The sequence below is a fragment of the Lycorma delicatula genome, chromosome 2, assembly GCF_047948215.1.
Source record: "Lycorma delicatula isolate Av1 chromosome 2, ASM4794821v1, whole genome shotgun sequence".
Lineage (NCBI taxonomy): Eukaryota > Metazoa > Arthropoda > Insecta > Hemiptera > Fulgoridae > Lycorma > Lycorma delicatula.
Window position 1 is genome coordinate 86,152,005 of NC_134456.1, and position 72,089 is coordinate 86,224,093.

At 32.3% G+C, this 72,089-nt stretch overlaps 1 protein-coding gene across 1 annotated transcript; it reads left to right on the forward strand.

Annotated features, from left to right (window-relative positions):
• The first annotated feature begins 12,747 nt into the window (after positions 1–12,747).
• On the forward strand, positions 12,748–39,546 carry LOC142319903 (E3 ubiquitin-protein ligase Zswim2-like). Its single transcript, XM_075357576.1, has 3 exons — positions 12,748–12,891; positions 16,584–16,712; positions 39,349–39,546. The coding sequence occupies exons 1-3, from the start codon at positions 12,748–12,750 to the stop codon at positions 39,544–39,546; spliced, it is 471 nt and encodes a 156-aa protein (XP_075213691.1).
• Positions 39,547–72,089: the final 32,543 nt, after the last annotated feature.

Below are 72,089 nucleotides of genomic sequence, written 5' to 3' on the forward strand. Positions count from 1 at the left end.
TGTTACGTCTCTACAAAGTCGATCCCGTTGTCGTTGAGTGCCTAAGTGTCGTTATGGGTAAGTGGTGCACAAATCTCTTGTTGACTATTCCAGATAAGAACCCCGTTAAGGTCGGAGTAACACAGATCAACCGAGGCATTTTTCAGGGCGATTCCTTGGGCGCTCTATGGTTTTGCTTAGCGTTGAACCCTCTGTCTTCCATCTTACAGAAGTCCAAGAAGGGGGTTTGCTCTTAGGCAGTACAGTTTTAGCCATCTCATGTATATGGATGATATTAAGCTTATTTCTGACACTGAAAAAGGGATCCGGCAACTTGTCAAATTAGTCGAGAGGTTCAGTGTCGACATATGCATGAGTTTTGGTCTTGACAAGTGTAGGGTCAATGCTATGAAGAGAGGAAAATGGTCGCAGATTGAGGCGTGTGAAGTGCCGCAGATGGATGCTCCTGCACTCATGAATGCAATGCAGCGTGGTGAGACATATAAGTAACTTGGTTTCCTGCAGGATATTGGAATTAGCCATAGTCGAGCGAAAGAGGCCCTTACATCTGGCTTCAAGAGTAGAGTAAGAGCCGTCATGAGTTCCCAGTTGAGTGGTTCTAATAAGGTAAAGGCCATTAACATATTTGCCGTTCCGTTGATTTCCTATAGCTTTGGCGTGATAAATTGGACGCGGACAGACCTTGAAGGGCTTAATAGAATGATTCGTGTATCGTTCACGCGACACCGCTCCCATCACCCGCTCAGCTCCGTCAAGCGGTTTCACCTGTCCAGGAATAGAGGAGGAAGAGGCGTTGTGAATTTGCGGGAGGTTCATGCAAAACAACTGCTGAATCTCCGGAAATACTTCCTAGAGAAGAGCCAATACAGCTTGCTCCACGGGGTTATAGTAAAAAGTGACAGTAATCTAACCCCACTGCGCCTCAGTGATAAGAAATTTCAGCCCCTTGAGGATACCTTCTCCGAGATCAGTGTGATGGATAGGTGGCGTTCGAGGGAGTTGCATGGGAGGTACTATGCGGAGCTTATGGATGAAGCGGTTGATCGAGATGCGTCTGTGGCCTGGCTGGAGTATGCCGAGTTGTTTGCTGAGACGGAGGGCCTTGTATTTGCTATACAGGACAGGATCATCAGCACACTCAGCTACAGAAAACATGTCGTCAAGGATCCTGCTGTAACCATTGACCTGTGCCGTCTTTGTGGATCGACCAACGAGTCCATCGAACATGTCGTTAGTGGGTGTCAGTTTTTAGCTCCAAGGGAATATACAGTCCGACATAACAACGTGGCGAAGATACTTCATCAGAGACTCGCTTTGGACCTGGGTCTCCTCTCCGTTTCAGTCTCGTATTTTAAGTATGCTCCTCAGCCTGTATTAGAGGACGATCAGTATAAACTGTACTACGATCGTACTGTTCTGACGGACAGGACAGTGGAGCATAATAGGCCAGACATCGTTCTGACCAAAAAGCAGGAAAAAATCACCTTCCTGATTGATGTCACAATCCCATTGTCCACCAACATAGTGAAGAAGCACACGGAAAAACTAGTGATGTATAGGGATCTTGCAGAACAAGTCAGGGAGATTTGGGACCAGGAGAGCGTAACGGTGGTTCCGGTGGTTTTGGGCGCGATGGGAGAGATTCCACGTTCTCTGCATGGTTCATTAAGATCCGTTGGAGCACCAGCAAATCTGTTCCGACCAATGCAGAAGGCTGTGTTGCTGGATACATGCCGCTTGGTCCATCGGTACATCACAAGCTCGAGCGATAAGATAACGCCTGTTCTTGAGGGGCCACCTGATCGTCATCAGATGGAGCTGCAGACGGGGAACAATGGCCGTTAACATCTGGCAGTTCATAAATTGTTATGTCTGGTATTTTATTTTTCATTCATACATTTTACCCATAGTTTTCAATAGTTCATGTTACCATATACAATGCACGTCAGAACAATAGTTATAGCTCCTGAGCCTTACCTATGGGCCGGCCAGGATGCTTTTTACTGGGCTTGCCCAAGAGAATAATAATAATAATAATAATAATGCAATCAAGAGCAGTGAGTCGGGGTGTGTGATGGCATGGGGACCCTCAAGGGTAAAGTGAGGGCGTGAGGCTATGGGTAAGAGCAATTGGATGTCCGTAGCCTGTTTATAAGGAGGAGTCAACTGCCACGGCCCCCTGGCGCAACTGATATACTGCTCAACGGCGGTTCTGGTCGCCCCGAGGGTGGTTAAACAAACTATAAACGAGACACGTAGAAGAAGGAAATGGTATTGATATCTTGTATTTTTAATTTCATGGTCTTTTGAGAACCTTATCTCAAATTTTAATATCGGGGCCCTTTACATCCCGTAAGTGTTGTTTTGTTTTTGTTTTTGTGGTGTTTTAATGTTTCTGTGTAGTTTATGTTTTTAAATAAAATGTAAGGACCCTTTACACCCTTACATATGATGATCCTGATGGTGATACTAATTTCTTTCTAAGAACGTGACGAGGGCTAATGACCTTAGTAGTCGATGCCCGTAAAATTCAAGAAAAAAAATGATAATAATAATAATGCCCTGAGGTAGGTAATCCCCACGTCCGGAACACATCTACGTTCCACGCTCTTACTTATGTACAATACATATAGCTGGCTAACGGGGCTCCGAGTAAATTCCTCGGATGTATTACTTTATTGACCTGTCTCCATCTTCAGGTCAGCAGACGGATTGGATTTTTCGGTTACCTGCAGGATATGAACAATTTATTGATTAGGAAGTGGACACATACCAAACGTAGAGCTGGCGATGTGGCGGCCAGGGTCAATGTTATTGCAGGTGTAACGGAGACCCTTCCGTTGTCCACATGCCCCCTGCGATGGCAAGCATGTAGCAATGGTGCCCATGTATGTCGGTGCATGGGAGCCCTGAAAGCTTCGGTGTGTAGGGGCCTGGAGTCAGTGCAGAGACTGCGCATCCGCTCTCTGCCAGGACATATGCCGGTTCCACCGGAGTACCGGATCGGACCTCCAAGGTTAGTAGCCCTGGAGTGGGGGTGTACCCTGGCGACTAGCCTTGCTACAGAAGGGATTAACACAATGAACATACATGAACAAACAAATGTGGCAGAGGGTGCACGTAAACACCCTCGTTTTGAAACCTCCGATTCGCCACAAGCGAAGAGGAAAAAAGTAAGGAATCTGCTAAGATAAAGAAAGATGCTGATAGAATCAGTAAAGACTTTAAGAAAAATTTATTTGGCTATAACGTATCTAAGGCAAGATTTTTAATTATTACAAAGGAGAATGGAAACTTCCAAAAAGTTAGTCCATTCTTAATCGCTAGAGAGATTACTTATTGTGCTGGTGGTTCCGTTAAAGAAATCCGAAAGACTTTTAATGGATTGCACGTCGAAACTATCAACGACGTCCAAAGCCAGAAAGTCCAGGCGTTGAAAAAGATCGGTGAATTTGCGGTTTTTGTCCAGCCGCATAGCACACTTAACTCATCTAGGGGAGTTGTTGTTTGTCGCGATCTTCTAAATTGTACAGAAGAAGAAATTGTACAAGAAATGTCGAGTCAGGGAGTGACTCAGTGTCGCAGACTAACCATGCGAAGAAATGGTGAAGTTCTACCTTCGGCCTCGCATGTTTTAATAGCCCGAACCTTCCTGAAAAAGTGCGAGCTGGCATCCATCGGCTTGATGTACGAGCATTCATTCCGCAGCCGATGAGATGTTTTAAGTGTCAACGATTCGGACACACAGCAGCTAGATGTGAAGCGCAGGAAATATGTATATGTGGAGTGAAAACACATGAGGGTGACCCATGTAAAGACCCTCCAATCTGCGTTAACTGTAAAGTTAACGCAGTTAACTTGTCGTTCAAGGAACTGCCCTATATATAAATTAGAAACGGCAATTCAGGAAGTTAAAACGCTTCAAAAGGTCAGTTATCCTGAAGCGAAGAAAATTGTTGGTCAGCGTACACCTCGACCATCGACTTCTTATGCAGAAGCAGCGGCTGCCCCTTCCACATCTAAAATTAACGTGGAGCAGTTGCTTAACACGATGGCTTCAAGTCTTGCGACGATGATTGAAAGAATCATTGATTCAAAGATTGAGTCGACTCATCGGATGGAACAAACTAAACATGAGAAGGCTCACTCTCCGTCTGACGCCGTTGACATGAGAGACGCACCAGCGCAGTTTAAAACACCAGCCAAACCTGGGATTATTAAGGCACCAACTGAAGTAAGAATAAAAAATCTTGACTTATCTAGCAAAGAGAAACAGATCACTCCGTCGTCTAGTCACAAGCCTAAAGAAATTGTGACAAGAAAATCTGAATCTACGGAAATGGAGGTGCAAGTTATTATTGAGAAACCACCAGACGTAGAGAATGTAAAACCTGTACCAATAGAGCCTCCAAAAGCGCAAAGATCAGCTTCGGTGAGAGCATCTATTTCAGCTGGACCCAGTACTGCAGTAGAGATAGAACCCAGCTCATCAGCCGCAGAGAGTGCATCGCTTGCTAGTTTAGATTCCTTAGCAACGATGCTAACAGCACCGACGAAACTTTCATCACCTGATGTAAGTCGGCGAACGTCATTGGCATCAGATAGAGAGGATGATGCCATGTCCGAAGCCTCAGACACTCTCTCGTCAGAGGTTGAGGCCATTCGCAGGATGGAAAAACGGTGCAAGAAAGGATGGCCGAAAGGAAAGCCTAGGAAGTAATTTTTTGGATAAAAGTTATAGAAGAATGCAAAATTTTGAACATTTTCGATTCATGAAATGAATTACTGAACCTTTTTTTAAATTTTTTTTGAAGTGCGATGGGGCTAATGACCAAAGTAGTCGATGCCCCTAAAAACCTCAACAAAGAAAAAAAAATAATAAACAGTGATTACATACAAAACAGAATTTAAAGTAACCGTCAGGATTTATTTACAAGTAGTTAAATATTGAGAACCAGTATTCAGTCCCATTGACAAGACATTAGCATGACCGCTAGTCTTAACAATTTTAACCACTAGTCTTGTATTAACAACAACAATGCAATAGATAGATAAGACAAGTATAAATTTCTTTCACGCAAATACCTTTGCTGCTCACAAATAAAACTGCCATAACAATTTATGAATGAAATTTAGTACATTATCTCTTTCACTTATAGTTTAACCTTACCTTAACCTTAACCTTACCGAACCATTCTTGTTTTCATGTACTGGAATTACTTATGACCGTCACCTTAATCGCGTCGAACTTGTATGCATTAGCAATTCGCTCCTTCAATAACCTCTTAGCAGAATACTGTCGCTTCAAACTCTTATAATAATTCTTCGCTTAGAACTCTCTCGCAGACCCTCCTTGCTAACTGACTGTCAACTGGTCTTCCCCGGAGTATTTATACTCGTATCCTCTTTACTTGCAGTACCGGACCCAACTCAAAGCGTGAGGATGATTTTCCGTCCTCAATTTTCCCATGAGACTGCTAATCTGAGTCAGGAACATCTGTTTAGGTGTGTCAGCGGGCAGTATTACAAAGGATGATTGTTAAACAGACTTGTTAGCTTTACTAAAAGGGTTTCTTTCAGCTCCTTTCTGGATTCCTCCCATTAATATATTTTCTACTACTTTCTTCTTAATTGGCAGGAATCCGTTAATCAGGTTCGTTATACTGGTCTTGTTACAATATATACTTCATTATTTATATCTCTTATTGTTTTTTAATGTAATATGTTCAATATGTGTCTGTATTTTAACACAACTGCCTAAAAAGGAGTGTAATGTATTTAGGGTGTATTTATGTATGTTTGTTCCACCGTAGCAGCTCAACGATTGAACCGATTTAGATATATAATGCCGCGCTGGAATCCCTACATTACCGGGAGTGTCTAGAATATATATATATTTAAATCTAAAAAAAATTGAAAAATCTATCAGATGAATGAATCGTTATTGAATAACTCGCATCTCAACGCTTCATTCTGAACGATTCGAAAACCTCTATCTCATACGTGTGAAGTTGTCTTACTAGTGTTTTTACACGACTGTTTGAAAAGGAGAGTAATGTATTTAGGGTATATGTATGTATGTTTGTTCCATCGCAGCAGCTTAACGGCTGAATCGACTGTTTCTCGCACGCTCTTTAATTATTCTATATATTTATAATATCCTATATTAAAAAGCAACGTTAGTTAACAATGTTTTTTTCCCTATCAGTCGTGTTTTTAAACTTTTAATATTTATCTCTTGTTTTCTTTTTTCTTGACAATGATAAAAATTTTTGTACTAATCACAAAATAAGTAAATGAACACCTCTTTTTAAAAATAAATAATAAAAATCAACTTTTTTAATTTTAATATACAACTAAAAAAATGTTATGTCGTGATTTAATGTTAATAAAAACTTTTATCAATTTTTAAAACTTTTATGATTTTATGAGCTAAAAACCAGTAAATGTTATACCCTAGAAAAAATGAAGAAAAAATGCAAACTTTTAAATAATTTTGTTAAAAATTCAGGAAAGTAGGGCTAATGAAACTAAAATATAATTTTTAAACGGTTGCATACTACTGTGAACGGGAACAAAGCAAAAATGTTCATATGTGTCTGACAAAATAAAAAAAAGTGAAACGATAGACGTTAAACATCTAAAATGTTAAAAATTTATTTACACAAATTATTCACGAAAAGACATAAAAATGAAATTGAAAATATTTAAAATAATAACTGCAGCAACAAAATTTATATAAATTGGTAATTCACAACGTAACTGATATAGTTTAGAATCAATTTTTATGTTCAGTTGATTTCTGTAAACTAATAATTTTTTAGAAGAGGTGGTCTTGTGGTCTTAATACTGATAAAAAATATGTTCTTATCATCTTACGTTTTATGTGGCTTATAAGTTTATATCTTTATTGTTTTTTTTTCAAAAAAAATTTATCATAAAATGAAAACTGTTCCTTTTCAGAGGTGAAAATTGTTTATTGAAGGATTCATATTGATAGAAGGTAAATCAGCATAAAGGAGCTTTGAGAGCGTGGATAAAAGGATAATATTTAGGTTAAACAGTCCCTCGGGTTGGAGGTCAAATTCGATAGTGAAATAACTTTCAGTTTCTCTTTTGTATGACTGATTGGAGAGGAGGGTTGATATTTTACTGGGCGTCCGGGCGTCATGCATGATTGAATTCTAGATCCCCTAGCGCTGTCCCGTACTAAAATTCGCCGTAAAAACAAAAGGGAAAGCAATTTCCCTCTCTAGTATGACACTGGCAAAGAAGACAGCTTGGTGGTATTCCATCTGCCATACAACCCTTCAATAAAATATCTAATTTAAATAAACAAACAAACTGAAACTATCAAATACTAATACATATGTAAATATATATATATATTTTTTAGAAATAAACCTACATTTTATATATGCATGAAATTTAAATTTTAAAGTGTACTAGTATTAGAAGTAATTTGACTTTAAGTTACTAAAGTTGTTTTTTCTTTTTTCTTTTTTGTCGTTTAATTCTTAACAAAGCTTGGCAACAATAGTATTACTGTATATATACACAAATATAATATCGTGAATTTTAATAATTTCCCGGGTATTTGTATTTCCCAAAATTTAGAGGACCTATGAATCAAGAAAAAATAGAATCTTGATTAAATTAACAAGAAATAAATATTAAAAATTAAAATACGACTGCCAAAAAAAAAAAAAACAAAAAAACATTGCTCTTTAATATAGGATAATTAAAGAAGGTGCGGATGACAATTTTGTATATAGTGTAACTTTTTTTTTAAATTTATTTAAACATATATATATATATAGCCTATGACCCTCCCGGTAACGAAAGTCCCGGGGGTCATACATCTAAACTGGTTTCAGCCGTTGACCTGCTACGGTGAAATAAACATACATACATACGTACATGCACCCTAAATATATTACACTCCTTTTTGGGTAGTCACCTGGTCTAACATCGATAAGAAAATTTTGTTCTTCAATGAAAATTTTTAAATGCAGTCGGGAGCTCTGGAAAGTAATTATCCTGCAAAAAATAGTAAATTGAAAAAATTTATTAAAGAGCTCTGAAGAGTAATCATCCAATATTAAAGAGCCCTCTCAAAAATAAAAAAATGCATTTAAAAACTTTCACATCGAAGGACAACATTTTCTTATCGATGTAAGATCAGGTGAGAATTTAATCATTAGATAACCTTAAATACCTGCTATTTCTACAACATAAAAATATAAAAATATGTATTAAACAAATTAAAACTATCTGAAAGTTGATTGGTCACCCATTATTTTATTTAATTAAATACTCATAATGATGTGTTTTTTTTTTGGTACTCCCAAAGCGATCGGTACAGCCTTAAAGCATTATCTCAATCGCTCCGGAGTGTCGTAGTAGCAGATTGCTCCACCCTGACTTGGCCCCCCCCCCAAGGCCTCCATCGCGGTCTCCCCTGGATCATATGAACAATTCGACTTCCGCTTCTGGGTCGAGTTCGTTAATGGGCAAAATCGGACGATGGGAGTGGAAATGGTGGGATTTACCGAAAAATAAAATATCGCTATAACTTTCTTATTAGGTAAAATATCGAATTTGTTTAAAGTTTTTACTATTCTTTGGATAAGGGCCTAAAACATATGTAAGTACATTTTTTTGATATCACCAACCACTGGCCCAGGGGATGGAAAAAATTGGGTTTCGAAGACAAAAAAATCGTATTTCCCTTAATACACGCACAGTATTGAATCGGTTTAAAGTGGTCGTTCGTTAAACGTTATCTAAAACTCTTTTTTGAAACATTTTTGGTATGACCAACCCTTACGGCAAGGGATGACCTAAATGTTACTGGAATTGTAAGAAGATGGGGGTTGTCGTATGCTTAACATGTGAAACATTTTTTTCACATGCAGCCATTGTCGTATTGAATAAATTTGAATCTTTTTTATCCCCTACTTAGTACCGGTGAAATCTACCTCCCCTTCCTGCGTGCCGAAAGGAATTTTTTTCTTATTGTTATTATTAAATTATTATTTATTATAAATTCTTGTTACGATCAGAGATTAATAATTATTAATAAATCAATGTATTTAAATAGAAAAAAAAGTTCAAATAAAAAAAGAAGTCGGATTTGAACCGATATGCCTTCCCCTTGTAACATCCAAATATTTTATTAATTAATATATTAATATACTATGAATATTGCGCATTATTTTATAAAATTAAATCTAAACATTTTCTTATTTAAAATAAAGATTATATTAATTACTAATTTAGAAGTTTACTTCTGCTGAAGGTTACGGCACTTTTTTTTGTTTTTGTTATAGATGAGTATGAGAAATGCCATTTACGCACCCCCCGTAAATGGGGGAGTGTCGACTCGCACGGGTTCGGCTAGATGTAATTAAGAGCCTATGTGTACCCGCACCCTACCGACTAAAACTCATATCTCACCGTTTCTCCTCCTTCGGGGTCGGTCCTGCAGTTTAAGCATTGCGCAGACTCAGGAGGTGCCTTTAGGGTCCAGGGGTCCAGAGTCCCCGTGCTTCATCACCATCGCCCATCCGCACAAGTGCAGACGCACAACGGCTCCGCAGGGGGCTGTCCTTCGCCCCTTCACCTTCAAGTCACTTTCTTCGCCTGAGTCTCAGGTCTTTTGTATGGAACTCTGATTCCTTGCTGGATAATCTTCAGTCGTCTTACTGATCTGGGTCCTAAATCAGGCTCTATCCCATTCTCTAGCTTCTCTCGCTTTAGTTTTCAGGATACTAGTTGCTAGGTGTACTACCTTGTCCCATTCCGCTCTTCCTGTCAACATGTATGGAACTGTTTCTTCCGGAGAAAGCCAGCTTAACCCGAAATCTTGTCTGACCACATCCCACCGCTGCATTGGTATATGGTGTGCTCAATGGTATCCTCAAGATCGCAGTACCTGCATAGAGGAGACGCTCTCCTGCCAAATCGATGCAGGTAGACTTCAAACTCGCTATGTCCAGAAACGAGCTGCGTTATATGGAAACCTGCCTCACCCAGTCCTCTCTGCACCCATACATCTACTCTCAGAATTCATTTACGCGTTCATTCAGCAGTAGGTGAGGTTACGGCACTTACTAGTTTTTTAACATATAGCAAATTAATTAAAACTTTAATTTAATGAGATAAGTTGTTCAATAATACTCATTGTATATAAACATATATATATATATTTTAAAGTATACAGGATTTAATACTTAAAAAGTTATACATAGGCTACACAGCCGGGTAGTTTTAATAACCTTTTCTCAGTTTTGATTAACTATGAAATTAAGACACCTTATTTATTTATCTTTTAACTAATACATTTTCTATTTTTTTTAAAAGTAAGAAAAACGAAACACAGTTCATTAACGTTAATTTTCTCTACACAATCTTTATTTAAACATAATTAATAAATTATAAATTAAAAAAAAAGGAAAACCCTATACTAATTTCATATAAATATTCACCACTAATGTGATTTCGTCGTTACGCCCATCATCAGATGAACTTTGTGTGTTTTTATCTTCTGATGATGGTTTAACCGCATAGTGTACTTGAATGATAATTTATTTTCAGAAGGCTGATGTAAATTATTTTATATTTACATTCGGGTGGGGGGGGGGGGGGTCGCTAGCTCTCCCTCTGGAAAGTATGACAATTTTACAGAGAGGCGGCGACGCTACCTTTATAATCTTTAAAATAGGATTTTCCGACTCATTCCGTACCTTCAAATTCATTTTATTAAATAAATAAGAAGGATTTTTGTTTTATGAATTGTGTTTAAGAATCCTGAATAAAAATGTAATCTTATACGCAAAACATGTTTACGATTAGCATTCTTGTTTTTCTATTGGAGCGGATTAAAGTTCCACAGTAACTACTATAAAAATATTCAGAATTCGAAAGTGTTACGACCGAGGATCAGCTGATACTGATCGCTCAAGAACGACTTAGCCAATTTACATAAAATTTTAACACGCATATCTAAATTTTAATGAAACTGATGAGTAGTTTTGTGATTTTTCAGCCTCAAATTTGTATACGTATCAAAAACCTTCACGTCAAGCATTTTTCATGATTTATTTAATATTTATATTGAACACTGTTTACGAATACAACCAATATGTTTTCAAAACAGAAATTATTCTTTGAATTTTTGCAAAAAGTGAATGATTAAATTTTTATTCGAGAATTTGACTACTATGTAAAGTTTCTTCCTCAAATAAGTGATCATTTATTCTTTTTTTTTGCAAAAAAAATTATTTAGGAAATAAATAATGAAAAATACTTGACGGGATGTGTTTTGATTACACCAAAGAATTTGTTTTTAAAACAATATATATATTATATTTTATATATACAGTATATTTCTAAAATGAAGAGGTGGCTATACTTTTTCGGATTCTACTTGTAAAACTAAACAAAAAATATCCTTAGGAAAAATGGTAATTTCTCCTTCGTTCTCCCACTATCCGGTAGTTAGTTATTTTTATATAAAAATTTATATCTTAAGTTCAGATAGAGGAATTACATTAATATTTTGTAAGCGTCTTTGTAATGAAGTTTTAAAATTATCAAAAAATCAGAACTTACATACCTTCACAAATTACAAAATGGCGGTGACGTTTATTTTCTAATCTGTTATATCTTCATAAATATTAATTTTATCAAAATTTATGTTTTTTCTAAACTATTAAGCCTTTTATTTTGAACAAAATATCGAATTTTGAAAAAATTGATATTTTATTTTTTTTAAATTGGTTAACAAATAGTCGATTTATGGCAGAAAATTGATGTTGATATGATATAAAATATCATAATTTATGGAGATATAACGGATTTAAAAGTAAACATGGCCGTCATTTTGTAATTTGCAAAGGTATTTAAGTCCTGATATTTTTTTAAATTTAAAACTTTATTACCAAGACGTTTACCAAATATTAATTTGATTATTCTACCCGAACTTGAGATATAAATTTTAATATAAATATAACAAAATGGCGGATAGGGGGAGAAAGAAGGAGAAGTTGCCATTGTTCCTAAGGATTTTTTTTTTTAGTTTTACAAGTAGAATACGAAAAAGTATAGCCAGCCCATCATTTTAGAAACACTCTGTATATATAATAATAATAGTAACATTTTTGATAAGGTCTTTTTTACCTCTACATTTTTCCAAGTGTTTGAATTTTCATAATAAAAAATTCCAAGCATACTGAAAGTTGAACCTATAACCTCTAACATCCCACGAAATATTTTTTCTACGTTTTATTGTTATTCATATCTGTATTCTTCTCTTTGTTTTATATATATATATATATATTGCAAAAAGACTTAATCTCTTGAAAACTATACCATATGTGACATATATCTGAGAATATCGTATGAGTTCTGCTGATTTAATCACATAGTCACAGTAATATGTGATAATAGTGTATTATTACTAAAACATAGTAATCGTATTAGTATATTTTTTATTAGAATCGATAAAAAAGTACAGATATTTTTGAGACTGTAATCATGTATCATATTTAAATGCCGTAAGTTTCTTGAATTTATTAAAGGTAAACAAATTTAAAGATTGAAATTTATTTACGTCAATTAAAATCCTAATTATGTTTGTAAAATTTAACATGCAATAAAAAGGAAAAATATCTAGCTGATCAACTAATTTATTATCAACATCAGAATGTTTTAATGAATCGATGTGAAATATATGTGTTTAAGATGACGTCCAGACTATGGAGAACTCAATGCCCACTTGTAATAAGACAACAGCAGAGTCTGGCCGTAGTAACACATCTACTTCTAATTCGACAGAATGGGCCGACAGCATTTTCTTTATTAGATGAAGAAGGCAAAACATTTCAGGTAAATTAGAAATATTTTATTTATAAAAATTATATATATGTATATATATATATATATATATATATATATATATATATATATATATATAATATATAATACAATTTATATACAAATTTAAATTCTTTAAATAGGGTGTAAATTTTTTATACACCCTACGATAATTAATATTACTGCTACCCTGAGTTAATTGTATTATATATATATATATATAATATATAATACAATTTATATATAATATATTTATAATATATATATATATATATATATATATATATTTATAATATATATATATATATATATATAATACAATTAACTCAGGGTAGCAGTAATATTAATTATCGTAGGGTGTATAAAAAATTTTAATTCGCATTAAAAATAACATAGCTGTTACTCAAATAACTGTAATATTAATTAAATTAAATTTAAAAGATTACTACTGGGAAAAAAATTATCTTGGGCTGTCGAATGTTACTAAGAAGGAACAATAAAATGTGTTGATAGCAATAGATTTATTTAACACAAAAAATTAACCATACAAGAAAAAATACTTGTTGAATACAGTAATCAACATCAATACCAGTTCACTCCAAGGTTTAAAAGATTTTTACTCTAGACATCCTTTGGTCACCGAAATCTATAATGCGATCACTGAGTTGAGCCATCGCAACACACAAGTGAGTTTCTGCTGGACGTAGCCACTTAGAAATTGCCGGCAATGAACCGCTGCTGAAGACGCATGCAGTCAACCTTCTTTCACCAATCGTGTTACTACATGCGATTCTATCAATTGTGTAAAACACGCTCAAGCAACGTGGCAAGGTGACTGGACTGCTACAGTAGATAATAAACTCCGATACATTAAAAACACTGTGTTGTCATGGGATTCGTCTTTCAGAAAACTCTGTTAAGAGGAAGTAGTCCTTCTTCGATTGCGGTTAGGCCATATCAGAGTCACTCACGGACATCTAATGTCAAAAGTAAATGAACCAATATGCGTACGATGCAACTGCCGCTTGACTGTGCGCCACATTCTTGTAGACTGCATACGTTTTGCGGCGTTGAGTCGTAAATTTAAGTTGGCCAGGAACAGTCATCAAATCTGGGCAATGATAAAGATCTTTTGGACCAGCTGTTTTTATTTTTCGGACGTGTTAATATTTTAAATACCTTTTAATAACCAATATCTGTTTCGGCTCCGCCTGGCAACTGATGAGCTGTGCGTCTGCGAGGAGATCCAGTCAAATGAACACCTGATGTTTGACTGCCCTGCTCTTGGGGGAGCCAGAGACCGAGCCACCTTAGAACTTAGAGGTCAAAAGGAAAAATGGCCACTCACAAGCAGCGAGTCAATGTGGCGAGAGACGCATTGTCAGACCGTGCGGGAGTTCCTTGATGCGGTTACTATGTTCAACCGAGTTTACTCGGCGAAAGTTTACTTAAGTGAAAGACTCCTACCGCACTGCTGTGAGAAGCTAACCTAGAGATACATGGCTGACCACCAGCCAATTAAAGCTCCAAGCGCTTTAATATGGTGGACAGGTACTTTCTGGCATTCAGCGACCTAGGCGCGGCAGCAAATTGCTGTCTAGACGAAGTAAATTTTAATTTACGGATGTCATATATATGTTATTAGTAGTTGACGGGGTGCGCCTACCAATTTTAGTAAATATCTGACAATTGAGCGGTTGTGAAACGTAAGCCGGTGGTGTATGGCACCGAGCTTAGTCCGCTCACGCTGTTAGGTAAGCTCTAGGAACTATTTAGGACATTGGTCGCTAAACTGTTTCGAGGTTCAGTAGCCGTTTGTGGCATAGACATTCGTTCTTATGCTTTAGGGCGACCGAATGGGGAGGTGGTGGTGGGAGAAAAAGCAAACCAATACCGTTTAATAGTGTTAAAATTATAATTTTTGTGTTAAATATTTATTTTTTCTGTTATTCGAGAAGATGTCTTTTACACTTCTATCGGAGTTTCTTTAGATGTTTTTATATATTTATATTTTTATATTTTTATATTTGAATATAAAACAATTTTTCTTTCTGTGATAGAAATTATAATTAATTTTTTAGTATGTTAGCTGTGATAGTAGTTGTATATTTTTGTATTCAATATTTTGTTTTTTTGATTTTAAATTTTAGTTTAAGTTTGAATTTTGTTTTTTAATTTCTAGTTTGTTATCTTTTTGTTTTAATTTTTATTGTTTAGATTTTATATTTTTGTTTTCGGGGCGATCATAACGTTAAAACGTTTTTCGCCCCCCCCCCCAAAAAAAACCCATCAATACCTGAAATTATATAATGATTTAAATTAAAAATACAACTTATTCGAAATACAGTTTAATATTAATGAATATATTGCTTAGATTATGTTCTATAAATTGTCTAGAATTAACCCCTAATTCCAGTAAGTGACAGTGACTCCTTAGTTTTATTTATAGTAAAGGCAAACGGAATATTTTAATCATAATTGTAGAATGAGAGTATTTTCAATATAAATTATAATATACACATATATAATGTTGCTTTTTGAAAATATAAAATACTACTCCCCGTTGCAGCTTTTCCTGTGTTATATGGTTATTTGCGTTTTCCGTAGCGGTTAATATTTTTATTTTATATTTATTAAAGTTAACTACAGAGTGACTGAAAACCAGACCCTCACAAGAACAACATACACAGAGGCATATATGCCCGAGCTTTGATAAATTGCAAAAGATTCTTATCTTTTAGTTCATTATTCCTCTGATATTGTCGGACAGTATTTTCCGTAAGTCGCAGTTGATCATTACTTCGTTTACTTATTTTTGGTGCCAATCATTTAATCGTTCTTTGGTTTGATATAATTCTTCTGATCTTAATTTCTGTATACACATTCTCTAGTTTCCAAATTTTCTCTCTCTTTATATTTATCATCCTCTTTTAATCTTTTTATCGTTTTAACATTTTCTTCCTCTTTATATTTATAATTTTCTTTTAATGTTTTTATTCTTTCTTTGTTTGCAACATTTTCTTCCTTTATATACTTGTCGTTTTTTGAGATATATTTCTTCATGTTATCTTTCTTTTTCTTGAATGATAGTTTCTTTTTCATTTTTGATTATTCATCAAATAATCCAATAACAAAAACTGAATATTTACACCGTTAGGTCGAAATTAACTTTTGTTACCAGTATACAGGAGTTCACTAAACGGAATCGTTTAATTATTATTAACTTTTGTTTGTACGACACAACAGAAATATAAAATCTTTGTTAATAAGCAACTCACGAAGATACGAATACTGATACGAGTAATAAACGGACTTTTACTCTATCCTAATACTCAGGAAAGATTGTTCAATTAATAATTGTATAAATGTTTGATGTTAAAAAAAACTAATATTTCAAAAATCGTGCAATTGTTCACTTTATTAAAATATTGGAGGATCGCATCTCACTCTCAATTGAAATAAGTTTAAATGAAGCGCAGCAAAAAATATCTATGTGTAATTTAATAGGCGTACAAGGAAGTCATGTGGTGTCCACATTAGAATTTTTAGATAAATTTAATAACGTGTATATTTTATTTAACATTTATTTATCATTTAATATGTATACTTTATTTTCTGAACTTGTTTTCTTTAAACTAGCAAGCCGTATGCTAAGGTAATAATAATACATATTTTAAAGAAAAGTTCTTTATAATTCATTACAGGTACTTCTAGGAGATCCTCACACATGTTCTTGTAAACAATTTAGAAAAAGTAAAGATTTATGTCTGCATATATGTTGGGTTCTATTAAAGAAGTTACAACTATCTTCTACAGATCCTCTTTCTTACCAGGTAAGAAAAATAAAAAATAAACATCTATAGCTTTTTAAAATTTTTATTTAAAAATAGTATATTTCATTGAATTAACCTTCTATGTAATAGCCGAAATATTAAATTATTTTTTATTAAAACGAGTAAAGTCCCGGCCTCCGTGGCATGAGTGGTAGCGTCTCGGCCTTTCATCCGCAATCCTGGGTTCGAATCCCGGTCAGACATGGCATTTTCACAGGCTAAAAAATTGTCATTTCATCTCAGTAATACTTTACGGTGATTCCGAAGGCTAAAAACAAACTAGTAAATTGATCGATTTACTATTAAAATTTATTAAAAAGTAATCATCACTCATACATTATAATCATACCTTATAGTTATATTAAGTTCTTTAATATCTGTTTTCTTCGACGAAAATCAAACATTTAAGATACTAGTGAAACAATGGCTCATTTTAAATCGTGCATTATTATTGATCACGTCTTCTTATAGAGCTGATATTCATGTCATAATATAGTACAGTTTCACAGCGTGTGTTTCGGCAACATTTCGAAGTCGTCCGTAATGGACACATTCCATCATGGAAGGTGGATTACGAAGCGGTCAGGCAGTTCAGAACAGCATCTGCTTCAAACAAGAAACCACCTGGTTGGCCATCTACGGCTCAGACTCCACGATTAGTTTGTTAGCATTTGCAAGCCCTTCTTAACATGTCAGACAGAAATGTATGACGGATTTTGCATCTGGATATTCAGTTCCATCCATACAAGAAGCATTTTGTACAAGAATTTTTACCGAGAAATGTAGAGGCACGTCAAAATTTCTGTACACAGCTTCCGCAGATGATAAATACGTACATACTTATGTACTAGCAAGGGTTTACTGTATCAACACAGTACAACGGCCGCACAAATAGTGAAGGAATTTCAAACACAAAATGAAGTTTTCAAAGAATTTCGAAAAAGTCAGTCTTTTATGAATAACCAGGTACTATCTACAAAAAATCTGATGTGGACACCACATGACTTCCTTGTATACACATTTTTAAAAGTACATAAAATTTTACTTTAATAACTTCTGATATTTTCATTTTTTTTTTTCATTTAATGTTATTATTGAATTTTTATTTATCGTAAAAATTGTTTTACAATCAGAGGTTAATAATTAATAATAAATCGATATATTTAAATTAAGAAAAAAAGAAGGAGGTGAAGTCTAATTCGAACCTATGTGCCTTCCCCTTGTAAGATCCAAATAGTTCATTAATCAAAATATAATTCGGCTATAATTCTGGAACAAAAAAAATAAGTACCGCTTATGATATATCGTTGAAAAGTTCTTAATGAGAGCTTATTACTGCAGTTAAGAAAAAGTCCAAATCTAAATGTTTTGGATTTTGAGGTTTGTTTGGACACTTTTGGTTTAGCAGATTGCAATCAAAAGGGGTGGTGCACGACTAGATGTTACAACAGTCCTAAATACAAAATTTCAAAATCCTACGGCTAATCGTTTCTGAGTTATGCGAGTTATATACGTACGTCCATACGTATATATACGTACAGACGTCACGCTGAAACTAGTCAAATTGGATTCAGGGATGGTCAAAATGGATATTTCCATTGAAATATGAAAACCGAAATGTTTCGCGATCACAATACATGTTTTACTTCGTACAAGGAAGTAAAAACGTAAATTTAATTCCTGGCTTTTGCGGATTCCTATAAGGAACAATTACTGACCACTTAGAGACACGTAATTCAGTTACAAGAAGAAAATAATATTTTAATGACGCAAATATGAAATACCAATTAAACCCCGGTTTAGTTCGACATGCCATCAGATTTAACAATTAGGGTCATCTGGTACAAGAGTAATGTTGTACACACTTGTGGCATTCACAGTCATGAACGGTGCTATCAAATCTGGACTAGGCGCGGGGTTCGCGCTTCCGCGTTTCGGTCAGTTAGTTTGAGGGAATCATGTTAGGTTGGATGTGAAGATGTCCGTTTGAGGCCTATGTGAAGGCAAAATTTGATTTTTATTTTACTGATGCAAATGCCTGCCGAGGCATTTACATCGGTCGCATCCCAACCAAGGCCTGACGACTATGAGATGTAATCAATTAGTGGACCTAAAGACGACCTTCGGTGAAGCCCCTCAGGGCTCAGAACGGAGGGAGTGGTGTGGCGATCGGTCTAGTGGTGAATGCGGTCTAGTGGTGAGTGCTCCCAAATCAGCTGATTTGGAAGTCGAGAGTTCGAGCGTTTAAGTCCTAGTAAAGTCAATTATTTTTACACGGAGATCGTGGATACCGGTGTTCTTTGGTGGTGGCTGGGTTTAAATTAACCACACATCTCAGGAATGATCGAACTGAGACTGTACAAGACTACACTTCATTTACATGCATACATAAATCGTCCTCATTCATCCTCTGAAGTACGAGTATTATCTGAATGGTAATTACAGGAGGCTACACAGGAAAGATAAAAAGAAAAGGTTACAAATCCTTCTTCAAATTTATTAGAATTTATTTATTTCTAATGATCACCAGATGAGATTTTTTTTAAATTTGATCAAATTTTTATAGAATATTTTATATCGCTTATTTCACCGTCTACTACGTACGACTTTCAGTATTGTACAGTAGACTAGTGTTTGTTTCAGATTTTCCAAAAATATTTCATGTCGCTCTTGTCAAGTGTCTACTACATGCGTTTTCTCATGTATCGTTAATTTTAATTTCTATGCAGCTATAAAAGTTCTATCATTTAATATTATTTGCTGAAATGTAATATTTAAAAAACAACTTTAATTTTTATTATAACTAAAATAAATTGAAATTATAAAAAAATTCATGTGTTAATTTAAAAAAGAAATCAGACCTTAAATAAGGATCTAATAGGATGTACTACGCGAGGAAATACAGAATGTAGTATACAATATATGCACATATATTAATTAGTAATCACTGTTAAATTCTTTTAAACCTCGCCTATTTCTTACGTAAGTGTTTTTCATTTTATAAGTATATATATAAGTATATATATATATATATATATATATATATATATATATATTATACGAAAGTGTAAGATGTTTCTTGTAACGAGATAAAAAATTGCTAATTTGAATCACTTTCATCAGAGTTGGAAAGGAGACGATGGTAAGTGGTATGTCTAGTGTTTTAGACGGTGCGATGAACTTCAAGGGTTTTAATAAGTAGTAGCCTTAGAGTAGGAGATATAAGCACAACTACACTCTTCCTTTTCCCCCACCTGTTGCGAAGTCTTAATCTCACTTCATCTGAGAACTTTATACTTAGCACCTTATTTTTTTTCTAACGTTCTACATAATTGTTCTTCTGGTAATCTTTCCTTTAAACAATTACAAATTTAATTTAATTAAAAAGTTATACTGGAGTTTTTGGAAACAACAAATTTATTGACTAAACTATAAAATGTTAGGGTACCCAACAATAAAATATAATTTTATTTATTTATACCTTTAAAATTCCTTTGTTTTCACATATTGTACCGAAAAATACAACAATGAATATATTTTTTTCAGTAGATGTAAATCTCTGGAATAAAAAACACAATACAGTTTTCAGAGCACTTTTTTTTTAGATCTATTTACCTAACAAGAGATGAATATTAAAAAACATGACTACCAAAAAAAAAAAAATTGACTCTTTAATATAGGATAGTTAAAGAGCATGCGAGTGACAGTTTTACATATAATTTTGTTTTAAAATTTATTTAAAATGTATATATATATATTGATCACGTGATATAACATTAACACATTTACGTTAACATTCGTGTGTATATATATATATACACACGAATGTTAACTTAAATGTAATTTGTTTAACTTTATGTTCCTCTTGATTGGATAGAATTAATTATATTAACAAGACATAATTTACTTTAAAATATTATCTTTATTAATCTTTTGGGTTAACTTATCAACTGTACAAACTTATAGATTAAATTCACTACGTTTCACTTAGAATTCTCAGTTTCCTCAGGTGACAATACACATTTATACACACATCATATTCATGAGCATGTAACAGAATTTTGTTTGAAGTGTGTAGGAATGTGTAATTACATAATTATTACATTAATTAATTATTATTATATTAGTTAATTATTACAATATAGGTACATATGAGGAAGCTTAGAAAATTTTAACTGAAACGTAGTGTATTTAATTTATAAGTTTGTGTAGTTGGCCGGCCTCCGTGGAGCGAGTGGTAGCGTCTTTGCCTTTCATCCTTAGGTCCCGGGTTCGAATCCCTGTCAGGCATGGCATTTTTACACACGCTACAAATCATTCACCTCATCCTCTGAAGCATGCCTAACGGTGGACGCGGAGATTAAAAAAAAAAAAAAAAATTTGTATAGTTGATTGGTTAACCCAAGAGATTAATAAAAATAATATTTTTAAGTAAAATAAGTCTTATATATATATATATATTGTGTCCCACAAAGAGGTATACGCTTTGATTTAGTATAACTCACTCTTTGTCATACCGATTCTTTTGAAACTTTACAGGCGTTTTAATGAAGGTTCTAAAAATGGTCTGTAAAAATTTTTATTATTCTTAATTTTAACAAGGGTTTATCCTGCTAATACAAATCGGTTCAGGCGTTCTTATGAAATGAATGAGAGTCTGTCCAGAAAAAAACATATTTGACTAATGATGCAGAACATGTTAAAAATATTTTTTTCTGGAAGGGAATTTGCAATAAGATTTTTCTTCGGTATAAAAAAAATTCATACCTGATCGGGATTCGAATCTCAATATCCTTTTGGAAGAAAGGATGAGATACAATCCATCCGGAAATTGCCGAATGTCTTATAATTTAGTAGCCTGTAATAGTGTATGTTTTATAACTATCGACTATAATCTAAGCTTCTGTTAAGAAAGGAATCGGTCAATACCAGAACTATTTTTTTGGAATTTCTCTTAGTGGAATATGGATTTTTTATGTAGTAGGTGATAATGTTATTGGAGGAATAAGATTAGCTTCGATACTTTTAAGTACTAACTTAATAAGAATATAGCACAATTAGATTTAGTTTTGTCTAATTATATTGTAAGATTCACCTACCTTTCATTGGATTTCTAGTTTAGCAAATATAAATAATGGTCTGACCACAGAGAAATTAAAAATTGATTAATGAAAAGCAGGAATAGTTTTTTTTTGCTTTCGATATAAATGTTAAAGGTTTAAATTTTCAAAAACTACATATTTTTATTAGAAGTTAAATTAGAGATATTACATAATTGCATTGGACTAAATACTTACAGTATAACACGCAATCCTACAAAATGTACCTACAAAATAAGATAAATAGATCTATTATAAAATAAGATAAATATTATTATTTATAAGATAAAATATTAACTGCAGGTTTATCAGTTTAAAATATTATAATTACCATGGCAAACATCTCACTGAAGGTGGAAAAGGTCTACAACCATTGATCTGGCCAGTAAGCACTCTATCTCTCCACACGCCAAATGAAATACCTACAGTAGTAAATAGTTATACATCTATAGAAGTAGCGTTTGACTCGTCACAAATGTAGAAGATGAAAACGTCGGCTATAACACAACATAGCCGTGAAACTGGTCATATAATAAGGCATAGTTTTAGAAAATATACGTATAAATCTGATGTAGACACAATATGACTTCCTTGTACGCCTATTAAATTATATATACACATTTTTTTAAAATTAAAAGTACACAAAAATTTATTTTATTAATAACTTTTAATATTTTTTCGTATATTTTTTTAAATTAAATTGTTATTATTGAATTATTATTTATTATAATTTTTTTTACAATTATAGGTTAATAATTATTAATAAATCAATATATTTAAATTAAATAAAAGAGTTAGAAATAAAAATCAGAGATGAAGTCGAATTTTCTCTTGTAAGATCCAAATATTTCATTAATGAAACTTTTATTTGGCTATAACTCTGGAACCAATGAAAATAAGTACCACTTATGATATATGGTTGAAAAGCTCTTAATGAGAACTTATTACTGCAGCTAAGAAAAGGTCCAAACTCCAAATTGTTTGGATTTTGGGCGTTTTGGCCACTATTGGTCCAGTCAATTGCAATTAAAAGGGGAGGTGGACAACTAGATGTTACAACAGTCCTAAATTCGAAATTTCAACATCCTACGGTTAATCGTTATTGAGTTATGCGAGATACTTGCGAGATCAAAATGGATCCAAGGATGGTCAAAATGGATATTTCCGTTGAAATCCAAAAACCGAAATTATCCGCGATCACAATATTACCTTTACTTCGTACAAGCAAAAAATTGTTAGAAAACTTATTTTATTAGTAATACTAGAGAAGCTTCATTGTTGAAGAACGAAGAGGCTAATACCTAACAAGTTATTAGAATTTTTAAATTTATTATAATTTTAAATCATAGCAATATTAAATTTTATAACTTTAAAAATTCCCTTCTTTAAATTTGTTCGTAGTGGGAAATAATTTTTTGATTGGTCTAACAGTCTCATTGTCTTTATGTTTTTTGATATACTTTTTATCAACCCAACCTATAAAAGAGGCGTGCATTTAAATGTGAGATAGGCAATCCGAATATAACCTACCGGGTTATACCATACATAACCATACATCTCAGGAATGGTCGAACTGAGACTGTACAAGACTACACTTCATTTACACTAATACATATCATCCTCATTCATCCTCTGAAGTAATACCTGAACGGTAATTCCCGGAGGCTAAACAGGAAAACGAAAGCGAAGAAAAAGGCAATCCAAGTTTGAAGGTTCGATAGTTTAGATGTTCTTAAACTAACTTACGCCTTTTATCTGGATTACGTAAGACGACAATTATTGTTTATATTTTTAATTCGTAATTTATTTAAAAGAAAAAAAAATATCCGCTTAATAAGGTTTCGTTAAGTACTGTTTATTTCTTATTAATACTTATTTCCTTATTTGAATTTTACTTTTCTAGCTTTGTCTATGAAGATGATTGTATAAATATTGAAACGGTCATCTAGGTTTTGATTGTAACTAAAATTTTGTAAACAATACTTCAGAGTAATATTTTTTCAAATGTTTTAACTATTTTTTAGAATAGCTTTTAATGTAACATCTGATAAAACATAAGACCACGCATAGATCTCTAATCAATATTAGATTTTAGATATGAGCCCCAATTTCTCCAAACGTTGGAGCTGTCGTAATTTTATAAAGAAGAAAGTAAAAAATAAATTAGATTTAGTCAATTTAAAAAATTATGTTATTGTTAAACAAAATTTATATAGTATTTAATTTTATTCTTTTGTTATTTTTTTAAAATTTTATTCTAAATATTAACACCACCTGTTTAGTAAAAGATAAATTTGTATATATAATGAATAGTTACGTTGCATTACAATATATACATAGCAGCGACAAAAATAATTTTGGCAAAAAGAATCGCTAAAATATCTTTTAAACAGAATTACTAAAAATATTAATTTAAATTTATGGGGTAAACATTACGGCACCTTTATTAAGTGGATCAGTTTAATTGTTTTTATACAGAGTGTTTCAAGAAGAAACGAAGAAACTTTCAGGACATGTTCCACTGGTGAAAATAATGAAAAAAGTTCACATAAACATAGGTCTGGAAACACTTTGTTTTCGAGTTACGGTTAGCGAAAGATTTTGCTAGATTTAGAAGTTATTTACTAAATCTTCCGCATTTATTAGTAATTTAACAAAGTTATTGAACTACAAACTAAAAAAATAACTTATCTTTCGACACCGAATTTTGTGTTTCACGTCGGATGTCTTACTTCCCAGCTCAAATTACATAAGAAACTATCAACTTAATTTAGATCAAACTATCAACTATCCTTAATTAGGATTCCAAAAATTACGGTAGGTTTTTTTTTATTAGAAGAGTTGAAATCAGGGCGAAATAATTCGCTGCCGTAATTCGAAAATGAATCGTTTCCAGACATATTATATTAATTTAGTTTAGTTTATATTAATTTTTTAATTATTTTCACCAATACAACATATCCTCAAAGTTTCTCCGCTTCTTTGGGGGACACTCTGTATAAACTAGTTGCAATAATATGAAAGAAAAAAGATGCTGGTAAAAAATGAAATCACTATTGTAGCTTTCTTTCTTTTTCCTGTTTAGCCTCCGGGAATTACCGTACAGGTATTATTTCAGAGGATAAGTGAGGATGATATGTATGAGTGTAAATGAAGTGTAGTTTTGTACAGTCTCAGTTCGACCATTCCTGAGATGTGTGGTTAATTGAAACCCAACCACCAAAGAACACCGGTATCCACTATCTAATATTCAAATCCGTATGAAAGTAATTGCCTTTGTAAAAATAACTTGTAAGGCCTTTACTAGGACTTGAAAGCTGGAACTCTCGACTTCCAAATCAGCTAATTTTGGAAGACACGTTCATCACTAGATCAACCCGGTGAATTAATATTGTAGCTTGACTACTGTATTGATACACCATATTATTGTAAAAAATACACCATAAAAAAAAAGTTAATAAAAAATGGTTAACCCGTCTGAATTATTAAATTCTAACCCGCCCATACACAGGAACACTTAACGTGAACTTTATTTTAGATAAACATAGGTTTTTTGCCGGCCTCCGTGGCGCGAGTGGTAACGTGTCGGCCTTTCATCCGGAGTTCACGGGTTCGAATCCCAACCGGGATACGAACCCGGGACCAGCGGGTGAAAATACGAGTGAAAATGCCATGCCTGGTCAGGCATGGCATTTTCACACGCTACTGTCATTCATCTCATCCTCTGAAGCAATACCTAACGGTGGTTCCGGCGGTTAAAATTAAAACAGGTTTTTCACAACATATAAAAAAACTTTGAAGAAAATATATACGTAAGCATTTCTTACAAATTTACTTATTTTGATTTTTAAAAAAATTTAGAAAATAAAATAAAAATTAATTAATTATTTAAATGGAGTTAAAACATTATTCATTATAAAAATTATAAATTATTAATGGATAAAAACTTATAAAAGTTTAATTAAAATTTAAATAAAAGTTTATTTGAACAGTACAAATTAGTTGTAAAAGATTTTGGTACGTTGGATAATTTAATGTTATAAAACAGTTTGAATACCTTTAATGATTAAAAAACTATTTTATATTTTAAACGCTTGCAGCGCGCAAAAACATTGTATTGGTATGGTTTGGTTTTTAATCGACGCATAGTTATACAGAACGTTAGGCAACGTGATGTCATTCCGTAGATACTGAAGTTAAAAGTAAAGATGCCGAAGTATGCCGAAGACCCACGATGTACTCCGATTATCATTAGTAAACATCTTGAGACAGACCGGTTCATATTTTTGCTTAATAATTTGTTCATCTTAAATAATAAATCGATTATAACAACACGAAATGGTTCGTCAACCAACAACTTTTGTAAAAGGTAATTTCTTTTTGTATAAGTAATTAATTCATTTATATAACAATAATATGTTTTACCATTTATAATTACAAGAAACTATGAGGTATTTTCATACAACTCTATCTATTGTAATGAATTTAATTAACCGTTAAACAACGAAAATTAAATTTCTATTAATTGTTTTCAATCTGTTATAGATCTATCTTTTATGTATTTATGTAATTCGATTGGATTGTAAAACCAATGTTAAATTTAAGTAATTTTTAACTGTTGAAAACAAATATGTTGTACAGGTTAAAAATAACAAGAGTAGAGAGTATTAGGCAGATGGTAGATTACCTTATTTAGATATCATTATAATATATTTGTTGTGTGATACACATTCACCTCATAGTTAAATATAAAAAAAAAAAATTATTACTCCTTGTATCTAATTCTAAGGTAGCAATTAAAAGGTAAAAATTATCCACTCTTGAGAAACAAAAACTACTTTGCCTAATGAGAGTTCAACATTATTAGTGCAGTTTATGCCCTACTAATTTCAATTAGTCTGATTAACGTAAAATAAAATAATGGATTTTATTATCTTTGAACATCTCTTTTTTTTGTCTTAAGTAATTTGACTGGTTTGATGCACTTTTCAATATTCCCTATCTAGTGTTAGTCATTTCATTTCAGTATACCTCCTACATTCTATATCACTAACAATTTGTTATGCATATTCCAAATGTTGCCTGCCTGCACAATTTTTTCCTTCTACCTGTTCTCCAATATTAAAGTGACTATTCCAGGATGTCTTAATATGTTACTGGTCTATAAGTCTGTCTCTTCGTTTAACTATATTTTTCCAAATACTTCTTTCTTCCTCAATTTGCTGCAACACCTCTTCATTTGTCACTTTATCTGATTTTTAACATTCTCCTTTAGCACCACATTTCAAAAGCTACTAATCTTTTCTTCCCAGATACTCTGATCATACAAGTTTCACTTCCATATAAAGCTACGCTGCAAACATATACTTTTAAAAATCTTTTCCTGATGTTTAAATTAATTTTGATGTTTTTTTTTTGTCTTCAGTCATTTGACTGGTTTGATGCAGCTCTCCAAGATTCCCTATCTAGTGCTAGTCGTTTCATTTCAGTATACCCTCTACATCCTACATCCCCAACAATTTGTTTTACATACTCCAAACGTGGCCTGCCTATACAATTTTTCCCTTCTACCTGTCCTTCCAATATTAAAGCGACTATTCCAGGATGCCTTAGTATGTGGCCTATAAGTCTGTGTCTTCTTTTAACTATATTTTTCCAAATGCTACTTTCTTCATCTATTTGCCGCAATACCTCTTTTTACTCTCGGCTAGAATTACTATATCATCAGCAAATCGTAGCATCTTTATCTTTTCACCTTGTACTGTTACTCCGAATCTAAATTGTTCTTTAACATCATTAACTGCTAGTTCCATGTAAAGATTAAAAAGTAACGGAGATAGGGAACATCCTTGTCGGACTCCCTTTCTTATTAGGGCTTCTTTCTTATGTTCTTCAATTGTTATTGTTGCTGTTTGGTTCCTGTATATGTTAGCAATTGTTCTTCTATCTCTGTATTTGAACCCTAATTTTTTTAAAATGCTGAACATTTTATTCCAGTCTACGTTATCGAAAGTTTCTAGGTCTATAAACGCCAAGTATGTTGGTTTGTTTTTCTTTAATCTTCCTTCTACTATTAATCTGAGGCCTAAAATTGCTTCCCTTGTCCCTATACTTTTCCTGAAACCAAATTGGTCTTCACCTAACACTTCTTCCACTCTCCTCTCAATTCTTTTGTATAAAATTCTAGTTAAGTTTTTTGATGCATGACTAGTTAAACTAATTGTTCTGTATTCTTCACATTTATCTGCCCCTGCTTTCTTTAGTATCATAACTATAACACTTTTTTTGAAGTCTGATGGAAATTCCCCATTTTCATAAATATTACACACCAGTTTGTATAACCTATCAATCGCTTCCTCACCTGTACTGCGCAGTAATTCTACAGGTATTCCGTCTATTCCAGGAGCCTTTCTGCCATTTAAATCTTTTAATGCTCTCTTAAATTCAGATCTCAGTATTGTTTCTCCCATTTCATCCTCCTCTTCTTCCTCGATAACACCATTTTCTAATTCATTTCCTCCATATAACTCTTCAATATATTCCACCCATCTATCGACTTTACCTTTCGTATTATATATTGGTGTACCATCTTTGTTTAACACATTATTACATTTTAATTTATGTACCCCAAAATTTTCCTTAACTTTCCTGTATGCTCCGTCTGTTTTACCAATGTTCATTTCTCTTTCCACTTCTGAACACTTTTCTTTAATCCACACTTCTTTCACCAGTTTGCACTTCCTGTTTATAGCATTTCTTAATTGCCGATAGTTCCTTTTATTTTCTTCATCACTAGCATTCTTATATTTTCTACGTTCATCCATCAGCTGCAATATATCGTCTGAAACCCAAGGTTTTCTACCAGTTCTCTTTATTCCGCCTAAGTTTGCTTCTGCTGATTTAAGAATTTCCTTTTTAACATTCTCCCATTCTTCTTCTACATTTTCTACCTTATCTTTTTTACTCAGACCTCTTACGATGTCCTCCTCAAAAATCTTCTTTACCTCCTCTTCCTCAAGCTTCTCTAAATTCCACCGATTCATCTGACACCTTTTCTTCAGGTTTTTAAACCCCAATCTACATTTCATTATCACCAAATTATGGTCGATATCAATGTCTGCTCCAGGGTAAGTTTTGCAGTCAACGAGTTGATTTCTAAATCTTTGCTTAACCATGATATAATCTATCTGATACCTTGCAGTATCGCCTGGCTTTTTCCAAGTGTATATTCTTCTATTATGATTTTTAAATTGGGTGTTGGCAATTACTAAATTATACTTCGTGCAAAACTCTATAAGTCGGTCCCCTCTTTCATTCCTTTTGCCCAGCCCGTATTCACCCACTATATTTCCTTCCTTGCCTTCTCCAATGCTTGCATTCCAATCTCCAACTATTATTAAATTTTCATCACCTTTTATGTGTTTAATTGCTTCATCAATCTCTTCGTATACACACTCTACCTCATCATCATCATGGGCGCTTGTAGGCGTATAGACGTTAACAATCGTTGTCGGTTTAGGTTTTGATTTTATCCTTATTACAATGATTCTATCGCTATGCGTTTTGAACTCTCGTTTTCCACTCTCCTCCCTATCTTCTTGTTCATCACGAAACCTACTCCTGCCTGCCCATTATTTGACGCTGAGTTAATTACTCTAAAATCACCTGACCAAAAGTCGCCTTTCTCTTCCCGCAGAACCTCACTAATTCCTACTATATCCACATTTGTCCTACCCATTTCCCTTTTTAAATTTTCTAGCCTACCAACCTTTTTTAAGCTTCTAACATTCCACGCTCCGACTCGTAGAATGTTATTTTTTAATTTTCTGGTGACCGCTTCCTTAGTAGTCCCCACCCGGAGATCCGAACGGGGGACTATTTTACCTCCGGAATATTTTACCAAGGAAGGCGCCTCCATTATTGCTATGTGAAAATGCAGAGAGCCACATTTTCTTGGAAAAAAAGCAGCTGTAGTTTTACATTGCTTTCAGCTGCGCAGTACTCAGAGGACTGAGTGATGTTGATACGGCCGTTTAAGTCGTCCTGACTCACGCCCCTAACAACTACTGAAAGAGCTGCTGCCCTCTTTCAGGAATCATTCCTTAGTCTGGCTCTCAACAGATACCTCTCCGATATGGTTGCACCTTCGGTCCAGCTACTCTGTATCCCTGAGCACTCAAGCCCCCTCACCAACGGCAAGGTCTCATGATTCATAGAGGAGGAATTTTGATGTAAACAAATTATATTTCTGACTGAAGGCTTCTTTCGCCTGTGCCATTCGGCACTTTACATCACTCCTGCTTTGTCAGTCTTTAGTGATTGTACTTCTCAAATAACAAAATTCTTCTACCTCCATAATCTTTTCTCTTCCTATTTATTCAGTGGTCCATTTCATTATTTCCACTATATTTCATTACTTTCATTTTGTTCTTGTTTATTTTAATGCAGTGGTTCTTGTACAGGATATCATCAATGCCATTCATTGTTTCTTCTTAATCTTTTTTACTCTCGGTTAGTAAATTACTATAGCTCAGCAAATCATAGCATCTTTATCTTTTCACCTTGTTCTATTACTCTGGATCTAAATTGTATTTTAACATCATTAACTGCTAGTTCTATGTCAAAATTAAAATACAGGAATAGAGAACATCCTTGTCAAACTTCCTTTTTTATTACGGCTTCTTTCTTATGTTCTTTAATTATTACTGTTGCTGTTTGGTTCCTGTAAATGTTAGCAATTGTTCTTCTATCTCTGTATTTGAACTTTAATTTTTTTAATATGCTGAACATTTTATTTCAGCCTACATAATTGAATGCCTTTTCTAGGTCTATAAATAACAAGTATGTTTCTTTGTTTTTCTTTAATCTTCCTTCTACTATTAATCTGAGTGCTAAAATTGCTTCCTATGCCCTATACTTTTCCTAAAACCAAATTGTTCTTCTCGTAACACTTCCACGCTTCTCTCAATTCTTCTGTACAGAATTCTAGTTAAGATTTTTGATGCATGACTGGATAAGGTAATTCTTCTGTATTCTTCACATTTATCTGCTCCTGCTTTCTTAGGTATCATGACTATAACACTCTTTTTGATGTCTGATGGAACTTCCCCTTTTTTGTAAATATTATACACTAGTTTGTATAATCTGTCTATTGGTTCTTCACCTGCCCTGCACAGTAATTCTGCAGGTATTCCATTTATTCCAGGAGCCTTTCTGTCATTCAAATCTTTTATTGTTCTCTTAAATTCAGATCTCAGTACTATTTCTCCCCTTTTATCCTCTTCAACTTCCTCTATAACACCATTTTGTAACTAATTTCGCCTGTGTAACTCTTCAATATATTTAACCCACCTATCAACCTTTCCTTTCATATTATAAGTTGGTGTACCATCTTTGTTTAACACATTAGATTTTAATTTATGTACCATAAAAGTTTCCTTAACTTTCATGTATGCTCCATCTATTTTACAAAAGTTCATTTCTCTTTCCAGTTCTGAACACTTTTCTTTAATCCACTCTTCTTTCGCTAGTTTGGACTTCCTGTTTATAATATTTATAGCATTCATATATTATATTTCACTATTTATAGCAATCTTATATTTTCTACATTCATCCCATTCAGCTGCAATATATCATCTGAAATCCAAGGTTTTCTACCAGTTATCTCTGTTCTGCCTAAGTTCGCTTCTGCTGTTTTAAGAATTTCCTTTTTAACTTTTTCCCATTCTTCTTCTACATTTTCTACCTTATCTTTTTTACTCAGAACTCTTGCGATGTCCTCCTCAAAAATCTTCTTTACCTCCTCTTCCTCAAGCTTCTCTAAATTTCACCGATTCATCTGATACCTCTTCTTCAGGTTTTTAAACCCCAATCTACATTTCATTGTCACTAAATTATGGTCCCTATCAATGTCTGCTCCAGTGTAAGCTTTGCAGTGGATGAGTTGATTTCTAAATCTTTGCTTATCCATGATTTAATCTATCTGATACCTTGCAGTATCACCTGATTTTTTCCATGTGTGTATTCTTCCACTATGATTTTTAAACTGGGTGTTGGCAATTACTAAAGTATACTTCGTGAAAAACTCTAGAAGTTGATCCCCTCCTTCAATCGTTTTGCAAAGCCCGTATTCACCACTATATTTCCTTCCTTGCCTTTTCCATTGCTTGCATTCCAATCTCCAATTATTATTAAATTTTCATCCCCTTTTATGTGTTTAATTGCTTCATCAATTTCTTTGTATACACACTCTACCTCATCATCATCATGGGCGCTTGTATGCATACAGACATTAACAATCTTTGTTGTTTTAGGTTTCAATTTTATCCTTATTACAATGATTCTATTGCTATACATTTTGAAATACTCTACTCTCTTCCATATCTTCTTATTCATTATGAAACCTACTCCTGCCTGCCCATTGTTTGAAGCTGAGTTAATTATTCTTAAATCATCTCACCAAAAGTTATTTTGCTCTTCCCACCGAACCTTACTAATTCCTACTACATCTACATTTATCCTATCCATTTCCCTCTTTAAATTTACTAATCTACCAACCTTTTTTAGACTTCTAACATTCCATGCACTGACTTGTAGAATATTATTTTTTAGTTTTCTGGTGACCTCTTCCGTAGTGGTCCCCACCCGTAGATCCAAACGGGGGACTTGTTTACTTCCAGAATATTTTACCAAGGAAGGCGCCTCCATCTTTGTTTTATGAAAATGCAGAGAGCTACAGTTTCTTGGAAAAAGTAGCTGTAGTTTTCCATTGCTTTCAACCGTGTAGTACTCAGAGGATTGAGTGATGTTGATACGGCTGTTTAAGTTGTCCTAACCTAAGCCCTTAACAACTACTGAAAGAGCTGCTGCCCTCTTTGAGGAATCATTCCTTAGTCTGGCTCTTGACAGATACCTCTCCAATATGGTTGCACCTTCAGTCCAGCTACTCTGTATCATTGACTACTCAAGCCGCCTCACCTTCAGCAATATCTCATGATTCATAGAGGGAGCATCTCTTTTGAAATATTATAAAAGATTCATTTGCATATCACGTAAAATATTTTTTACAGTTAGTTTCTAAAACTAATTACAAAAGTTATGATTGTATTTTACATTCAGTAAGATAATATATATATATATATATAGTATTTCTAAATCTTTGCTTAGCCATGATAATTACCTTATCTTATTCAGGCAATCAGTAAGATAATACTTATTATCTTAATATAAACAATGTCTACTTGTTTTCTGTTCTCAAGTTCATGAGCTACAAATTATAACAACCGATTCAAATTAGTTGTGGTAGATAATATATATTATCTTACTGATTGCCTGAATAAGATAATTGCCTCAGACTTGTTTTGTCCCGGGAGTGTTTACATGTTATTAGTTCCATAATATTTAAAAATCTGATGTGGTCAACACATGGCTTCCTTGTACACCTATTCAATTACATTTACACATTTAAAAAAAATGAAAAGTACATATAATTTTATTTCATTAAAAACTTCTGATATATTTTTTTATTATTTTTTTTATTGCATCAACATTCATCGTAAAATTTTTTTTACAATGAAAGGTTAATAATTATTAATAAATCAATATATTTAAATTAAAAAAAAGGAGATGGAGTCTGATTCGAACCGATGTGCCTTTCCCTTGTAAGATGCAAATTTTTCATTAATTAAAATTTTATTTGGCTGTAACTCTGGAACCAATGAAAATAAGTACCACTTATGATATATCGTTAAAAAGCTCTCAATGAGGGCTTATTGCTGCAGTTAAGAAAAAGTTCAAAATCTAAATTGTTTGGGATTTTGGGTTTTTTGAACACTTTTGGTCCAGTCGATTGCAACCAAAAGGGGAGGTGCACAATTAGATGTTACAACAGTCGTAAATCCGAAATTTCAACATCCTACGGCTAATCGTTTTTCAGTTATGCGAGATTCATATGTACGTTCGTACAGACATCACGCAACAACTACAAAAATGGGTTCAGGGATGGAAAAAATGAATATTTCCGTTGAAATAAAAAAACTGAAATCTTTCGCGATCACAATACTTCCTTTACTTCGTACAAGTAAGTAATAAAATCACACAATAACTGTCTGAGGAAATCAATATTGTCATAGACAATGCCAATCGATATAGACATTATATCTGATATATACGACTTGAAATTTAGAAAAAGAAGTTTTAGGTTATTTACTTAATGTTTTTACTTCCTTGTACGAAGTAAAGTAAGTATTGTGTTCGGGTACGGAAAAGTATGTAGAATAAACGTTTTTCCCTAGCGGACATGCGCGATTAACTTCTTAATTAACAAATTAGGAAAAATCTTTAGTTTTTCACAAATAGTGTCTTTATTTTTAATCGCTTGTAAAAATAAAAAAAACATCAATAGATAGCTGAGGAAGGTTTTCAAAATAACTTCCCGGATAATTTTTTCTACAAACGAAACTAAGGGCGCTACCGAATTTTACAATAAACAACAAAATCGCACTGTAGCGCTGTCATACATAGGTAGTGTATTTCGAGAGTACGCAACAAATAAACTTCCTAAACTCTGTTCCTATTAGATATAATTAAAAAAGGTACAGATTCATGAGACCCAAGACTAAATCAGCTATCAACTGTGAAAATTTGCCAGGTGTTGATAAAACGCCTATAAAAATAAACAAAATGTAAAAAATGAAAAGTCAATATAGCATTCTGTTCTTGAGCTTACTGCCATCTACTCATTCCATGATGGATAGTTCTATATCTTATTTAATTGTTTATTTATCAACATTTGAATATCCATATTTTTAGAACAGTGTTTTGATATTTTAGCTAACCCTCAAAATTAGTCATTATTAAATCTGTCTTTTCAAGTATATAAATTTTTAATTATTATTTGTAAGTTAAAAAAAACTTTCGGCACGCCGGAAGGCGGAGGTAGATTTCACAGGTGCTAAGTAGGGGATAAAAGAGATTTCCACCTTAAAGTTAAGAAAAATTTCAAATTTACTCAATACGACAATGGTTGGATGTGAAAAAAGTTTCACGTGTTTAGCATACGACAAGCCCCATCTTTCTACAATTCTAGCAAAACTTTGGTCATCCCTTGCCGTAAGGATTGGTCATATCAAAAATTGTTTCAGACAAAGGTTTTAGGTAATGTTTACAGGACTAATGATTACTTTAAACCGATTCGATACTGTGCCTATTAAGGAAGGTATGATTTTTTTTGTCTTCGAAATCCCCACTTTTTCCATTCCCTTGGCCAATGGTTGGTGATATCAAAAAACTTTACTTAGATGAGTTTTACGCCCTTATCCAAAGAATAGTAGAAACTTTAAACGAATTCGATATTTTACTTATAAGATATTTTGTTTTTTTTTTTGGTTTTGATCATCCCTTGACGTAAGGGTTGGTCATATCAAAAATTGTTTCAGAAAAATGTTTTAGGTAATGATTTGAGGACTAACAACCATTTTAAATGACTTAATGTTGAGCCTATTAAGAGAGGTGTGATATTTCTTGTCTTCAAAACCCCATTTTTTCACCTTCTGGACCAATGGTTGGTGATATCAAAAGACTTTACTTAGATAAATTTTAGGTCCTTATAAAAAAAAAATATTAGGATCTTTAAACGAATTCGATATTTTACTTAATTAGAAAGTTATAGCGATATTTTATTTTTCGAAAAAGCCCCCCCCCCCCTATTTCCACCTCCATGGTCCGATTTTCCCCATTAACGAACTCGTCGCGATTTTGGGTCATTATATTTTATGTATCAATTTGAAAGTGACTGGTACAAAATTGCGGCAGTTATCCTTCCACAAGAAAGTGAAATATATAATATAAATGTATATATAAACTTTTGAGCTGACGGTGGTTTTGAAGTCTGGGGGATGTGAAACACGAAGATATGTCGAAATTCCAGAAGTCGAATCATGGTACCCATTACATAGGTACCTTTCTTTTGAAATCCATCTAACATGTACTTTAAGGTGACGGAGACGGTTTTTTTAAATACCGTATTTATTCGAGTACCTCCCGCCTCCAAATAAGCCCCGCACCTCGATTTTCCGGACCGAAAATCTAAAAAAAAAAATCGAGTATATACCGGTATTTTAAAGTGCAACAGATATGATAAAATATACGTAAATACGAAAATATACAGAAAGTAAAGCATTTAGTTCGTTCATTTAAATTACAATATTAATATTAAATTAATAATTAATTACCGTAAGTACTAGTTTAGTTCAGATTCAGTAGGCCAGTAAAACGAAAAGAAAGTATCACGTTGAAAAGGATAATTTCAATACACTTTTAATATGGGATTTTATTTTTAATTAATCACTGTCACTGTCAATGTCTGTAGAAGAGTTACCGGTAGTCTCCACGTCGCTCTGCCAAAGGTGATCACTTCACTACCATCAAGTTCATTAGATGTTCCGCATTTTTTTAAACTTTTCCTTACTAATTCCGTGGAAATAACTTCCCAAGCATCTTTTATCCAAACACAAATCCGGTTAAAATCTGGGCGTTTGATTCTTCCTGTAGGCGTGAGAAAGAAATTTTCATCAGCCATCCATTTACTGTACAGTTGTTTTAATGCAGATTTGAACGATTTATTAATGCAGACATCTGGTGGTTGCAATAGAGATGTCAATCCGTCATGTCCTTGGTCTGTCATACCCTCTTTTAAAGTGTCTTTCACTTTATCACTCGTACTCCCGATAACTATCCATTACTAGCATACCAGTATTTTTTTTATTAAGTAAATCTCCTGATCGCTTTTGCCATACACACCTGATCCAATCTAAAATTCAGGTTTCATCCATCCAACCTGATTCCTATGCTCTGATAATAACTCCATTTACCTGTACGGTAGGAAGTTTTTCTTTTAAAAACAATGTACGGAGGTAATTTTGATCCATCAGAAGTACTTTGTTTTTCATCGTAACACTTTTTTCACCTTTTTTGTTTACGGTTTTGTCAAATGGCATTTCAAAATACACGGGGGTTTGATCAGCGTTTCCTATTTGAGAAGGCAAATAGCCTTTATCCTTTCTAAGATTTATTACGTATTTGTGAAAATGTAATTTTTTTTTCATAAGCGTCTGGAAGTCGTTGAGAAACGGTCGTCTTTCGTCTTATTGACAAATAATTTCGTGCAAAAAATCGTGTTATCCATCCGCGGCTTGCTTTAAAATCAACTTTATTCAATGATTTAGCGATTTCACGAGCATATGATCGACACATTTCTGTCGTGACAGCATAACCGCATTTTCTTTTTTCCATAACAAAGTCATACAGTTTTTTTCTATGTCTGTGTATTTTGGTTTTAAGCCACGAAAAGCCTTTTTATTTCCAGTGCCTTTCACCAGAAGTTGTTTCTTCTTACGCCGGTCTCAAATGCAGCTTTTATCTACGTCAAATTTTTTTTCCTGCCGCCCGATTTCTAATTTTTTTCAGGCTCTTCTATAACGCGCAGTTTTTCATTTACTGTAAAAGATCGTAGACGCTGTCCTTTTGTACTAATTTTAATGCCGTAATTAAAATAAATCAGCGTATTAAACTTTACAAGATAAACTAAACAGATAAAATGCACATAATCGTCCACACATACAAAAGTACAATGGACTATGGCGAATAGACAAGACGACGATAGGTAACTGATACTGTAACTGTAGTATCATTAGAACCGGATGCAGCCTATACAGAATCCTATCGATGATATGAACAGGATGTTAATAATTAAGTATGTATTCTGTATAAGCGGCATCCGATATTGATAAACGAAAGCCTAATGTAACTATATTTATGTGATTGAATGTAGGTACTTCTAAGAAAACGTTTACTTTACATAAATTATCCTGGCCAAAAGCTATGTTTCAAGTAAGCACCGCACTCTTATTTCTTTTCTCCAATTCCAAGAAACAAAGTGCAGGGGTATTCGAATAAATACGGTACTTAATTTTTCAATGGGTTTTAGAAAGTAAATGGCATACTTCGTGAACACATGAAAATGACGCTATAAAAAAATTTTTATAAAAAGGTAATTAATAGATATTTTAATGCAACTTCGTAGATTTATACAAAAATAGGTCAGTAATCAATATTTAACCTTAGATTTGATTGATTTTGCAAACTTTTGCAAATGTTTTACTGTTCGTGGAAAAAACGTGCCCTTTTAAAAAACATATCTAGTTTTTCGTCAATATTTTATTTATTTTTAATCCTGTAACAAAAAATAAATAACACCAGTAGAAAACTAAAACAATTTTTCATAAAAAAGCTCTGGAAAATTTTTTTCTCCGACCAAAATTAAGAAATTATGGGTAAATTATTAATTTATCTATTTACACTTACGGTGCACGATAAGGTAAAGAATCCAGTTTCCAAGTTGTTCTGTCACAGCTCTATTTTGGTGCTTATTATAAAATTCGCTAGCGTGCTTAGTTTTGCTCGTAAAAAAAAGTACCCGAGAAGTTTTTTATGAAAACTTTCCTCAGCTACTTAAAGATGCTTTTTATTTTTACATGTATTTAAAAATAAAGCCACTAATGGCGAAAAACTGAAAATGTTTATTTAATTTATTAATAAACAAATTAAATAGGTATTTATGGACAATTTTGGTTCAGTCGATTGCAATCAAAAGGGGAAATGCACAACTAAGTGTTACTGCAGTCCTAAATTCAAACATCCTACGGCTAATCGTTTTTGAGTTACGCGAGATATATACATACGTACGTACAAACATACGTACATACGTACGTACAGATGTCATGCCTAGACTAGTCAAAATGGATTCAGGGATGATGAAAATGTATATTTCCGTTGAAATCTGGAAACCGAAATTTTTCGCGATCACAATACTTCCTTTACTTCGTACAAAGCAATAAAAACGATGTTTTTCTAAATTATAAATAATAGCTGTTCCATCAATCTACACAATCAACAGTCTATTAAATCGCCAGTTATTACATTTTCTTTACCTCCGGGACCACTGTTAGGTATTGCTTCACAGGATGAGATGAATGGGAATTTTTTTAGCGTGTGAAAATACCGTGCTTGACTGAGATTCGAACCCGGGACCTCCCGATGAAAGACCGAGATGCTACCAATCGCGCCACGGAGGCTGGCCCCAGTTGTTAACTTATAATGAGAGACCTGAGACCTGTACGGAAAAAATGTTCCTCAGAAAGGAAGAAAAAAGGGTATTTATGACAAGTATTATTGGAGTAAAACTGTTTCGTACAGTAGGCGTTCTCTTCTTACAAGTTTAGGTGTAGATACAAGAATAGGTATAGATTCAACGAAATCAGAACCCAGAATTATCAAATCATTAACCACTATAATTGTATAATTTTTATTGTAAAATAATTCGACCTATTATTCATAAGGAATTATAATTCGACAAGGATTCGATATGTAAGGGTTAGAAAAAAGAATTATTTTACCATGTCTTTAATAATAGTATTTTAGAATCCCAATTAATTTATATTTGTGTTCAAAACTTATATTCCTGGAATATTTCCTTTTAGCTTGGCTTGTTGCCTCATGAGATGTCAGATTGTTTATATCCTCGACAACGGAATCCGGCCAAGAGAATTGCGGCTCCTAGGCGTAAGGCTACGTCTTTTCAAAACGTCACTGTCGTTTCTAAAAGACCGATAAAATTGGGAGACACTTGCCCTGTTTGTCTTGATGAGTTCTCTGAAGATTATTCATTGTGTAAGTAAAATTTATTATAATTATTATTTGTTTTAAATTAGATAAAATTATTATTATTTTGATATTTAATTATGTTTTTAAATTTTAAAATTATCTAAAAGAGGATCAGCGTTTCTAATGTTGGAATAATCTAGCAATTAGAATAATTGCTTCTTAATTTACAAAAATTAAGTTTATTAGGTATTAAGTTTGTTGTGTAGAATTAGTATAATTCTGTAAGTTTATTGAAACGTTTAAATTTGGATTCGTTGTAGATGAAAAATTTCATCGATTTATCCACCGAGAATACAGAAACACTAAACAACAAAAAAGTATGGAATATCCTTTTTAAAAATATACATAAAAAATACAACAGCCAAACAAACATCGACAAAAACTTCCTAGAGTTATTATCTTAAATTAGCATTATTAATGTTCAAAACACATTGTTAGGATTCCTTAGCTTAAACTTACTGTATTGCAAATTACTGAATTAATTCTTACAACATTACTGCTAATACGTAAGATTACTTCTGGACTAGTTCAACTTTCCACAATCAACTTGCATTCAAAAATTCGGTTTTTCACTTTATTTTTATTTTTAATAATTAGTAGTACAGTTCACAGTACTTTTAATTAAACCATTAAAAATTAACAAAAAGAATTAACGCAAATTCAGTCTTGTTGTGCTAAGATACTCTATCTTAAACTGAACAAGAAAAACATCTCAAATGTGTTTATTTTATAGCTTATTTCCACGAAAACGTTTATTTTCTTTTATTTAAATTTATACCTCTGGGATGAAGATTGAAAATTACAATTTATTGCTTAAAAAAAGATGTTATTTTTAACAGAGGTTTATAACCTCCTAATATATATCATTTAAGTTAAACACTGTTCTCATCCTGATAACATCTCTCCTTTAAAAAAATAACATATTTTAGTTGGTAGAACAGTAAAAAAAAAACAAACTTTATATTGCTACTACGCGTATTTTTGAATGTGAAATTGTATAACTCCTTGGATAAGGGTTGAAAATACTTCTACTCGTATAACACTTTGTTTAGAGAAAAGTAACAAAAGGAAAATTTAAAATTAATTACAAATTTTTTCAGTAATATTATTTTTGTTGTTTATATTTGATGAATTAACATTTTTTTAGGCAGATCTCCCTTTGAGATCAATATTCATTCATATCTACCCACATCGTCATTTCATTATTTTTTTTCAAAAATAATAATAGAACCAATTTCTGGTAAACAAATTACCTAGTATACCAATCTGAAATGTTTTGACTTCTCTGATGTCTTCTAGTTAAAGGGTAAATGTTAACATACTTTACAGCTGTGTCAATAAATAGATTTTAGGACCGTATATTTGGCTCATATTAATTCATTTTTGCTTACGGAAATTTGGTTTTGGAAAATGAGCTGAATAAAAAACAAACCGACTGTTAACTCATGATAAAAATGTTATATATACGAGTATATCGTATATGAATGTTTGTTTGTTGCCCCATACGCGTTCCTATGCCATTCATCCGATTGCGATGAAACTTTCGTGAGTTGTTGTGCGCACGCCCGTGAAGGTTTCTGAATTAGTTTGGACCTGCTAGATGGCGCGGCGGATCGAGATATTTCGGAAAACTGTATTTATGGTCCAATTTGGCTCATATTCAGAATATATATATATATTAGTTACGTGAAAAGAAATGTTTTTGCAAAAAATGGACCCGCTAGGTGGCGCTGGGGTCGAGATATTTCGGAAAATTGTATTTATAGTCCGATTTGGCTCACAATCAGAATATGTATTAATTACGTGAAAGAAATATATCTTCGCGAAAAAGGGAAAGATAGGAAGGGGTGAAAATTGGAAGAGGGAAAGAGGTATAAAAGGAAATGTTAAATTTTATGATGTTCCGTAATGTTGAGTTTTTAATTTTTTATCAGACTTCCTTTTTTGTTCATTTAATATATATATACTCAAATCTAGCAATAGCGAAACATTGCCAGGTCAGCTAGTATTCATATATTCATATGTTCATATATATATATATATATATATATATATATAATAAATAAATGTTTGTTTGTCCCTCATGCGTTCCTGCACCATTCATCCGATTGCGATGAAACTTTGGTGAGCTGTTTTGTGCACGCTCGCGAAGGTTTCTGAATTATTTTGGATCCGCTAGGTGGTGCTGGGGTCGAGATATTTCGAAAAATTATATTTATGGTCCAATTTGGCTCGTATACAGTATATACATTAGTTACGTGAAAAGAAAAATGTTTGCAAAACTTATACCCGTTAAGTGGCGCCGGTGTCGAAATATCTACGAAACAAACAAATTTACAAACAGACATTTTTCTTCTTTATATACAAAAGGCATTGTTCGTATGTGTGCCCGCTATAGACTAATGAACTACTGGACCGATTTACGTATGGGTTTTTGCAAAAGGTCCGCGTTGCCCAGAGAAGGATTAAAGTTATTGAAATTCTCGATCTGACCAGTAGAAAGAAAGTTAGTGGTATTTTTAACCGTCTATTATTTTTAGAGAGTAGTTTGAATTAAATTCGATAGATAGTGCTGTTTTAATAATTGGATTTGTTTACATTTTGACTTTTATAAAGTGAAAGGTTAAATTTTTTGAAGTTCCGTAATTTTTTGTAAGTTTCTTGATGTTCAGTCTTAATTGTGATGATTTTTCAGCCGTATCTCTTTTCGTTAAAAAGTTATTTTCCACCTACTACAGTGTTTAGAGAGTGGTTTGAATTAAATCCTATAGGTAGTGTGTTGTTTTGCCAATCAGAAATAAAATAACAAATGAAAATCAGTAAAATAAGAGAAGGTTTTTTTTTTGTAAAAAATAATATTTCAGTTATTGTTGCACTTCCAATCATTAAAATATCAGATTCTAAAACCTTAAAACTTGAACATTTAAATTTGTTAAAATTTTCCTTTTTTACTTTTGAGGCCACATTGGACCCCTTTATTAGTCATCTATATTTCAGTTCCTCTTGAAATTCTGTGTAAGTCTGGCCTTTTGATTTTCCCAGTATTTCCTCATTCTGTCAGATCGTTGCTTCCTGATCTCTGTGTGACATACACTTTGTTATGCCTTTCTAATTTTTTAACATTGAATCTATTATTTTGAAGTGCGTAGTTATTATCATTTTATTATCGTGCGTTTTTATTATCATTTTTTTGAGGGCTTCCTCAACCCTCAAGCCAATTTCTTGAAGATCTCTTTGGATTTCTCCCAACATATTTCCACAGGTTTTTTTGTTAATATTCCTTCTGACAAATTGTTTTAGAATTCTGTTCTCAGGCATTCTTAATACGTGGAAATAATGGGAAATCCTTCGTTTTTTCACTGTACTGAGAATCGGGTTAACTTGTTTGTAGAGTGTTTTATTTGTGGCAATTCGCCAGAATCCATCAGTTTGATGACTTTTATTTAAATAAATTCTGATAATTCGCCTTTATGTTTTCAGTAATTGGCCCGTTTTAATTTCATTCTTAATTTGAAAGATAGTCTCACAAGCCTAAAACGCCACCGGAAGAACTATTTTCCTTAAAAAGTTTCCTTTAAAATAATAAACTTTCAAGAAATTGTGGATTAAATATTAATTTAAATGGCATCATTTTGAAACTTTAAAAATTAATTGCTTTAATTGAATTTTTTTATAATGTGTTTTAAGGTCACGTTCAAAATGTCATATTCAGATTGAATATCTCATCTAGAAGAGAAGTTAAATATTTTAGAAAATAATAAAAGACGGGGAAAATGAAGAATTTTTTGGAGTATGATTGCCGAAATTTTTTTTGATTGATCATTTTCCGAACTTCGACAAATTCAAATTTCTACAAAAACTTACACTGATTTGTTTGAAGTGTGAAAATCACACAAATTCACGCATTCTACTCTCACTCTTTCTTTCTCTCTCTCTTTCTATATATATATTAGGTTATTAATAATCTATTATTATTTTGTTTTAGTAATACACTGTCGACATGGTTGTGGCAATGGAGTTCATGTTGTTTGTATGGAAGCAATTGCAAAATATCAAATTGTAAATCCTCACGACTTGGATGAAAAAATTAGTTGTCCGCTTTGCAGGTAATACATATATATAATGTAATTCTAATATTAGTTTACTACTGTATGAAATAAACAGGTTATGGTATTATTTACTCTTATATATATTCTGACCCCGCCGACTGTCAGGATGCCACACGACAGAGGTGGCATCCTAACTCTCCACAGTTCCGATTACTGAGGAGAGGATAACACCACGGAACAATTGGTGCTCGTGTGCTATCGTTTCCTACAGCATAGGGAAGCATAAAGGAAAGAATTTGGTCGGTTCTCCAGAGAATGTCATTAGGACTCTGGTACAGACTGAATGATCGTGGCACGCAATGTCCTCGAAGCTGGTTAAGATCATCCGAACCAAGTTGGCAGTAGATGTCCAAGAATGAATAACTACCCCTGCCAATTGCCTTGGCAGACATTTCTATCAGTGTATTTACACAACCTAATATCGCCTTCGTATGGCATCTTCCACCCACGAACGTATAACATAAATTATACCCCTTAACTATTAAATTAACCGATTCGCGGAAGCGTAAATCATGCGCCTTCTGAAGATTTCATACAAAAAACTATTCCTATATCTAACTTCAATTAGTACTCAAATCATTGTAAGAATATTATCTAACGTCAAAAATTTAATTAATTCTTTCATTTACGGCTTTTATCCCATGAAATAAGATTTTAAGCCTGAAAATCACGTGCTGCTGGAGATAGAATATTAAGAATTATAAAACAGTATAATTTTTGTTTAGCCTACGAGACCACCAGTAAGTATTTCATTTACTGATATTTATAAATAATTTAAAATGTATTGAAGTATTCATCAAGGTCAAAAATCTTCTCTATTTAAGACATGAAAATTTTAAAATTTCACTGGATTATTGCATAACTTTTATTGCATTGTACAATTAAAATATAAGCAATATGTGCATGACAGTTTGGGTTAAGATTATGGAAGGGAAGTTACTTGGTCGCACCGAGTGGAAAATCTTGTTGGCACAGATTGGACTAGCCTATTACTGCATCTAAAGTGGTTATGTTTCCAGAAACTTTCGTAACAATTTTGATTGTTGAAAACCATTTTCTAGGAATGTAGGAGTGTATTTTATATCCTAATAATGAAAATGTATACTTGATTGGAAAAACGAAATATTGTTCACATTTTTTTATAAATTTTCAAATCCATCTTTAAACACAAATTTATAAGCAAAGTTTATCTTAAATGTTGGTAAAAGATTATTATTCATTATAATTTTGGCTCGAAACCCTTGGTTTGGTATTTTTAACTAAATACAAATTTTATTTATCTATTTATATAATATATTTATTTATAAAACTATTATAAAAATAGACAAGCCTGTTATTAAGATGTTATTAAAATAATTAATTTAAGTAATTTTTTAATAATTTTGTATGGACATTAACAACACGACTGCCCAAAAAGAAGTGTAATGTATTTAGGGTGTGTGTGTGTGTGTGTGTGTGTGTGTGTGTGTGTTCCATTGTAGCAGCTGAACGGCTGAACCGATTTAGATGTATGATTCCGCGTTGGAATCCTTACGTTACCGGATATGTCATAGACAGAGTTGCCACCAAGTCACTGATCGAAACCCGGACAGCCTGATACTAAAAAAGAATTTTTTTTTTCGTACAATGTTTATTAGTTATGTAAAATATTGAAAAAACTCAACTTCTGACAAAATACAAATAACACCGATAGACAAAAAAACAATTTTATTAATGTTTCTCTAACTGTGATGCCATTTCTTGAATTTCTTTTTTGCAAACGTAATGCAAATTTCTTTTTTGCAAACTGTTAATAACATTTTTCTATCACCATTATTTTTAAATGAAGTACGCTTCAAACAAAATTAAGAGAAAATGTAGTTAAAATCTGTAAAATTTATAATTTTGCATGGCCATAGTTGTGTTAGAATGATTTCGCTGATGCTTTTCTTTTATAAATAGCCTCAGGCACATCCCGAATTAATGTCCAATAGTTATCGGTTAGCATGTTAGTATTCCACTTCCCTTTATAGCGGGTTTCCATCACCGAAATGTCTTGGTGGAAACGTTCACCGTGTTCGTCATTTACGTCTCCTAGGTTGTCCGGGAAAAAATCCAGATGTGAGTGGAGGAAATGTATTTTCAATGACATATTACATCCCATAGCTCTGTATGAAGTAAGAAGTCGATTAAGAATATCGTGGTAATTGTCGGAGTTTTGTTTGCCGAGAAAATTTTGCAAACGTCTTTAAATGAAGCCCATGCTATACTGTCTACATTATTTAACATAAAGTTAAAATGCGTCATCTTTGATCAACTCTCTTATTTTAGGACCAAAAAATAGAAGAAGTATAATAATAGAAGAGTCATCCTAACGCGGCTGTGGATCGGCACCCAAAGCTAACTCACAACCATCTATTTGGCTCTCCTTAGCAGAATAATTAGGTGTGCAACGTAAAACGGTCTGTAAACTACTTGCTTGACATTGCCCAATATTCGGGACTATTCGTCATCAATTAAATCTGGGTTCAGATATGAAGGGTTTTGATCAACCGGAAGAAATACATCAAACAATTATTGCGGTTTATTTGTAATAATCGGATGAAGAATTTAATTTAGCGGTTTTGCTTACCTGATATGCCTCACGGAGTACTACAGGCGCAGTGAAGATAGTCAGTGGTCATGTTCCTGTTTCTATCTTTTCTATACAATGTTTGGTCTTTATTGTCTAATTACTTATGCATACTTAATTTTATTTAAGTCGCTGATTTTTCTTATTGTTGATACGACTATAAACAATCAATGAAAACGAAGTGCTTCGTTTGGAACCAAACGGTAACGTTTTTAAATATTCCACTTCATTCTTATGTAATATACTCATAAATTAATATTATTTATATTTTTTCTATTTATTTTTAGTGTAAAAAAATATATTTTCACAATATTTATTTCAATAAAGCAAATAAAAGATTATATCACCCAACAAATTTATTTTACTCATCGAAAAAATAAATTTTTATTTAATTTATTAAATTTAGGTCAGTCCATATTTAATCTAAAAAAATTTATTATCAATAAATATTTTCGATTTTATGGAGATGAAAATAAATAACTATAATTTTTATTTTATATTAACCTGAATAATTGATAAAATATAAAACTGACCTGTGGTCAGTTAATCATGATTCTGTGACACCTGTTAATGTTGAAGGTTTATTTTGTCTGCTCTAAAACATAAAATTCATTTCACTGACAAAGATGATAAAGAAAAAGTGCTTACACGATTATATAAAATGATTAAAAGTGTTTTTTTGATGAATTTCCCATTTATCAATAATATATTATTAATCACAGATAATTTTATTTTAACCATAATTATGGGGTTCTTATAATTATATATATATATATATATATATATATATATATTTTTTTTTTTTTATTATTACTATTAAATATAAAGATTAAATTAAACATTCAGATGATGAAGAAGGAAATGGAAAATCATTCCATTTGTCACTTTCTCTAGAAATCCTGACATGAGTTGCTTGTTATTCTTAAGGATGACTGTGTCATTTTTGAGAACGACTTACCTATGGCTCATGCTAGGTCTCCTACAACTACTGTGGTTATGATATTCATCATACTCGTAATAGAATATGTTGAGAATTGATTAAATATAAAACGCATTGTTTTATAAAAAATGACCTTACAGTATTTATTTCAAATCGAATTCAAGTACATTTGAACTCGTCTTAAAAAAAAAATTAAATTATTAATACTTGTTCATAATCTATTTGATTAATAATTTTAAGTAAAAAAGGTAGAATGTGTTTTACAAGTGTAAATACATATATTTTTTAGATTTTTATAATGTTTAATCTTTTCATTAAATTTTACCTACTTATATTTGTATAACGAAAATAAATTCACCTATGCAACTTTTGCATGACTAAAGAATTCATATGATATTTCATAAGTCTACAGATCTAGTGTATTTTGTTGGTTCAGGGTAGAAGGAAAATGCTTACCTAGTTCTTGAAGTATACTTACAGATCTTTTATTACGTTTCTGGATAAACGACTAGAATAAATTATTTCAATTAATACCCAAAGAAGATTTATAACTGGTAGGCAGTTTTACAGCTTTTCCGGCCTCCGTGGCGCGGTTGGTAGGGTCTCGGCCTTTCATCCGGAGGTTCCGGGTTAGAATTCCGGTCAGGCATGGCATTTTCACACGCTACAAATCATTCATGTCATCCTCTGAAGCAATACCTAAGACGGTGATCCAGGAGGTTAAAAAAAAGCAGTATTGATGAGTAGTGTCAAAATATAACTCTAGCAGTCTGTTCAGGTCTCGAACTGACAATAATCCCACATTGTAAAGCAAATAATAAACCCTCTACATCATCTTCACGTTTATATTTTTAATAGACTAGATAAATATAATAGAAGAATAATTTTAATTTTTTTTTTTTTTTTAATTAGTATTTCATAGAAAACTATTTAATTACTAGTCAGAGGGCTCCGCCCCTGAATCCCCGCAGTGTTCGTTACTCTCACGGTTGTAAGAGTAATACTGATAAATAACAATTAAAGTATTCAGGCTTCATAGAAACCTGTAAAAGACACTAAATTATAAAAGACAGAATAGTAGTACTAAAAACGTACTCAAACCTTTAACGACGATAAATTCATAACTTGTTTCTGTTGACATGGTAAAAGAAATATAATAATGAAGTTAAAAAATTGATCTTTATTTCTTTTATAAATATTTTTACCTCATAACATCACCTCCAAGGGAACTAGACCTAGTTATATGGCTTAAAACCTTTCCTGGTATAACACAAAATATCCTGAAAATTTGAAAACCATCGCATAATAATACTGTTACAAAACAAACAGACAAACTTACTCATTAATATTTAAAGATTAATTTATAAAATTTGAAAGTTTGTAACAATCTTAAAGTAGAATTTTTTTTATAAATATCGTGTGTTATATATTCTATGTACACAGAGTTTTCAGAAAGTTTCTTTCATGCTTTATATCCGTACTTCCCGCATTTCTAGTACCAGTATCAGTATTTCTAGTATCAGTTCTAGTACCATTCTTTTTCTTTAACTTTTCATCTAAAATTGCGTATAAAACTATTGATTTTGCTAAATGCTTTTTGTCTGTAGGTTTTCAGCTTTATTTAATGTTTAGTACAGAAACTGGACAAACTTTTTCTCTAGTTGTCATTCGACAACAAAGCATTTGCTCATCTACGGTTATATATATTTTTTATATTATTTTGATGAGAGAAATACTGTTGTAAAATATGGCCGAAACTTCCTAAAACAACTGGCTTAACTATTGTTTTTGTTTAAACAAATAACATCTGGATTCTTTTTTGAACGTAACTTGTTTGAAAACAAATAGAACCAAGAGAGGTTACACTAAATATATGGAGGATTGTGAGTTACGAATCAAATTTATGGAAAAATTTTATCCCATTATAAAAATATTTTCTATGTGTTTAGAATACCTTTTAGCTGATTTCTTTGAGTTTTATACAAATTTTCGAGTTATAATCGATTAGTTCAGTTTATCGGATTGCTGTTTGCACATTACATTTACTTTTATTAAAAATGATTTTCTAACATCTGTGATTACTGACTGACGAGAATACGCTTAAAAATAATTTGTTGAATATTTATTCTTTTCGAACAAATTGAAACTAACGATTTTACTAGAAAAAAGTAATGATAATAATAATAAAACATAAAATCTTCATTATTTTTGTAGATAAACATATTTAGAATTATGGATTATCCAATTTTGGCAATACATATCTTATATTAAGCTTAAATAGAAGGCAATTTAGCAAAAAATTTCAGTAAAAAGTCATAAATATTAAAAATTAAAAAACAAGACTGCCGAAAAAAAAACATTGCTCTTCTTATTCTGCTTTAGTTCCATCGTTATTTGTATGATTTTGTATTGTACTACCAAATACCCCGTTTGAATTTTTAAAATCAGATGATTGCAAAAATATTATAAGAGCACCCCATTGCACCTCCTAAAATACTGCCCCTGGTGTACCCTATTTGTTATCAGTTGATGATGATGGTTGGTCTACTCTCGCATGAGATGTTCGCTACACCTCATTACTCTAGCCTCAGACGTAATCCCTCATTGGAAGCCCATTATTACTAAATAGAAATCTTTATTAAACAGAAATTTATTTAATATTATTTCATTTTATTTAACGTAAATTTAATTCTATTACATTTGTATTATTATATATCCGATTGGTTCGAATCCTAGCTGACACAGTGATGGAGGGGTTTCAATTAACTATACATCTCAGGAATGGTCAACCTGAGACTGTACAAGACTACACTTCATTTACATTCATACATATCATCCTCTGAAGTATTACCTTACGGTGGTTAAACAGAAAAATAAAGACACAGTAATAGAGGCTTACAGTTCACAGTTTATTAAGGTTTATGCTTCATTTGCTTAAGCAAATGTCCATACTACACACACACGCACGCACACACACACACACACACACACACACACACACACACGCACACACACACACACACACACACACACACACACACACATATATATATATATATATATATATATATATATATATATATTTATGTGTTTCATACATTTAATACATGTGGGTCATACATTTAAATCGGTTCAGCCGTTCAGCTTCCTCGGTTGAACAAATATGTGTACACCCTAAATTCATTACACTTATTTTTAAAAAAAATTGTCATATAAATTATATGACAATATTTTCGGAATTATACCTGGTGTTTCTCCTATAGATAAAAAAGGTTAAAATTTATCATCTCAATGAATTTCTCCGCTAAGTAATAGCTGATTCAACAACGCTTGAAATTCAATTTATACATTGTGGTGTAACAATTTTTTATTATTTGATTACTCCCAATAAGACATATATTACTTTATTTTCCAGGTTAAGATTACAATACTTATTACTCAGGTAAGGTATTGATTAATAACGATGCTTATCACTTACCAGTAGCTTAAAAGTAAATTTTTATTATTTTTTTCATTTTACATTTATGTTTTGTAGCACAGTGATAAATTACTTGAGTAGTATAACAAAAATCGGGTGAAGGTTAAAAGTAACACTTGGTTGAGGGTTTTTTTTTATGTTTTCTGCTCTTTTTAAAGGATAATGTCCTGGCATGTTATTCTTAAGGCTTAACCAGTTATCCTTAGATGATGTTTAAAGGGGCGTCCTTCTTTGCACAAATGCAAGCTATAAATCCAATGAAATAGAACCGACCCGGCTTGTTTTAACAGTGACTCTTGAACTTTCAATAACCATTTTAACGTCATAAAACTTTTAATATTTTATTACTTTTCTCTTAAATAAACGCAAATCAATGACACATTAACAATTTTTGTTTCATTCTTACCTATGTAATTTTTAATCTTTTAAAATAAATTTTTATTTTCAAATTATCTACGTAATAATGTATATCTTTTAGTAATAAAAAAAGTGAAATCGTTAATATTATGCGTTAAACAGAAGTGTGAACATATACGAAATCAATATTAAACATAAAAAAATTATTATTTTCTTATTAAGAAATATATAATTTATTAAATTTCATACTGAATACACCTACCAAATTATATTTTGTGAGTTTTTTCGAAAGCTATATGCGTAAATACGAATAATTAGCGAAACACAGGAAGCTATTCCAAAATCCTATATTGGATTTGGATTTGTTGTTTGAAGTGATAGATGGAAAATATAAACAAACTTATAATTTTTTTAATTTTTAGTAAAAATAATTTAATAAATTAATAGAATAAATATTAAATTTGAGAAAAACCATGGAGACTAGGATAAATTATTACCTACATTCTTGTTCGAATAACTAAAAAGGTCTGATGTGGATACCACATAACTTCCCTGTACGCCTATTAGATTACATATACACATTTTTTTTAAATGAAAAGTACATAAAATTTTATTTCATTAATAATTTCTAATATTTTTTCTTTTTTTTATTGTTATTATTGAATTATTATTTATGGTAATTTTTTCTACAGTCACAGGTTAATAATTATTAGTAGATCAACATATTTAAATTTAAAAAAAAAGGAGATGAAGTCTGATTCGAACCGATGTGCCATTACCTTGTAAGATCCAAATATTTCGTTAATTAAAATCTCATTTGGCTATAACTCTGGAATCAATAAAATAAAGTACTACTTATGATATATCTTTGAAAAGCTATCAATAAGGGCTTATTACTGCAGTTAAGAAAAAGTCCAAAATCCTAATTGTTTTGGACTTTGGGCTTTTTTGGACATTTTTGGTTAAGTTGATCGCAATCAAAAGGGAAAGTGCACAACTAGATGTTACAACAGTTTTAAATCCAAAATTTCAACATTTTACGCCTAAGCGTTTTTGAGTTATGCGAGATAAATACATACGAACGTACAGACGTTACGCCGAAACGAGTCAAAATGGATTCAGGAATGGTCAAAATAGATATTTCCGTTGAAATCTGAAAACCGAAATTTTTCTCGATCACAATACTTCCTTTGCTTTGTATAAGGAAGAAAAACGGAGGAAGATAATATTTAAAGAAAAATGCAATATAAAACCGTACCACCATTGGACCGTATGTTATTTAAATTATACGTATTCAATACCGTTATATTTTTTTTGTTTTTATGAAGAAGTATTACATAAAATAAAGACTTCTATTTGCTGAATTCCTTTATTTACAATTTATATTGAAGCTATAAGTAAGTCGTATGACTGACTATTACTTGAAATAGAATCATCCAATGATAATCGCCAACGAGTACAACAACAATTAATATGATTAAATACAAGATAAATATTATGAATAAATACCAGTAATTATGAAATAACGTCAATTTTTGATTGTATCTTTGAATTGAGTTAAATATCCTCACCCCATCAAGTCGGATACGTAAATACAGCAGATATAAATAAAGCATTAATTTAAAAAAGAACAATTATAAATGAAATATTACCTTTAAAAAAACCATAGATAAATAAAAAACTGAAGTATCCATAAATTTTAATAACTGAAAATAAAATTAAAATAATTATAAGAATTGTTATCTCCAACAAACCGGGTTATCATAGCGGTCCACAATTAAATCAAGCACATGGAGTCTTTTCAGCCTCCTCGCGCCCTTATTATTGTCAAGTAAATTCAAAGGTAGATGATTAACATGCTTCTCGTATCTGAACACATATCTCGAAACTGGACGTACAACATCTCGAACGTATGGAAATCCTATGTAATCGTGGATTTCAGTATTTCTCGAAGGAGAAATTGTAATTTTTCCTATCGATATTTTTTGTTAGTTTTACAAGTAGAATGGGAAAAAGTATAGCCATCTTACCATTTTAGGAAGATTCTATATATATGTATACAATGATTTCGATTGAAAATTTGATGACTTAAAAGTATTTAAATTAAATTAGTCACTTTTGTTACAAAAATATTTTTTACTTTTACTAATCTTAAGTCTTGGTAATTCGTATTATTTTTAAAATCTGGAAGATTCAGATTTATTATTTTATTAAAATATTTTTTTAAGTTATTTTTTTATGCATTTAATAAACTGGTATAAAAAACTTCTCGTGCTTATAAAAACACACAGATTCGTGACTTGAAACTTCATTCACTTAAGTGAACTATGTCAAAACAATAATTGTACAAAAAACTACATCATTCTTATATGAGGCATTTCTTTTTATAAGTGAATTGGGTGTATACAGAGTGGTCCAAAAAAATGTACACACTGTTGGTAATTAAATATCTAAACAAAAACACTTATAATCACTAATCTAATGTGTAACATAGTGTTAAATTTAACGTGGTTGGCGGAGCTGGAAATTTATACTGCGCATGTGCGGGTGGTTGATGGTGGAACGAGCCAATCATTTTAGCCAGTGCAGCAGTAGGCAGTCGGGTAGCAATAATGTCTGAGATTCGCTTATCGTTTTTTGAACGCAAAGCTTACTGAAGCGGTACTGGACGTACGAGAACATTCACGATGTGCAACGGCAGTGACAAAGAGAGTTTGGAACACCACCACCTCACCAAATCCTCACGCTCATGTGAACAGGGCAATGAATCTACCGGAAATTGATATGTGGTATGGTATACCAGTCCGTAATTTGATAGGTCCCTTCTTCTTCGAGGTTACCGTAACTGGTGAAAAAATGGAGGTGTTGTCGTTAAACATTGGTGATTCGGTTGGTGAATTAAACACTCCATTCGTATTTAAAGAATTGTTACATGCACTTAAAAATTCACGGGACACTTCCCCTGGACCGGACAACATTCGCCTTTCCATGCTTTCACACCTTCCTAATTTGGCACTACAACAACTTTTGAATATTTTCAACGGTTTATTCTCCGAACAAGTCTTCCCACCCGGCTGGTCAGAAGCATTTATTATACCAGTACCAAAACCTGGTAAAGACCAGACGAACCCTTCAAGCTATCGCCCTATTTCATTAACAAGCGTTTTGTGTAAAATAATGGAGAGAATGGTAAACCGCAGACTTACATGGTACTTGGAGAAACATGGCTTTCTATCTCCAGAACAGTGTGGTTTTCGACAAGGACGATCTTCTATTGACCATTTAGTGTCACTAGAAACAGCCATACAAAACGCTTTCCTCAATCGGCAACACCTCGTCGCTATCTTCTTTGATATAAAAAAGGCGTATGACACAGCCTGGCGACGTGGTATTCTTAACACTCTCCAAAAATGGGGAATCAAGGGCAATATGCTTGCTTTTATCCGGGGATTCTTAAATCACCGAACGGCTCGTGTTCGTGTAGATGATTCGCTCTCAGATAGTGTCATCTTGGAGAATGGAGTGCCCCAAGGTAGTGTATTAAGTGCCACCTTATTTTCTGTAGCCATAAATGATATTACCAAATGTGTTCAGGCTCCTGTCTCATGCTCTCTATTTGCTGACGACTTTGCTATCTACATTGCAAGCCGTTCGGCACCTACAGCAGAGAGACTACTGCAGAACACTATATATCACCTTGAAGCTTGGTCCAGGATTACTGGTTTCACATTTTCATCCGAAAAAACAAAATGTGTAGTTTTTTCTCGGCTACGAAACCCTTCTATTCCGCAAATTTTTCTGAACGGTGAGACTATTACTATCTCTAATTACGTTAAGTTTTTAGGTTTAATTTTTGATAGTCGTCTTACTTGGGTCAAACATTTAAAAGAATTGAAAACAAAATGTTCCAAAATTTTAGATATGATGCGAGTCCTTACTAACACCAACTGGGGAGCCGATAGATCATGTATGATACGTTTTTACTATTCCTTTGTTCGCTCCCGTTTAGATTACGGTTGTGTGGCCTACTCATCAGCTCGTCAAACCGTGCTTAAAATGCTGGATAGTGTACATCATGCTTTCCTTCGGCTTGCCACAGGCGCGTTTAGATCAAGTCCTGTCGCAAGCTTACTTGTAGACTGTGGTGAACCATCACTTTGGGATAGACGAGACCAGCTTTTATTATCGTATTTTGCTCGTCTCAGAGGACAGCCAAATCACCCGGCTCTTGAGTCAGTCTTTAAAAATCCTAATCTAGGAAAGTATGAGGATCATCCACGTCGTACTGCACCTGTAGGTGTCCGTACCTGGCGTCTGCTGCAGCATATAAATGTTGACACACCGTCATTCTTTCCTATGTACCCTTGCTCATATCCTCCATGGAGAATAAGCCTTATAAATTTTAATTTTGACCTGACTACATGTAATAAACAATCAACACCATCTATCGTCTTTCAGCAGATGTTTCAGTGTGTTCTCTCCAAGACGAAACCAGACGCGGTTGTATACACTGATGGATCGAAACAAAACGATACGGTTGGGTGTGCTTTTGTTGTTAATGAGAGAACTTATATGTTTGGTCTCCCCAGTATTACGAGTGTGTTTACCGCTGAACTATATGCTATAAATAAGGCTCTAAACATCATTAACCCTAAATATAGAAAAATTCTTATTTGCAGTGACTCGTGTAGTGCTCTCCAAGCCTTAAAGAACTTTTATTCCAAACATCCTATCGTCATTGAAATTTACAACGCAATCGCTGAGTTGAATAATCGCAACACAGAATTAAGTTTTTGCTGGGTCCCTAGCCACGTAGGGATTCCAGGTAATGAACATGCAGATTCCGCTGCCAAAGAAGCATGTAACCAGCCTCCTTTCACCACCCGAGTTGCTACTTCTGATTTCATAAACTATGTAAAACAATTATTAAGAACAAGGTGGCAAGGTGATTGGACAGCTACTGTCGATAATAAACTCCGTCAGATTAAAGATTCTGTGTTACCATGGAACTCCTCATACAGAAAACCCCGGCGTGAGGAAGTAGTTCTCTGTCGATTGCGGATAGGACACACGAGAGTCACACACGAGTACCTGTTTACAAGAGGACAACCACCTCTATGCGCAAGATGCAACTGCCGCATGACTGTGCGCCACATACTCGTGGACTGCATATGTTATGCGGCATTGCGTCGTAAATTTAAATTACCTGGTAACATCCGTGGTATCTTGCGTGACGATAAGGAGGTTTTAAACTGGATGTTTATATTTTTACATAGTATAGGGTTAATGCAAAAAATTTAATAAGTATGTGTTCTTTCGTAATTGTATGTATTGTCCTATGTATTGTTTTTGTTATCCGAGTAGGGAGCCTTTTACACTCCCTATCGGATTTTTTTGTTTTTTTTTTGTATGTTTTTTAAATTCGTCTGTGATATTAGTTATAAGATTTTTGTGATATTAGTTTTAAGTTTTATCTCCTTTTTTAGTTTTAAGTTTTATTTATTTTTAATGTGATAGTTTTTAACATAGTTTTAAGTTTTATTTATTTTTAATGTGATAGTTTTTAACATAGTTTTAAGTTTTATTTATTTTTAATGTGATAGTTTTTAACAGAGTTTTAAGTTACATATTAGTGTTTTTGTTATCCGAGAATGGGCCTTTTACACCCATTCCGGATTTTGTTTCTGTGATAGTAGTTTTAAGTTTTAATTTTATCTAAAAACCTAAAATTATTTTTATTTATTTATTTTTTTATCTATTTATTTATTTTCCGGGCGATGATAACGTTCAACCGTTTTTCGCCTTTAAAAAAAAAAAAAAAAAAAAAAAAAAAAAACTGGTGAGGCGTACCTTGATATATTTCAGACTAGGATTTTGCCTGCCATCCAAAACCTGTACGGTAATTTTACGAGCAACAAGATGGAGCCCCGCCTCACTACCATCGAGATAACAGATTTACCTCGATAAAACTGATGGTGGATGGGTCGAAGAGGTGCTGTTGAGAACATGGATGGATCGAAGAGGTGCTGTTGAGAACATGGATGGATCGAAGAGGTGCTGTTGAGAACATGGATGGATCGAAGAGGTGCTGTTGAGAACATGGATGGGTCGAAGAGGTGCTGTTGAGAACATGGATGGATCGAAGAGGTGCTGTTGGGGACATACCTCGGGCTCCTGATTTGACACCTCTGCGCTTTTACCTTTGGGGAACCGTCAAGAATGACGTGTATCGACAAAAACCAGCAACAATCGACGAGCTACGTGAAAAAAATCGTGTAAACCATTACGCCAAATACACTAACAGCCGTAGTTCGATGGCAGTTCGGCGCCATGGGCGTTTTATAGAAGTTACTGGTGGTCATTTCGAACACATACCATAACCTTCTCTCAGTGCCAAAAATGTTCACGTCAAGTCAAAATTTTCACGAGATATGGACTAGCAAACAGCGAGTACAATTTTTTGGACCTCTCTCTCTCTCTCTCTCTCTCTCTCTCTCTCTCTATATATATATATATATATATATATATATATATATATATATAATTTCCTAGACTACGATGAAGATGTCCGGCGACTGAATCGCCAAGATGTACTGGGCATGGGATATCTGAGTGACACTTGAACTGGTTCGGTGTCAGACGTGTGATAAACGTCTTTCCTAAGACATAGTGAGGAGTCTAGCGCCCTTCTATTTCTGTCCGTGAACTTTTTATGCTACTAGTTTGATTATTTCTATATATTGTTTAATAACGTCGTGGATTCTTTATTGGTTTGTTTTTTAACTATACTATTGTTATCTCTTGAATCGTTATCATCCCAATTAATGTAAGCGTGTTTATTTAAATAGACTTTTTATATGTATGTAATTTATTTATATATATGTTCATTTATGTATGTACGCTTTATTGAGGGTGTTTGATGTAAACCCTTCTTCATGTGCTTTTTGTATTGCAATTTACTTGTGGTTCCTTTGTCGGAACCGTTTGTAAATACACGATTTGTGAAAAAAAATATTTATATAAAGTCAACAAAGATGAAATGATATTAAAAAAAAAAACAATTTTTAAGAATTAAATTTGAGATTTTTGTCAACAAACATAGTTATGATTCTAAAAAAAAGGTATTGTTTTTCAATGAATGGATATTAACAGATTAGATATTGTTTGTTTTATAGAGGGAACTTTGGAACTCTAAAAAATTTGCGAGGTGCTAGAAGATATATTACAAAAAAGACAAAGAAGTTAGTTCCAATACCTTGTCATAAAGGATATTCTTGTTGTTCCTGTGATGTAACTCCAGTAATGGGTTCACTGTACCGTTGTTTAATTTGTACTCAGGTAAGGCTCTCTAACTTAATCTTTCCTATTAAATGGGAAAACGTTCATTTAGTATTGAAATAAATAATTAATTACACGTAAGATTGAAATTTCACAATTCAATATACGATTAACTTAAATAGTGTTTTCTTAATTATTGTATTTTTAATATTATTATATTTATTAATATAATAAGCCTTGAATTTTGGGCACCGCCAATAAATTATTAAGTAATTTAACGTTCTCAGTCAAAATGATCGAGAATTCTTACTATTGTTCTGCAGTGGTATGTCATAAAAGAAATATATTTTATCCAATAATCTTAAAATCCAAATGAAAAATGAACACCTTAATAACTATTAACATTACCTTAACAAAAATATCTTTTTAAACGCGTAAATATTCCTAAGCATTAACCTCTTAGCCAATAGTCAAGACATTTGCCGATTAAAATGTATAAAAATTATTTAAATTTAGTCGCTTATTCCGTACAGACATCGTGGCAGAGTGGTAGCATCTCTGGGTTTCATCCATTAGGTTGTAGGTTCGAATTCTTGAAAGCTTCGAATTTTTCACTCGCTACAAAAATGCATCTCTCAACAGTGGCTGTAATTGGGCAGTTTGCCATTGGTTCCTTAAAAAATCTGATGTGGACACCACATGACTTCCTTGTACGCCTATTAAATTACATATACACATTTTTTGCTGCACTTCATTTAAAATTATTTCATTTGAAAGTGAGATACTTTATATAAAGTGGATCTCCAGTTCTTTATAATAAAGTGTACAGTTACATAATTGCTGAAATATTAATTTTTATTAACATCAAATATTTATACAATTATTATTTCAACAAATTTACATGAAATATTAGGACAGAGTGAAAGTCCCTTTATTACTCGCATTACTAGATCAGTATTATTCGTATCTTCGAAATGATGATCAACTCCAACTAGGGAGAATACTGTCCGACAATATCAGAGGAGTAATGAACTAAAAAATAAGAATTTTTTGCAATTTATTAAAGATCGGACATGTATGCCTCAGTGTACATGTTGTTCTTGTGAGGGTCTATTTTTCAGTCCCCCTGTATTTAACTTTAATGTAGACAAAATTAAACAGAAATTCCAGAATAATAAATAAAATTTAAAAAACATTATGTTAGAAAATCCAGAAATAATACAATTCTAAATTATAATTTTTAATTAATATTAAATAATCAGATGTTTCACAAAATCTATTACCTATACACATATGTAATAATCCCTATTAAATTACATATACACATTTTTAAAAGTACATAAAATTTTATTCCTCTAATAACTTCTGATTTTTTTTGATTTTTTATTATTATTATTGAATTATTATTTATTTTAATTTTTTTTTTTACAATCACGGGTTAATAATTATTAATAAATCAATATATTTAAATTTAAAAAAAAATTAAAAAAAAAGGAAATAAGTGTGATGGAACCGATGTGCCTTCACAGATCCAAGTAATACATTAATTAAAATTTTAATTGGCTATAACTCTGGAACCAATGAAAATAAGTACCACTTATCATGATATATCGTTGAAAATCTTTCAATGAGTGCTTATTACTGCAGTTAAGAAAAAAGTTAAAATCCAGATTTTTTTTTGGATTTTGAGCTTTTTTGGACGCTTTTGGTTCAGCCTATTGCAATCAAAAGGGGAGGTGCACAACTAGATGTTACAACAGTTCTAAATCCAAAATTTTAACACACCACGACTAATCGTTTTTGAGTTATGCGTCACGCCGAAACTAGTCAAAACAGATTCAGGGTTGGTCAAAAAATGAATATTTACGTTGAAATATGAAAACCGAAATTTTTCGTGATCACAATACTTTCTTTATTTCGTACAAGCAAGTAAAATGATAATAAATAAGTACATATTTAATTAATGCTAACTAATTTCTCATTATCATTTATATATATATATATATATATATATATCCCATCAGATTTCACGATAATAAAATTAATTAAACTTTATACTAACTGTCCCAGTCTTTCTTATGGATGTAAGAAGTGTAAATTACCTGGGATATGAGAGGAACCATCTCTTTTATCAAGAGAATGATAAGATACCTCATTTCTCGATGTCAGAGAAAGTATTTATAACTGGTGCCCTAGAAGGACGCGTACCAGTTGGAAATACTTTTTCTGAGAAGTTAACTATAAAACAATTTCCTGTGGTAAACCTAGTGTAGGAATTACTTGTAAACTGAATATCATTTGTCTTTTTTGGGCCTACTATGCTGATACATAGCAGTATATTTGTGTGTGTTTGTCTTCGTGAAGAAGGCAACGGAAATCAGTTCACTTCTCACTTTCCACAGTAAACTTAGGATGTGTGGCTATTTCAATTTCAGGAGTTATTCGTCATTCGTGTGAGGCAGCCTGCAACTTTACAGTATTACACTGTGGTCCCATATATATATGAAGCTCATTACTTGATGTTTTCTTTGACAAGAATTAAATATTTACCATATCTTTTGAAAGTTATCATTAATAATTTGATTGCTATAAGTTCTTGCATTAAAATCTTGTAATTAATTAGTTTAATTTTCTAATGTACATACGTACTTAATGTACGAATGTATTTATGTTGGCTGGTAGTCGGTCTTATAACTCTGAACCCTGTCGTCCAATTTTCTTCAAATGTAATAAAGAAGTACTAGCTGCAGGGAGAAGAATTTACCAACAAAAATTGGAAAAAAGTGGGAATTTTTGGTCGAAATAGAATCTCAAGTCTTTACTGACGGAACTTTACAAAAAGGTTTTTCTTACAAAAGTTGAAGTTTTTTTAATCAAGATCACAAATTATCAAAAAATTCATTTAATATTCAACCCCTCCCCAAAAAAATGATTATATATTTTTCCTTTTTTTAGCTTTATATCGCTTCTAAAAAGGAATTAATGGTGTTTTTTCAACTATATGTTTTACGTCTATAGCCCTTTAACCACAGAAAAAAATTTTTCTTATCCCAGACACGCCATTGGTCTTTGGAAACAAAAAATATGTTTTAAAAATTCTTCTTTTCATTTATTTTAAATTTAAATCAATTTTGTAAGCTACTCATTGCATTTAAAAAGTGTAATTCATAACTAGAACAACTAGCCATGCATCAAAAATCTTAACTAGAATTCTGTACAGAAGGATTGAGAGAAGAGTGGAAGAAGTGTTAGAAGAAGACCAATTTGGTTGCAGGAAAAGTATAGGGTCAAGGGAAGCAATTTTAGCGCTCAGATTAATAGTAGAAGGAAAATTAAAGAAAAGCAAACCAACATACTTGGCACTTATAGACCTAGAAAAGGCCTTCGATAACGTAAACTGAAATAAAATGTTCAGCATTTTAAAAAAATTAGGGTTCAAATACAGATATAGAAGAACGATTGCTAACATTTACAAGAACCAACAGCAACAATAATATTTGAAGAACATAAGAAAGAAGCCGTAATAAGAAAGGGAGTCCGACAAGGACGTTCCCTATCTCCGTTACTTTTTAATTTTTACATAGAACTAGCAGTTTATGATTTATTACAATTTAGATCCGAAGTAACAGTACAAGGTGAAAAGATAAAGATGCTACGATTTGCTGATGATATAGTAATTCTAGCCGAGAGTAAAAGAGATTTAGAAGAAACAATGAACGGCATGGATGAAGTCCAACGCAAGAACTACCGCATGTAAATAAACAAGAACAAAACGAAAGTAATGAAATGTAGTAGAAATAACGAAGATGGACCACTGAATATAAAAATAGGAAGAGAAAAGATTATGGAGGTATAAGAATTGTGTTATTTCAGAAGTAGAATTACTAAAGATGGACGAAGCAGGAGCGATATAAAATGCTGAAAGCACAGGCGAAACGAGCCTTCAGTCAGAAATATAATTTGTTTACATCATAAATTTATTTAAATGTCAGGAAAAGATTTTTGAAGGTATATGTTTGGAGCGTAGCTTTATATGGAAGTACTTGGACGATCGGAGTACCTGAGAAGAAAAGATTAGAAGGTTTTGAAATGTGATGCTGTAGGAGAATGTTAAAAATCACATGGGTGGATAAAGTGACAAATGAAGAGGTGTTGCGGCAAATCGATGAAGAAAGAAGCATTTGGAAAAATATAGTTAAAAGAAGAAATAGACTTATAGGCCAGATATTAAGGCATCCTAATCGCTTTCTTACTGGAGGAACAGGTAGAAGGAAAAAATTGTGCAGGCAGGCAACATTTGGAATATGTAAAACAAATGTTAGGGATGTAGGTTGTAGGAGGTATACCGAAATGAAACGACTAGCACTAGATAGGGAATCTTGGAGAGCTGCATCAAACCAGTCAAATGACTGAAGACGAAAAAAGATCATGTATTTTGATAGCCCTTATTCTTTATTATTTCTTGGAAAAAAACAATTAGACAAAGATTTTCATTCCCTCTTCCCAGAAAATTACTACAACTTTGTTTATTTAGGATTATGACAACATCTTAAAATTTTTAAAAACAAAATTAAAAAGCTTTTTTTTAAATTTGTTGTCCCCACTTAGAGATTATTATCTTAAAAATTAGTTTTACAGGAATACTTCACTATGGAACCCTTAAAATGATAAAAAAAAAACATTTTGCGAGATTTAAAACCTTTAACGCTCAAAACTTATTTTATTAAACAATGAAGTTACTAAAATAGTGACTATTGCAATTCACTGTTACAAGTTACTACTGACAAGTCACTATAATATTATTATTAAGTATATATATATATATATATATATTTTTTTTCCCCCAAATTTAACAAATTATCGAAAAAGTTTTTTTTTAAATCTCGATTTTAATTTATTTAAAATCAATTTTAGTGAATATTTTAATCATAAAAAATCCCCCCTGATGCATGAGCCTCAGATCTTTAAAAAGGTCCTCCATAAGTATAGAAATAATCAGATTATATTTTTTCATAAAAACGTGAAAAATAATTCATAATTTTGGTTATTTTTATGATCAATTAAAAGGGAACTGTTTTATCATAAAGATACAAATAGGGCTTAAAATGATTGAATTGAAAAATCTGATGTGGACACCACATGACTTCCTTGAACGCCTATTAAATTACATATACACATTTTCTTTAAATGAAAAGTACATAAAATTTTATTTCATTAATAAATTCTGATTTTTTTTTTTTATTGTTATTGAATTATTTATTATTTATCGTAAAAGTTTTTAAAAAATCAGAGGTTAATAATTATTAATAAATCAATATATGTAAATTAAAAAAAAGTTAAAATAAGGTGATGCGGTCTGTTTCGAACCGATGTATCTTCCCCTTAGTCCAAATATTTCATTAATTAAAATTTCATTTAGCTATAACTCTGGAATCAATGAAAATAAGAACCACTTATGATATGTTAAAAAGCTTACAATGAGGGCTTATTATGATGCTTAAAAAAAAGTCCGAAATCCAATTTTTTTGGATTTTTGGACACTTTTGGTTCAGTGAAATGGAATAAAAAGGGGAGGTGCGCAACTACACGTTACAACAGTAATAAATCCAAAATTTCTACATCCAACGGTTCGTTTTTGAGTTATGCGAGCGAGATACATACGTACGTACGTAAGATTAGACATCACGCCGAAACTAGTCAAAATGGATTCAGGGATGGTCAAAATGGATATTTCCGTTGAAATCTGAAAACCGAAATTTTTCGGTATCACAATACTTCCTCTACTTCGAACAAGGAAGTAAAAAGAATTTATAATTTTGGTTATTTTATTTTTCAGTTAAAAGGAAATTATTTTACCATAAAGACACAAATAGAGATTAAAATGATTGAACTGAAAAAAGGAATTGCACAACCTGGTTGGTATAGCCGGGAAATTATGAAATTTGTTGCCGGATTCTTTTAGTATAATTATTATTAATATTGTCATAATTACTTACTTTAAATGTGCGTTTTTTTCTTCATTTGTAGGTTACTTTCTGTTCTGCATGTATTTCTTCCAATACTTGCGCCGTTTATCATGAAGTACACGGATTAGCAATAAAGATGGTAAGTAATACAATAATCAATAATAAATATTTATAAGTTAAAAATTATAACAGTGTATAATTCGAAAATAAACAAGATGTGTGAAGTTAATATTAACATAAAATAATAAAATGTTTCCGACTCGTTTATAAGTACTTGAAAAATGTGTTTCTAGAACATCTTTTTAGTAATAATCCAGATTCTTTCTCAGTTGTATAATGTAAAGTACTCCTCTTAAATGTAAAGACGGCACTCATTTATTAAGGTAGTTTTAATTAAAAATACACTACTCAGATCAGTTGTTCTATTTTGAGTAGAAAATAAAAAAATTCTAATTGCTTTAAGAGAAGAACCAGATGTAGTATCATTACTGAAAGAATTAAATTACAGTACTTAAAAGATTTTATGGAATGATATTTTCCGATATATAAGATTGTTTATAAATATTTTATTATTAAAATATAAAAAGAGTTACCGATCACAAAATTTAAATTGATTGATTGCATTTACTTGTTTACTTAAAAATTTCTGTGATAAAAATTCTTCAAAAAATATGTTCCATCACTTTTACAATAGAATTTTACTATATATATTTTTTTAATGTTTTTATTTATAGTCGCATCGACAATTAAAATCATTAATTGCTTGTCAGTGTATGCAATTTATTTCTTTATGTATACCAGGTTACAGAGTAATTGCACAGTGACATGATGTCAACAGTACTCTTCAGAGGTGCCAAGTCTTCTGTGCCCAGTCTAACGTGTAATTGTAAATGACTGGTAAATGTGTAGTCTTGAACAGACTAAGACAGACCACTCCTGAGACGTATCGTTAATTGAAACCCAACCACCAAAGAACACCGGTATCCACAGTCTAGTATTCAAACCCATATAAAAGCAACTTCCTCTACATAAACTCGAACATTAGAAGTTTCGATTTAAACGTAGAACTTTCGACGATTAAAAATCGCAATCAACCGATTTTGCGATGACGAGATTAACCGCTAGGCTAACCCGGCGTTTCTTTTCTTTTTACGTCCTTCACTTTTTTCGCATTTTTCACATAAAAATTATTTAATATAGCATGTTTTATAATAATTGATGAATAAAACATTAGAAGAAACACATTAACATGCAGTTTTCCATATTAACATATTTTACGATTTAAAAATAAAAGCATTTTGCTTATAATTATAAAGTATAAATATAATCTAATATATCATAACCTACGCTCGCTTCGGTGACTAACCTTGACTGATTAACAGTAATATTTGGATTGTTTAAATAATAAATAATTACTAAATTTATTATTTAAATATAATCAAAACATATTTAATTAGTCAAGGTTAGCCAAAGCGAGTGTAGGTTAAGTTTGGTTATCCACCGGGTTGGTCTAGTGGTGGACGTGTCTTCCCAAATCAGATGATTTGGAAATTGAGAGTTCCAGCGTTCAAGTCCTAGTAAAGGCAGTTACTTTTATGCGGATTTGAATACTAGATCGTGGATACCGGTGTTCTTTGGTGTTTGGGTTTCAGTTAATCACACATCACAGGAATGGTAGTAATGAGACAGTACAAGACTACACTTCATTTACACTGATACATATATCATCCTTATTCATCCTCTGAAGTAATTCTTGAATGATAATTTCTGGAGGCTAAACAGGAAAAAGAAAGGTTAAGTTTGGTTAGATTATACTTATAATTTCTTTACAAATACCTACTGATTTGGAAGAATTGTTCCTCTGTTGCACTTTCGTTTAGAAAAAGAGGATTCGTCTATTTCTACTGTCATTTCTGGATCACCTACCTTTTTTTGAGGTTTTTAATAAATGATCACCACACATACTTCTCTCAGATACATTTTCCAACCCGTTATTGCTTCATTTGATATTACCCTACGCTCGTTTCGCTTGCTAACCTTGACTAATATATTAATCTGTTTAAAATGATTGGTATAAAACGTTTAAAACTAACCGGAAGTTAGAGATCGAGGGGAGAATTGGCCAGTCACAAGCGGCGAGTCAATGTGGCGAGAGCCGCATTGTCGGACCGTGTGGGTGTTCCTTGATTCCGTTGCTTTGTTCAACCGGCATCGGTAGTTTACCTAAGAGAAAAACTCGTAACTCGCTGTTGTGGGAAGCTAACCTAGAGATATATGGTTGACCACCAGCCAATTAAGGCTCCAAGCGCTTTAAAATGGTGGACAGCTACTACTTGCTGGCACTCAGCGACCAAGGGGTGGCAGTGAATTGCTGTCTTGACGATATAAATTTATTTATTGAAGTCATATATATTTTTAGTATTTGACGGGGTGCGCCTACCCATTTTAGTTATATATGAAAAGTGACCGGTTGGGACACGTAAGACGCTGGTGAATGGCGCCGCTTTTAGTCCGCTTATGCTGTCAGGAAAACTCAGGAGCTACTAGGACACTGGTCGCTAAACTGTTTCGAGGCTCAGTAGCCGGTTGTGGTACAGACATTCGGTCTTATGCTTTGGGCGACCGAATGGAGTGGTGGTGGGAGGAATGCTTAGCAAACCAATAATGTATTATTCATCAATTGTTATAAAACATGCCATACTATTAAGTAATTTTTATGTGGAAAAAAAATAAAAAAAAAGGGAAGGGCATAAAACGAAAAAGTACCAACCCGGCAGTAAATGGTAGTCTTGAATAAACTTAGGCTAAACGTATCTGAGATATGTGGTTAATTGAATTCAAATAACATAGAACGCTTCTTTCCAAATCAGCTGATTTGGAAGTCGAGAGTTGCAGCGTTCAAGTCCTAGTAAAGTCAGTTATTTTTACACGGATTTGAATACTAGATCGTGGATACCGGTGTTCTTTGGTAGTTGGGTTTCAATTAACCACACATCTCAAGAATGGCCGAACTGAGACTGTACAAGACACTTCATGTACACTCATACATATATCATCCTCATTTATCCTCTGAAGTATTATCTGAAAGGTAATTATCAGAGGCTGAACAGGAAAAAGAAAAAAAAAACAACAAAAAACGCCGACCTCCGTGGCGCGAGTGGTAGCGTTTTGGCCTTTCATCCGGAAGTTCCGGGTTCGAATCCCAGTCAGACATGTCATTTTCATACACGCTACAAATCATTCATCTCATCCTCTGAAGCAATACCTAACGGTGGTCCCCCAGGTTAAAAAAAAAACCGGAAACCAGGATCTATATTTAACTAATTATTTCAACTTTATCATTAATTCTTTTTTTAAAGAATATGTACAGTTGAGTTTCTTGTTTGATGGATTAAGGTTGGATTAATTTGTATAATTAATTATGCGGTTTAAACTTTATGTAAATTTTGAAGAAAAAAATTGAAACTTACCTATGATTTTTTTTTCAGAATAATGAAAGTACTATGTAAGAGAAAATAATACATTCTCTATTTATAGATCTGTAAATGAAATATTTATTTGTTTATAATGAACATTTTAACGACAAAAAATTAAACTTTCGATTGCTTTTTTTTCTACATTTTGACAAATAATTAATAAAAAGTAACATAAATACTTCATATTTAATATAGTATAGTGTTTTGATTTTGATTTTACGCCTGTAAATTGTTCTATATAATTTTAATATCTTACTAAATCCAAATCATTAATTTGAATTTAAAAATAAATCTCATAAAGAATCGTTTAGTGAAATATCAAAGGAGATTTTTAAAATAATGTTATAAAAATAAATAATTCAAATCCTACAATACATGTAAATTTAAGCTAACATGAAGGATATTTTTGTGGTACCTCCATTTACTCAACTGTATATCCCTCCGTCCAGTTGGACTTGACAGTCGCACTCTGATTGCTAATTTTGTTTGCCCAATTCAGAAGACCTCGACGCTTATTCAATAACCTTACAAATCCACAATCCTTTCATGCGAATTTTTCAAAAAAAAAAACAAAATCAATATAAATATAAAAAAAATCAAATACTGTAGGATTTCTCAGATTATTTGTGTGATAATATTTATTTAAAGCCTTACGTCTTAATTTTAAAAAAAAGAAGTAACAATATAGTATTTATTAGTTATTAGATTTGAACATTCATATTATATAATAGTTTCGTATTAAAGGCCAAAATTCAATCCCTAACCAAATTATAACATTTCGTAAATAATTTAGTTTATTTTATTTATTTTACTTTCCCGTCTACATACACTATAGCAGAGCTATAGCTCCAGAAGGTAAAGTATTGTAATCTGTTCAATTTTTGCATATGCGGTTTTCATCGAATTTTGACGTTTTGATACCTACAGTAAGGAACCCAAAAAACCTTTCTTCCATCCGGAAAAGATATTTTCGGGTATTTATCTTTGTATGTACATGTGAACCTTATATCTCCAGAAATATTGGACCAATTTTGACCAAATTTGGTCATATTCCTTGTATATATAGGGCATTGACGGCAATATATTTTCAACTTAAAAGATCAAGGGGGTGAGACTGTAGAGAAAGGTCACGCTCAATATCTCGTGATTTCACCTAATTAAGATCATTTTTTTGTTACACAAAATTGTTAACTATTAAAAAAAAATCTGATGTGAACATCAAATGACTTCCTTATATGCCTATTAAATTACATATACACATTTTTGGTGCACTTTATTTAAACTTCTTTCATTTGAAAGTGAGATACGATCCTCCAATTCTTTAATAAAGTGGACAATTGGATAGTGGTGGACACCACATTGCATCATATTTTTTTGTGGTGTCCGTATCAGCATTTTATATTAGTTTATATATTAATTTTCTTTCACGTCGTTCAAGTAGATATGACGTGCAACTGAGAACTGGTCGGATCCGTAACCATGCACACATCGCTGGCATCGGTTCGTATCCGTTTTATACATATATATTTATTCTTTTTTTTTTTTTATTTAAATATATTAATTATTAACCTTTGTAAAAATTTTTAAATGAAAATGAAAACTATATAACATTTTATTTAACTAATAACTTATATGATTTTTTCAGATTTTTTTCTTTTTATTGTTATTATTATTATTATTTATTGTAATTTTTTTTACAATCAGAGGTTAATAATTATTTATAAATCAATAAATTTAAATTAAAAAAAGAAGTTAAAAAAGATATATGTATATGAAGTCGGATTCGAACCGATATGCCTTCCCTAGTAAGATTCAAATATTTCATTAATTAAAATTTTATTTGGCTATAACTTTGGAACCAATGAAAATAAATACCACTCATGATACATCGTTGAAAAGCTCCCGATGACGGCTTATTGCTGCAGTTAAGAAAAGGTCAAAAATCCAATTTTTTTGGATTTTTGACTTTTTTGGAGAATTTTGGTCCACTCGATTGCAATCAGCAGGGGAGGTGCACAACTAGATGTTACAACAGTTGTAAATTCAAAATTTCAACATTCTACGGCTAATTGGTTTTGAGTTATGCGAGATACATAAGCACATACATACATAGTATGTACAGACGTCACGCCGAAAATAATCAAAACGGATTCCGAATTTTTTACTTCGTATAAGGAAGTAATAACAATATTTGCAAAAAAGTGTTTTGCAAAATCACTCCCCCACCCACAAAAATGCTCTAAACAACTGCTATGTTGTGACGTTACAGGTGAGCGGTAAAATTAAATAAATTAATAATATTTGAAGTGTAAAAAAAGGTAACTCGATCGCCCGGTTGACCGGTACTTGGTTCGTTAATCCTCGCAGCTACACCAGCCTGCCGACCGTACAAGCAGAATTTGTTCCACGTAGGTTGTGAAATTACATTAGTTTAGTTAGTGCTGACTAGCGCCGCTAGTATAACTACACTTGCGCAAATTAAATACGATATGCGCGCGCGCTTTAGTTAGAATCATTGAATTAAATAAACGAATAAATATTATATTTAAATAAAATGATAAGTATTTTTAATTAAGTTGTGTGTATTGTCAGCTCTTTTCCATATACATTGCGTACGATTTGCTTAAAAATAAAATAAAACAATAATATTAGCAATAACAACGGTAATAATGTAGTATTTATTCGATCAGTTGAACACGAATTGTCTGAATACATTGTTATTTCATAATAGTTTAGCAAATTTTATTGTAGGTTTAGAATATTTATAAAATGACTTTTCCACTTATTGCTTTAATATTTCTTATCCAGGTTTAGTACTTTAACAGAGGTTTCTCTGTTAAAACTTTATTTAAAAATAAAACTTTATTTTTTTATAAAACGTAATTAAAAGCATAATTTAAAACTTTAAAACTATGGAAAAGTAAGTTTTCTATTACATTTATATATTGTCTGTTTATCATATTGTATTTATTAAAACTATTAATATTTTAGATTTTGTTTTTAATTAAATTTCATTAAACAAGGCCTTCAAATTTCAGTTGAAATGCTGATCTTAACGAAAGTAGATGAAAAAAAATTAGTAGATGAAAAAAATAAAAATAAAAACAAGGAGAAAAATAATTTATAAACATGAGATAAATATTAAAAAACCCGACTGCCAAAAAAACCTTAGCTCTTTAATATAGGATAATTAAATAGAGGGCGGATGAAAATGGGTTCAGCCGTTGAGATGTTACCGTGGAACAAACTTACATACATACATACACCCTAAAGACAATACACTTCTTTTTGGGCAGTCGTGTAAAAACACTAGTAAGACAACAACGTCACGCGTGACATACGAGATTTCCGAATCATTAAGAATGAAGCATTGAGATGCGAGGTATTCAAAAACTACTCATTCATCTGACAGATTTTTCAATTTCTACTTTCTTGTTCGAAGTAAAGGAAGTATTGTGATACTTGATTGAAAGAAAGTATCCATTTTGACCATTCCTGAATCCACTTTGACTAGTTTCCGCGTGACGTCTGTACGTATGTATGTATCTCGTATAAATAAAAAACTATTAGCCGTAGGATGTTGAAATTTTGGGTTTACAACTGTTACAACATCTAATTGTGCACCTCCCCTTTTGATTGCAATCGACTGGACCAAAAGTGTCCAAAAAACCTAAAATCCAAAACAATTTGGATTTTGGACTTTTTCTTAACAGCAGTAGTAAGCATTGAGAGCTTTTTAAAGATAAATCATAAGTGGTACTTATTGTCAGTGGTTCCAGAGTTATAGCCAAATAAAATTTTAATTATAGAAATATTTGGATCTTACAAGGAAAAGCACATAGATTCGAATCACACTTCATCTTTTCTTTTCTTTAACTTTTTTTTTAAATTTAAATATATTTATTGATCTATTAATAATTATTAACCCGTGATTGTAAAAAAAGTTTTACAATAAATAATTAATTAATTATTCAATAATAACATTAAAAAAATGAAAAAAAATCAAAAGTTATTAAATGGAATAAAAGTTTTATGCACATTTAAAAATGTGTATGTGTAATTTAATAGACATTATTACATACGTGTATATGTAATAGGTTTGGTGAAACGTCTGATTATTTAATATTAATTGAAAAATAAAATTATAATTTAGAATCATATTGTTTTTGAATTTTCTAGTTTAATTTTATTTACTTTAAAGTTAACTACTGAGTGACTGAAAGATAGACTCTCACAAGAACAAGATATACGAGGTGTGTGAGTAAAGTAATTAGATTGGTAACACTGCGAGCGATCTTGCAACGCTGTGTCTATCGGTCTGTGCTAGACCGGTTTGTTCATC

Excerpts from the sequence above, each read along its gene's own strand:
- LOC142319903 (XM_075357576.1), top strand. The coding sequence starts at position 12,748 with ATGACGTCCAGACTATGGAGAACTCAATGCCCACTTGTAATAAGACAA. Across the intron at positions 12,892-16,583 it reads AAGAAGGCAAAACATTTCAG|GTACTTCTAGGAGATCCTCA; the intron begins GTAAATTAGAAA and ends AATTCATTACAG. Across the intron at positions 16,713-39,348 it reads CAGATCCTCTTTCTTACCAG|CTTGGCTTGTTGCCTCATGA; the intron begins GTAAGAAAAATA and ends ATTTCCTTTTAG.